The following is a 62,409-nucleotide window of genomic DNA, read 5'->3' as shown; positions in this document are numbered from 1 at the left end:
CTCTAGCACTGCCCGTGGCCTCCTTGGGGCTATTCCTCTGTCATGATCCACCCAAGCAGAAGCAGGAAGTTTCGTCAGAGGGTAGCAAACTACGGCAAGGAAACAGCACTGAGGAGGCTGCAGGCAGCTGTAGAGAATCACTGTCGCGCCCGGGACCTCCTTGCATTTATGAAGTTGGGGGGGGGGGGGAGGTGTTCAGAACCAGATAGGGAGAAGGGAAGAACATCCTGACCCACAGGGGTAGGATTAAAAGATTTTCCTGAAGAAAAATCTGGACCCAAGGCCATGCCCCCAGCCCCACCCCCTTAACCTGTTTGGGGACGGCATCCGCGCATGCGATTTGATGACGCAATGATGTTGCGGGCGTGTGTGTGTGACGTCCCGACATCGGAAGCTTTTCAAAATCCGGACAAAGTGCCGGGTTTTGAAAAGCCATCCGGATCCCTACACAGGGGCCCCCTAGAGCTGTGGGCCCAGGGCAGCTGCCCTGTTTGCTCCCCCTAACACCAACCATGTGTAATTCCTTTCCATATTTGTATCTTAGTCTGTAATCTGCTATGCTGTGCTTGATACTTAAAAGGTAATGTCGAGAGAAAGAACAAACACAGTTTTCTGTTTCCTGGGACTTTCTAGAGGCTTCTTCGTGTCTTCGCAGATGGTCCTGGTTCACATTTTAAGTGAACTTTACCGAGTTTCAAAATGACAAGATTTTTGCTTTGCCTCTTTCTTGAAATTAGAAAAAACTGACTGAAATAATCTCAAGGGAGTGATCCTATATTTTAAATGCGCTCAGAGAAGTGAAACTCTGAAGAGGGGGAGGTAACCCCCCCTTTTGGAACAAGAGTTCACCATCCAGTCATAGCGTACTTGGTATTTAAGAATCACTCTCTGAGATATAATAGGCACTTTTATAATCTTGAATGTTTATGAAGATCATGTAAATCTTGTTAATTTTTCAGTCTTGTTGATTTTTATAAATATATTTATAAAAATCAACAAGATTATAAAAATATATATATAAATTTATAAAAATATATATATAAATATATTTATAAAATCAACAAGATTATAAAAATCAACAAGACTATAAAAATCATATATAAATTTATAAAAATATATTTATAAAAATCAACAAGATTATAAAAATCATATATATAAAAATATATTTATAAAAATCATATATATAAAAATCAACAAGATTATAAAAATCATATATATAAATTCATAAAAATCATATATATAAAAATCAACAAGATTATAAAAATCATATATATATATTTATAAAAATATATTTATAAAAATCAACAAGATTATAAAAATCATATATATATATTTATAAAAATACATTTATATAAAAATCAACAAGATTATAAAAATCATATATATAAAAATATATTTATAAAAATCATAGATATAAAAATCAACAAGATTGAAAAATTAACCAGATTGGATCTTCATAAACATTCAAGATTATAAAAGTGCCTATTATATCTCAGGGAGTGATTCTTAAATACCAAGTACGCTATGACTGGATGATGAACTCTTGTTCCAAAAGGGGGGGGTTACCTCCCCCTCTTCAGAGTTTCACTTCTCTGAGTGCATTTAAAATATAGGATCACTCCCTTGAGATAATTGTTTATTTCAGTCAGTTTTTTCTAATTTCATATAACGACTTTACTGACTTCCAATATAGGATACATTATCCCTGTTTATGTTGGAAACGAAGTTGCCTCTTTCTTGGCTGAAGGAGCTTAACCAGAATTTGAAACAGCAACAAGCAAAGTCTGATTACTGAAGATCTGTCAACATCTTAGCCACTTAACCTCATGCAAGCGCTTTCTTGCATCTGTACGCTCCACCTCACAATCGCGTACAGACGCAGGAAAGCGCTTGCGTGAGGTTAAATCAGTAAGGCGGGCATCGTTCCAGAACAATGGTAACATACCGAGGGCCTCAAAAGAGTACCCGGCGGGCCGCATGCGTCCCATGGGCTGTGAGTTTGACAGCACTGATTTTAAATGTTTAGAAACAATAGCCATAGTATTTGAATTAGCAGCCCACTAAGAGGGTTTATTCTTGCACTCCTTGTGAGGTTTTTATATTTTCCTTTCCTTGTCCCTATGTTAGGGTTACCAGATTTCCTCGTTGAAAAAAGAGGGCACATGACCCCATTTTTCCCCCAGGCACACCCCTTTCCGCCCCCTCCCCCAGTCCACCCCCAAACAAACCTCGTCTCTTCTTTCCCGAGATTGGGGGCCGGGTCTGGAGGGCCTCCGAGCATGTGTGGATGTGACACGAGGATGTCGCACACGTGCGTGCGTGTGTGTGATGTCACTGCACTGCATTCACGCATGCTCGGAGGCAGGGTTACCAGAAGTCCGGATTTCCCCAGATGTGTCTGGGGGTCCGGATGGCTTTTCAAAACCCGGCACTTTGTCCGGGTTTTGAAAAGCTTTGAAGAAATCAGTGTCGGGCAGGAAGGCATCACGTGGCATCAGTGCATGCGTGGATATCCTTATGCCCAACAAGAGCAGGCAGGGGGCGGGACTGAGGCGGGGCTAGGGCGGGGTTGGGGCGTTAAAGGGTGGGAATGGGTGGGCCTGGGGGGCAGGTCTAGGGGTTCAGGATTTTCCGATTGGAAAATCTGGCATCTGTACTCGGAGGCCCTCCATTCAAGGCCCTGAGTTCGAGGCTTTGCAGAACCCGGACAAACTGCCAGGTTTTGGAAATCCACTCGGACACCCGGACAGTCCTCTAGAAAGAGGACATGTCCGGGTTTTCCCGGACATCCAGTAGCCCTAACTGTAGGGACGGTTCATAGTCAGATGCGCACGAGACATAAGTGCGCGGACAAATGGGCGCAGACAAGTTAGCGCAAGACGTCTGAGCGCCAAGACAAGTGAGCACCAAGGTAAGTGAGCACAAGACATCTGAGCGCAGGAAACGTAACCATAGTAACAAAAATGTATTCACGTGACATATTCAAAAATGCATTCACACAAGTTTACGTGAACGTGGTGAACGTGTGCGTGATCGCGCTCCGCCATTTTGTGGTGCGTGCGCTCGATTGTCGTTGCGCTCAGTTGTCTTGCGCTCAATTATCCTTGCGCTGACTTGTCTTTGTGCATTTCCGCGTGCTTTTGTCTAGCGCGTATTTGACTTGCCACCGTAGGGACTTATAGTCTTGCTTTTTTGTACAGAATCCAATTTGGAAATCAGAACAAGTCCCTGCATTCAATGGAGTAAAACCTGAACTGGTTCAGTCCTGTTCAGGAAATCTGGAGCCAATGGGCAGCCCTAGTTTCAAAGGAGTTCCTGGAAATGAGGTGGAAATAAAACAGGAAGAAAGAAAGCCTCTCCTCCCGCATCTCACAAAAACCCACCCCTATGCCGTACGACCTCCTTTACCCCCCCCCCCCCCAAAAAAAAAAAAAAAAGAAGTTACTCCAACACATATAAAGTTCATTCTGTAAAGTAAAATTAAATTATGTTCTTAAACATAAAAGAAGCAAATATTTTCAGAAACTTTGGTCCTCACACACACATTGATCATGAGAGCTCATGTTCCCTAATTCGCGAATTACAGGAAATAGCAACCTATCTTCCTAAAGTCCCCTTGTTCATATCCTCTGCACTGTAGAGCCCTTTGAAGCCAAAAGTTATTTTTATAACATTTCTGAAACTGTGAGAAGGAAAATAGACATCACTTTCCATAGTATAAGCTTCAGAAAACACAAAGAAAGAAGAAATGATTTCCCGAATGAGAGCAGAGGTTGAAAAATATAATGAACAGAAAAGTAAACACCAAAAAAAAAGAAAGATTATTTAACCAGTGGAGCTCAGTTATTAGAGAGGAATGCTGAGGGTAATTTTTCATGGGTAAGAAAAAGTTAAGCAAAAGTTTTATTTTATGGAAAATGGAATTTCTGAAGTGTAATTATATAATAAAGCTAGAAATAGTTCAGCGAAAAGAAGGAAGCAACCATCCAGGGGCCCAGGACACCCCAGGTGAACCATCAGTAATGCAGCCTCACCTGTTTCTAGCATCTCCCCTCCCTTTCCCTTCCCTCCAGGTCTCCAGCATCTCTTCTTCCTTACTCCCTCCCCACCCCTTGCATTCAGCATCTACCCTTCCCTACCCCCTTCAGCATCTTTCCCCCTTCCTCCCCCTAAGATGTCCAGCATCTCTCTCCTTCCCTTCTCCCCCGTGGTATGCAGCATCTCCCTCTTTTTCATTCCTTTCCAAGGTCTCCATCTCTTCTTCCCTACTCTCTCCCCACCCCTTGCATTCAGCATCTCCTCCTTCCCTACCAACTTCCCAAGTGTCCAGCATCTTTCCCCCTTCCTCCCCCTAAGATGTCCAGCATCTCTCTTCTTCCCTTCTCCCCCGTGGTATGCAGCATCTCCCTCTTTTTCATTCCCCCTCCAAGGTGTCCAGCATTTCTCCCTACTTCCTTTCCCCCCCTCCAAAGTGTTCATTGTCTCTATCCTCTTCCCTTCCTTGTGCCTCAGCTTCCACCCGCCCCGCCCCCTCCCCTCCTCTCTACCACCACAGGATTCCAAAAAAGTGCAAGCTTTGTGGGGGGCAGTAACACAGTCCCAGTGCTGTGGGGAAGCCCTTTAAAATAGGGTTACCAGATGTCCGAATTCCCTGGACATGTCCTCCTTTTTGAGGACATGTCCAGGGGTCCAGATGGCTTTTCAAAACCTTTGTCTGGGTTTTGAGAATCTTCCTCTAAATCGCATCGGGCAGGAGAAAATCCGCGCATGGGCGTAACATAATCGCGTGGCATTCATGCATGTGTGGATTTCCTGCCCGACAAGAGCAGGCAGTGGGGGGGGAGGTTTGGGGGCAGGACTGGGCGGGCCTTGGGGCTGGTCTAGGGAGCCCAGAATCTGAACTTACACCACTGGTTCTCGATGTGTTTGTGCCAGCCGCAGGTGCTGTGCCAAAGTCTGGAATCACTTGAGAATTTTGCATTCTTTCAACTTTCTGACTTTTTATTTTAAATTTTTTTGTTGACCCAATAGATTTGTCTGTGTACCACATTATAAGGGATACATCTGGCTATTAGAATCAACTTTGTATTCTAGCTTGGCCTTAAATTTCTGAGTTTGTTTGTTAAAAGTTGCCACGTTAATCGTTTTCCTGCGTAAATTGAGTAATGTACTTCACTGACCAAAAAAGTACATACGAGCGTCATCTGTCCCTCATATTCATGTAGGTGGCTTTGAAAAAGGCCATTTTGTGTGTCAGCGATGGCTCATTATTTGGTGGGCCACCCTCTGTTCTTGGTCACCTGTCTGAAACGTGTCTGCACTGAGTGAACCAGTCTGATGAAGCAATCATGGGTGACAACGTGGTTCCAGGCTGCAATGTGTGACTCGGTTAACTCATGGTTTGATAACTCCCAGGCCACCTTGTGCCACAAATTCTCAATCAGATTCAGATCCAAAGATTGGGCAGGCCAGTCAGTTGACTCGATATTGTTCTGATGCTTCCGGTTGATCATTTGTTTGGAGCAATGGCAAGGTGTGTCGTCATCTTGGAAGAGGAATTGGTCTGGAAACAGCTGCTGAGTCAATGGCACCATGCATTTTTGCAGTACTGTGATGTATTTAAACCTGTTGACGATTCCATCAACAATGTACCGATGTCCTATGCCACTGACAACTTTGCAGCCCCAGACCATGACCTTCAAAGGATGCTTCACAGTAAGGTCGAGGCACTCAGGCTTGAACACCTCTCCAGGAAACCTCCTCCAGTAGGTGTGGGCCTGGTTACCAAACAGGCCGAAGGTACTTTCATCGCTGAAAAGCACCTTGTCCCTCATTTCACATGCCCAGCTTGAGTGCTTCCGTGCCCACTCGATCCAGTTGCGCCTTTGGTCATCAGTAACTTGTTGTGTGCTTTTCAGCGCCGCAGACCAAATTGCAGGCACCAGCCACAAACTGTTGATGAGCTGACACTGACATGACACTCGTCTGACCACTCAAGCAGTAGCTGAGGTGAGGTCAACTTGCGAACGGTCAATGAAATGTGTAGAAGTACGCAGTCATGGCGTGATGTTGATGCATGTGGATGTCCGGACCGAGGCTCTGAACCTGTCGCTTTCTTCTTTTGTACAATCTGTACTACCACGCTGTGACTGCAGCTGACTTTGCTGGTGATCTGGCGGCATGAAAATCCTTCCTCGTTCATCACCGACACACAAGCACGTTCCTCCAACCGCATGGTGCCATTGAGTCTTGTTCATGGTTGATGAAGAAAGTATATGAAACCCCAAAAGCCCCCGCCTGTTATAACTGCCCTGTTACCTAGACTTCTGGACTGGGATTGGCTGAAGAAAGCAGCCTCCTGATTGGTCAGAAATAATATGTGCTGATTGGATATGATCTGTAAAAGTTATAGGAGCTACGTTCCAGTATCAACAAAATAGTAAAATTAGAAACAAGCGATTTAAATAAAAAGTGGATTCTAATAGCCAAATGTATCTCTTATAATGTGGTACACAGATAAATCTATTGGGTCACCAAAGAAAATAAAAGGTCAAATTTGAAAGAATGCAAAAGTCACAAGTGGTTCTAGACTTTTGCACACCACGGAACGTCTTGGGCAGCTTATCCAGCACACATCTGTTGATATCCACCGGGGGGTCTGGAAGGAAAGATTTTGCTATTTCCTCATCGATGACAGAGACCCTGAAGCATTACTACTGTTTATAAGCTGAATTCTACAGGATGAAATGTACCCATTCCACATTCCTATGTGGCCCTGTAAGGAGTCCATTTCCAGAATGCAGATGTTATAACAGCTGGGCCTTTACTGCTACCGACAGCCCCTTGTTCCTCAGCCTTTAACTCTTCCCAGTAAGCTCCATTTGCAACACTTGCAGACAGCGAAAACAGACTTCGCTGTGTCTCTCCAGCAAACGGAACTGAAATATCTGTCTCTCTCAAACTCGGACTCGGCCCATTATGCGAGACTGACCACCTTTTCTGTCTCTGTACTTCTGTTTTCCCTGGAGGGTTTCTTCTTCCTGCTGTGAACAATGAAAGGTGCATTAATATTTCCTTGCAAAACTTAAATGAGCATGCAGCTGTTCAGAAAATAGACCTGCCTCTCCCCCCCCATGCCCGGCCAGTTCCACCCAAGCCTCACCCTTCGCCCCGCCCCCTCAGCCTGTTCTCGTCAGCCGGTCGGGCGTCCGCGCATGCATGGATGCAACGCGATGATGTCACCTTTGCGTGCACTTGCATGTGATGTCACCGTGTTGCATCCGCGCATGTGCAGAAGCCCCTCCCGACGCGACCCGCTTTTCAAAACCCAGACAAAGTGTCGGGTTTTGAAAAGCTGTCCGGACACCTAGACATCAAGTTTCAAGTTTATTATTTCTCTTGATTAATCGCTTAATCAAATTCTAAGCGATGAACAATTTAAAATACATTCAATAAAAGACAAAACAATACAAACTTTAAATAATAACATCGGGTAAATGACTAATACATTATTCTCATTACACAAGGTAAGATAGGGGTTTGAAATACAATTGATTAAAGAAGAGCAAAACAAAGGAAAAGTACACTAGGGAAACAAATAACAATAAAACGTAAAATAATAAAATCACTGGCCTTAAAATTGTTGAATTAAATATTAAAAGCATCATTAAAAATAAATGTTTTTAGATTACTTTTAATTTTCCCAGATCCTGCTCCTTTCATAAATAAATTGGAAGAGCGTTCCAAGTCTGTGGAGCAGTTACCGAAAAGATAAACTGCCGTCTAGTATTAATAATCTTAAGTGAAGGAATGGTCAATAAATTTTGCTCATTAGATCCTAAGGTTCTGCTTGGGTGATATGGTATCAATAGTTTGTATATGAATGCCTTCTAAAAAGAGGACCTGTCTGGGGAAATCCATCCGGATGTCTGGAAACCCTACCAAGGACTAAATTGAGACCCTCTGCTATAAAACAAAGTGTCTGTTATAGAATTACTCTTTTAAGGGTGTCGGTGGTGTAAGTGTGTGTGTGTGGTGAGGGGGGGAGGACCGCCCTGGGTGCAGTCCTGGTGGGGATGCCGTCAACTCTCCTCCTCTCCACCTCCATTCCTTCCCCACCCCTCCCCCGCCGCATGCGCCTTACCTTCTCCCCCTATGTCTAACTCTTTGCCGGCACGAGCAACATCGCTAACCCGCCGCTTGCACCAGCCTTGGCTCTCCCTCTGAAGTGATGTCAGAAAGAGAGTCGAGGCCGGCACAGGCAGCAGGTTGGCTGCCCATTCTGGTGAAGTTAAAGAGAGGGGAAGGGAAGGAGTGTGTATGAGTGGCGGTGGGGTGGGGAAGAGGCAGAAAAGAGGGTGGGAGCCGCCATAACCCTGGGCACCTCCCACTTTCGCTACGCCACTGCCTAGTGGTTAAAGATAGACTTGCTATTCATGTGACCTATTTTAGCTGCTAAACAACGCCGGTTTGGCATTGAACATCCATGCTTAGCCAGCTATGTGATGCGATATAGCCGCTAACCGCGCATATGTTTCAAGTTTTATTACCGTTTGATGAATCGCTTATACAAATTTTCTAAGCGATGAACAATTTAAAAAGCCACTAGTTAGTGGTCTCACATACAATTGGATATAAAGGACAACATACATATTAAGCAGGAGATCATTTCTGGCTCGTTAAATAGCTTTGAATAACGGCCTGCATATTTTTCATTCTTTTAAGAAAGCTGTAAAATCTTATTTTTTCCGAACAGGCCTTTTCTTGTTCTTAGTTCTGGAGTGGTTTGTGGTTTGGATAGGGTTACCAGACATCCGGAGGACATGTCCAGGGGTCCGGACATTTTATTTTGAGGAAGCTTTTCAAAAGTGCCATCCGGACCCCCGGACATGTCCTCCGGACGTCTGGTAACCCTAAGCATACACTATAAGGGGGTTATGCTGAGATGGGCACCTGGGCCTTTTTATGTGAACTTCACTGCAGTGCCCTTAAGGGGCCCCACTGCTCTTCTGGGACATCGGTGTGGCCAGTCTAGTACAAACGATGGTCCCTCTTACATCCCAATGGCCTGTTTTATGTGTTTTTCTTATGAACATGCTTTTTTTTTTTTTTTTTTTGTAATGGTTCCAAAAGATAAACGCACACCTGAAAACCGGTCATTTTCGTGAAAACAGGACAGACGTTTTGCAGTTTGGAAAATGGGCATGTTTGGTACTGGAATTTTTGTGCGTCTTCCGCAAAATGTCGAAACCCGGATTTGCGCGTCGTATCGAAAACGGCCCTCTACACGTACTGTGATTGAGTAGCAGCCTTAGCTTAGCTTGGCCATCCAAGCCACCAAGCTAAACCCGTGGTTATCCCAAATGGCCCTCAAGGCCCCCAACTACCTTGGCTTTAGAAAACTACTCAAAACCCGCCTCTTCCAAGACCAGGATCCTAATGCCCCTTCCTAACTAAATAATCCTCTCCCCTCTACTACCTCTCCCTCACCCCCCCCCCGGCAACTTTGATCAATTTGATATTGAACCGCTTGTAACCCCGCTCAATTGATGTAAACCACTTGTAACTCTGTTTAATTGATGTGAACCGCCTAGAACTCTTCTGGGTATGGCGGTATACAAAAATAAAGTTATTATTATTATTAGTTGAATTTACTTTTCATAGGTACAATGTGGTCATGTTTTGGTCTACGTAGTGTTAGTATTTTAAAAAGAAAAATAAAGAGGAACTGGAGCACAAATCCACAAACCCAACACTTATATCCTCCAGTTCAAACGCTGAAGCTAAAGCATACCGTTCAAGCACATATGCAGGGGAATTTGCCTCAGAAGCTACCGGGCAGTCAATGCTCCAAAGCTAGGAAGGAGAATCCCAATTCCTCATTGGTTAACCTTCAATATTCTCTCATAGGCAACCCCACTGTGCCAACTATAACGATAAGATGATTAAATATGTGAGACTTGCGTGCTCGCAGTAGACTTTTGAATCTTTAAGATTTTATTCCCACTCTCAGCTGTTGAACTGGCCATGGATTCTTTGGGAGGGGAGGGGAGGGGGGGATGGGAGGGGAACTGTTGTTGAAAATGTTATTTCCTGAATGGTACTACTGTTTGTATTTGCTTCTTACTGCTGGAATAATAAAAATCATTTAAACATAAATATGTGAGACTTTCAGCATTAGTAAACTGCAGAGCCCTGAAGAAATGATTTTGCAATCATGAAACGTAGGCCTTCGTCAGCTGTTTGGAGAGGAAGTTTCACATTATCAAGCCTGTCTGCCGTGAAGCAACAGATAAGTGTGGCTTGCACTTTGTTAGATTAAGATTTAATAATAATAATAATAACAGTTTATATACCGCAATACCGTTAAGTTCTATGCGGTTTACAAAAGATTAATGGAATACAAGTTGAGTTGACGTACAAGTTGAATTAATTTAAGGGATGTGGGAACAATGGGGAGAAAGGGCAAGAGAGGGGAAGGAGGGAAGTGGGTCAGCTGTCTAGGTATTTCAGAAATAGGTGGGTTTTGAGGCATTTCCTGAATACCTCATAAGTGGTGGGCAATAGGAGTTGTTCTAGGTCTTTACCCCATAGAGCAGCCTGATGTGAGAGAAGATGCTCATGGTGTTTTTTTAGTTTGCATCCTCTAACCGGGGGAGAAACGAAGTACGAGTGGGAGCTTCTCTTGTGTTTGTTGGCTGAGAAGGAGAATAGGTCAGTGATGTATTTAGGGGTTAGACCATAGAAAACTTTAAAACAGAGGCAGGCGAACTTAAACTTTACACGAGCTTCCATCGGCAACCAGTGTAGCTGTTTGAAGTATGGTGTCACGTGATCGAACTTCTTTAGACCAAAGATTAGTCTGACCGCAGCGTTTTGCATTAGTTGTAATCGTTGCAAATTCTTTTAGGGGATTGCTAAGTAGGCGATGTTGCAGTAGTCGAGTTGACTTAGTACGAGGGATTGTACCAAGATTCTGAAGGCAGAGTTATCAAAGTATGCTTTAATGGATTTAAGTTTCCAGAGGGTGAAAAAACTCTTTTTGATTTAATCACCTTACCATTATAGTTGGCACAGTGGGGTTGCCTATGAGAGAATATTGAAGGTTAACCAATGAGGAATTGGGGTTCTCCTTCCTAGCTTTGGTATAGAAAGTCCTTTTAATAAGCATAAATATAAGCAATATACTTGTTGTGGTGCAGTGATGGCATTTTTCGATTCAATTATGACTATCACAAGACCTTTCTCTACCAAGCTGATGGTTTTACAGCTACTCACCGCTGTTTTCTGCACAGGATCCGTGTCAGGAGGATGCCAATAATTAGGACAGCAATGCTTGAAGCTAGAAGGAAGAAAACAGAAGAGAAACTGGCAAGGTGCTTCCTCCACCATGCTGCTGTGAACATAAGAAGATAACAATTGCCGCTGCTGGGTCAGACCAGTGGTCCATCAAGCCCAGTAGCCCATCCTCATGGTGGCCAATCCAGGTCCCTAGTACCTGGCCAAAACCCAAGGAGTAGCAACATTCCATCATCTCAAAGAATAGCAAGATTCCGGAACCCCAATGAGAGCAACATTCTATACAGAATTGCCACTGCTGGGTCAGACCAGTGGTCCATCGTGTCCAGCAGTCTGTTCCCACGGTGAGCCTTAGGTCAAAGACCGGTGCCCTAACTGAGACTAGCCTTACCTGCGTACTTTCTGGTTCAGCAGGAACTTGTCTAACTTTGTCTTGAATCCCTGGAGGGTGTTTTCCCCTATAACAGCCTCTGTAAGAGCGTTCCAGTTTTCTACCACTCTCTGGGTGAAGAACAACTTTGCCGCAACTCCCTGCGTCTGCCGGGTCCACCCCCTCCGACGTAACTTACTTCTTCTGGAGCAGAGCCAGCAGACAATTCATCGCGGGACCTTCCAGCATGCGGCTGCTGAGTCCGCTCCAGAGCAAGTACGTCGGAGTGGGGTGGACTGGCAGTCGGCAGCTACAGTCATCGCGGGATCTTGCTGCATGAAGGGAGAGAAAGGAGCAGGACTGCTGGAATGAAAGAGTGGTGGAGGGAAAGAAAGGGGGCAGGGTGGTATGGAAGGGTGGTGCTAATGGAATTGATGTACAAAGAAAGGGGAGAGACATAAGGGGGAAGGATATTGGAGGGAAAGAAAGGGGCAGATGCTGATTGAAGAGGGGTGAATGGAGAGAGAAAGGGCACACATTGGATGGTAGTGGGGAGCCTATGCTGGATGAAAGTGCAGATGGGAGAGATAAGGGAGCAAATGCAGGAAGGAAATGGGAGGAGAGAAAGAGGGGAGCAGACTCTGGATGGAAGTGGACAGAGAGAGGAGAAGATACTAGATAGAACGGTTAGAGAAAGAGAGTACATGATGGAAGGAGGGGATAAATAAAAGGAGGGCACATGATGGGGAGAAAAGGATTGAGTAAGGGAAACACTGGAGGGGTGAGGGAAAGAGGTGGCAAGCTTTAGGTAGACAGTAAAAAAGGACATTGATGAGAGGGTAGTAAGAATGTAATCTAGACAGATGCAGAAAATAAATTGAAAAGGAAAATGAGGGGAAAAAGGGAAAGGGATTGCAGAGGAGAGGTGTGGGAGAGGGAAGGAGAGGAGAGAGATGCCAGACCAATGGGGGTGAAAGGAGGGGGAGGCATACAGTTTCTGGAAGGGGCATAGAAGGAAAGAAGATGCCATATAGGGGAAGAGAGAGGGCAGACAGTGGATGGAAGGAAGAGAGTTACAAGAAGATGATGAAAGCAGAAACCACAGAAGACAAAGGTAGAAAAAAAAATTCTATTTATTTATTGCTTTAGGAGACAAATCACTGTTTCTGTGGTATTGCATTGTATGCAGAGTCCAGCTTCTTGCTGGTTCAATTTAACCTTTGTCTATGTATTTCTATTTTATCCCCCCTTTTACAAAACTGTGGAGCATTTTTTAGCGCCAGCCGTGGTGGTAGCAGCTCTGATGCTCAGAATTCTATGAGTGTCAGAGCTGTTACCGCCGTGGCTAAAATCCACACCACAGTTTTGTAATAGGGGGAGGGGTTAGTTTGTGATGACGTATTCCATACTAGGCGAAGGTGTTTTCTGTATTCTGTGTGTTCGAAAGACATGTTTTTTTGTTAGGATTGACTGCAGGATTGATCTGTACTAGTCTGGCTTGTTTAGTTTTACAATGGGTGTATTGATGTTGTACTGCTCATTGCAGTATGTAAGATGCTGCCTTTTCCTAGGTACTCATGTGTGACGTGTGGATTGTTACTAAAAATCATGTTTTCATACAGATGGGGAGAGGGGGTGTCAAAAAATGATGGGCCCCGAGTGTCACATATGCTAGGTACACCACATAGAAACATAGAAGATGACAGCAGATAAGGGTCATAGCCCATCAGGTCTGCCCACTCTACTGACCCACCCCCAAGTCTACTATCCTAGGGATCCCACTCTTAAGGATCCCACTCCTGCTGACAGGTTCCCTTGGCTTAACCCTCTAAGGGATCCCACATGTGCATCCCATTTGCTCTTAAATTCTTGCATTCTGTTTGCCTCGATCACCTGCACCAGGAGTTCGTTCCAAGGATCAACCACTCTCTCGGTGAAGAAATATTTCCTGGTATCGCCATGAAATTTCCCGCCCCTGAGTTTGAGCGGATGCCCTATTGTGGCTGAGGGTCCTTTGAGAAATAGAATCTCTTCTTCCACTGTCTCAGTCTCCTCTTTTCAAGGGAGAAGAGGCCCAGTTTCTCTAATCTCTTGCTGTACGGCAACTCCAACCTCTTAACCATTTTAGTCACTCTTCTCTGGACCCTATAGAGTAGTACAATGTCCTTCTTCATGTACAGTGACCAGTACTGGATGCAGTACTCCAGATAAGGGCGCACCATGGCCCGGTACAGCGGCATGATAACCTTCTCCGACTTGAATCCCTGGACGGTGTTTTCCCCTATAACAGCCTCCGGAAGAGGGTTCCAGTTTTCTACCACTCTCTGGATGAAGAAGAACTTCCTTATATTTGTACGGAATCTATCCTGTGGCCGGATTTTCCTTTGGGAAAGTCTGGGAACCCATCATTTGAAGACTTTCCTATAACCCAAGTCATCAAACATTATATGACAAATGCATAATCCATAGCTGATACCCAAATTTGCAGTCATTATCCATCAGTCTTCTCTAATCAAGGCATCTGCCCTGTCAATGTGCTCTTGATGGGTGACCAGAATGACCTTCGTCAGTTGCACCTGTTCTTCCCTTAGTCAACCGTTTTACCCACTCATAAACCTTTCATTGATTTATGGTGCAATGTCCACACTGAGTCAATATCTGATGGTGAATTTTTAGAGGTCTCATGCCCTCTGCCCAAAGAGGGAGTGTGTGTTGCAGTGGTTAGAGCTACAGCCTTGGCAAACTGAGATTGTGGGTTCAAATCCCACCCTGCTTCTTCTGACCCTGGGCAAATCACTTCATCCCCATTGCCCCAGGTACATTAGGTAGAGTGGGAGCCCACCAGGACAGTTAGGGAATAATGCTTGAGTACCTGAATAATTTGTAATCCGCGTTGAATTGTAGGATAGGCAGAATATAACAATTTTTTTTTTTTAAAGCGCACTACTGCACGTTATTCTTCAATGGTGCAATCTTGCAATGGAGCGTCTATGTGTTTGACCTCGCATATGCTGCCACAAGACTAAAGGCCGAGTGCTGCATTGTGCATGGACAAACTATCCAACAGGCAATGTATGAATGCGTATGTTGCATTTCGTTTGCTCTGTTCTGGTTATCGTGTAATTTAACAATTGCCTTAAATTTTTTTATTTGCCCTCGTATATTTTTGAATGTTATTATGTGAGTTTCGTATTTGATTTTTACTTGTTTGCATCCCATTAACCCTTACCCCATTGCTTGTCCATGTTAACCTCGGGTTCTGCCAAAAACTCGGTTCTTCTGCCTTCGTTCAGAATATAAGATACCCTCCCTGAACTGAAGAGAAACCTAAAATCATTTATAAAGAACCCTTCACCCATACCTGCAACGACAAATGTAACCACAAGATCAGAAGAGGGGGTCTCTGGTGAAGGAATGGGTTCTTCAGGTCCTGGAGAAAGAAAGAAGATACTTTAAGAACATTTTGGTCAGACCAATGGTCCTCTAGCCCAGAATCCTGTTTCTAACAGTTGCTAATACAGGCCTCAAGTAACTGAAAGAAACTCAATTAGGAGCCAGCTGAAAACGAGCAGAGATGACCAAGGTCCAAGCGGTCAGAGATGACCAAGGTCCAAGCTGATAAAAACTTTGATAGGTAGTTCGCATGGAACACACTTCAATCGAACCTGACATGGGCCGCGTTTCGGCAAATGCCTGCGTCAGGGGTTCACAGTCTCCTTAAATTGTAATACTGTATGCAGTCCTTTATTCAGAATGTGTACCAATGGATAAACAGAGCCAACACCTCAAAGTGAAAGTGAACGAGTAAACAGAAATACGGTCTTCAATATTCAAGTAACAGATTGCATCCAATTTTAGGAGATTGTGAACCCCTGAAGCAGGCACTTGCCGAAACACGGCCCTTGTCGGGTTCGTCTGAAGTGTGTTCCATGCGAGCTACCTTTTAAAGTTTTTGCCAGTTTGTGTACCTTGTCAAAACCTCAGTTCTTCTGCCTTCGTTCAGGGTCTGAAGCCAGAATATAAGATAAGAACATAAGAAGTTGCCTCTGCTGAGGCAGACCTGAGGTCCATCTTGCCCAGCGGTTCACTCCCGCGGCGGCCCATCAGGCCTATTGCCTGAACAGTGGTCCCAGACTAATTTTGTAAACTTACCTCTAATCCTATCCCTAAACCTACCTCCACTCCTATCTGTACCCCCTCAATCCCTTTGTCCTCCAGGGACCTGTCCAGACCCTCTTTGAACCCCTGTAGCGTGCTCCTGTTTATCACATTCTCTGGTAGCGCGTTCAATGTATCCACCACCCTCTGGGTGAAAAAGAACTTCCTGGCGTTTGTTCTAAACCTTTCCCCTTTCAATTTCTCTGAGTGCCCCCTTGTACTTTTGGTTCCCCATAATTTGAAAAATCTGCCCCTGTCTACTTTTTTCTACGCCCTTCATGATCTTGAAGGTTTCTATCATGTCTCCTCTAAGTCTCCGCTTTTCCAGGGAGAACAGCCACAACTTTTTCAGTCTGTCAGTATACTCTTCCTGAACTGAAGAGAAACCTAAAATCATTTATAAAGAACCCTTCACCCATACCTGCAGCAATTAATGTAACCACATGATCAGAAGAGGGGGTCTCTGGTGAGGGATTGGGTTCTTCAGGTCCTGGAAAAGAAAGAAAGATGATACTTTAAGAACATAAGACTAGCCATATCGGTCAGACCAATGGTCCTCTAACCCAGGATCCTGTTTCCAACAGTTGCTAATCCAGGTCTCAAGCACCTGAAAGAAACTCAGTTAGTAACAGCATTGCATGCTACCGATCCCAGGGCAAGCAGTGACCTCCCCCATGTCTGTCTCAATGGGAGACTATGGACCTTTCCTCCACACACTTGTCCAGGATGATTCATTGCAGCCATTTCACTGCGGCCGTTTCAGTGCATGGGATTAAGGTCTTTGAGATCTGGGAAGGGCTAAGATTAGTGACAGGGTAGTTCAAACCTAGGGAGGAGAAAGGTTAGGGGCAGGGTTAGTGTTAATTTGTTTCAGAGCTGGGGAGGGGCGCGATTAGGGTCAGGGTTGGGTGAAGGTGGTGGGTCTCCTTCTTCACGTTCACCCCGTTGACCTCCACCAGGCGGTCTCCAGCCCACAGTCCTCTTGCCTTGGTTCAGGCTCCACATTGCAGATGTACTGCCCGTTCTTGCCCTTCTCGACATGCAGTTGGAAACTGTAGCCGCTCTCGGCTCAAAGAACGTGGCAGAGCCGTAGCTTCACCTGCTCCTTAACCATGGCACTGCCTGCTGAATGCTCCGAAGAGTGAGGATCAGGGATCGTATCGGGGGAAGACACAGTGGGGCGGAGGGAAGACACAATGGATCGGGGATTGGGAAAGGTAATAGCTGGAATTGGGGGTGGGGGCTCCAAGGCTGGGGAGGGAGAGTTTTTGGGGGGATGGGGGTGGCAAGCTGGGGCTCCCGACTGGTGGACTCGGGTTCGGTGTCAGTCACTCAGTGCTGTGGGGAGGGCAGTGACCCCCCTCGAGCCACTGGCAGTATCTCCCACGATGGATCAGGGATTGGGAGATTGGGGAATGGTAAGAGACTGGGATTGGGGGCTCCAAGGCTGAAGAGGGAGAGTTGCAGGGCCTCCCAACTGGCAGAGTCAGGTCCAGTGTCAGTCACTCAGTGCTATGGGGAGGGCAGAGCCCCCCAACCACCCAGGTGGATGGGTTGCGCTGTGAAAATACTCCCAGATCCCAGAAAGAAAACACTAAATAAAATGATTTTTATTTTATCAGACTAACTTAATCCATTCTTTGACTGGTTCTTGAAGATCTGATCAGGACAGTAGTGGAATTATCTAAGTGAAAGGGAAAAGCATTGCAGTGTCTCAAAAGGGGGGAGGGGGGAGTGAGTGGCAAAGAGGTGGCAAGAAGTAACGTAGCAGTATCGTTTTATGAGTTTATAATGCGATTATACTGCTTTAGAAACCATACAATGCTACTTGCTTCAACGAGCCTGGAACAGTTCAGCGCCCTGTGCTGAAGCGGTCCTCTCTTAAAGGGCTGCGATTAAAAGTCCCACGTTGAACCGTCGCAATGAAACAGCCACGCGGAACTGGCCATGCTGCCATGACCGCGCTGAATCGTCCCATTCCGTCTTAAACCCTGCTACACGTTACCGTATCCTCTGGCAGTGAGTTCCAGAGCTTAACTATTCTTTGACTGGTAAGATAGTCCCTTCTATTTGTTTTCAAAGTATTTTCATGTCATTTCATTGGGTTGTATGTTTTTTTTAGAGTGAAAATCAATTCGCTTTTTCCCATTCTGGTCCCATATTATAAAATTCCTCAGCTCACTTTTATCCTGTTTTACATTTGAATGTCACCTGGGGAGCTTCCTAGAAGTCCTTTGCACCTCACTAGTTGTGTAATGTCACCTCACCCTGCTCAACCCCATCAACCTGGAGGGATGTAATCTTGGTGTTCCTCTTGGGATCCGTATATTCAGGATCTTTCAACTAAGGAAAGAAGTTTAATTCTTAATGATTTACATTGAAGCTATGATTATTTATCTAAAATTCCAGTTCTTTTATTATTCTTTATTTTTGTCAACTTTCATTGGGTTTGGGGGGGGTTTAGTATGATTCTTTCAATAAAAAAGTTAAAAGCTAAATTTTGGGAGAGGATAGGGGGAGAGGTCAATAGGAAAAGGGAAAGGGGGTAGGAATTAGGGGGAGGGTATTGAGAGATGTAATGGGTATTTTGGAAATATATTTTGAAGAAATGAAAGATATATATTTTGAAATTAATATGATGAATTTTAATTTAATGACTTTTATTGTATTATATTATTGTATATTTACTGATTTCTTCAATAAAAATGTTATAAATAAATTAAATAGTAAATGACGGCTGATAAAGACTACCTACCCTTCTTCATTGAGAATATTGACCATTTAACCCTGCTCTGTTTTCTATCTTTTAACCACAATACTTAGGGTTACCAGATTTTCCCGAAGCCAAATCCGGACCCATGGCCATGCCCATAGATCCGCCCAGTTCCGCCTGTATCCTTCCCCCTAGCCCCGCCCCACCCCCTCCTGTAACCTGTTCACGCATCAGGACAGCATCCTTGCATGAACGGATGTGATGCATTGATGTCGTGCATGTGTGCGTGTCATCCCAACATTGCCAGGTTTTGAAAAGCTGTCCTGAGCCCCGGACATGTCCGGGAAAATCGACGTCTAGTAACCCTAACAATACCTCCTATCCCAAGTCTTTCTAATTTCCTCAAAAGTCTTCCATGAGGTACTTTGCCAAATGCCTTTTGAAACTCCAGATACACAATGTTGACTGACTCACACAAGCTTACTGATCCCTTCAGAGAAATGTAGTCGATTTCCCTTGACCAAATCTATCCACCTCGGTTTGCAAGTAACGTGGTTTGCGAGACGAGCAAACACTCCCGCAAATCTTACCTTGCATAACAAGTGTTGACTCGCAAAACGAGCTCTCAGCTATGGTGGCCCAGGGGTGATGCCTCTGCCGTCCGCCAGCGCCTCCCGATCCAAGCCGGCCGCCATCCTGTGCAAGCATGCGCAAAAACTCTCAGCTCCCGAGCCAAGCTGGCCGCCGCCCCGACAACGCGCGTGCCACGTGCACGCATGCACAATGTTGATGAGCGCGGAACATTGTGCGTGCTTGCATGTGGCGCAGGCGTTGTCGGGGCGGCAGCCAGCTTGGCTCGAGAGCTGAGAGCTTGTGCGCATGCTTGCACAGGACGGTGGCCGGCTTGGATCGGGAGCCAGGAGGTGCTGGTGGACAGCAGAGGCTTTGCCTGAAGCAGGAGGGCAGCCGCACAGGGACTCCGAGGGAAGGAAGCCATCCCACTGAAGGGGCTGGGGCACCCACAGGCAGGTACCCACTCCTGGGCCACCATAGCAAACCTTGGTTGTGGAACGAATCGTCCGAGTTGTACATTATGGCTTATGGGGAACTTTGCTTTGATATACGAGTGCTTTGGCTTACCAGCATGCTTCTGGAACGAATTATGCTCGTAAACCAAGGTACCACTGTACTCTGTAATTTTGCTCTTTATAATAATCTCTACCGTTTTACCTGGCACCAATGTCAGAACACACAAATTATTCTATGGGCAGAGTCAGAACAGCCTGAAATGCTGACTCATTCTTCCGTCCCACATTAAAATGGAAAGCACAGGCTAAACCCATATCCAGCATGTCATCGATGTCCCTTACCTCGGTTGCTTTTTCATTATTAGTTTTTAAATGGCTGTACTTAAAAGTTGGAACAAACAAACCAAGACTGCAGATATGTACAACGATGTAGGCAAAATTTATTGTGACAACCAAAGTATATTTACCAAACAAGGGATCCAACACGGTCCGTGTTTCGGACAACCTTCATCAGGGGTCCTATTTTGCCTACATCGTTGTACATATCTGCAGTTTTGGTTGGTTTGTTCCTGGTTGTTCTGGTTCACTGCAGATGAGGTGGGACCCCCTTTTTTCCTCTTGGTTCTGTTGCTTTGTACTTAAAAGTTGGAAACACTGCCTGCAAGAGAGGAGCTCAGAATGGGTTACAAATCAAGTGTGCAAGTATTTTCCCTATCTGTCCTTGCAGGCTTACAATCTATCTAATGCACCTGAGACAGGAGAAGATTAAGTGACTTGCCCATGTCCATATTGGTCGCCGCACCTCAAGAAGGACATGGCAGTTCTTGAGAGAGTCCAAAGGAGGGCAACGAAACTGGTAAGAGGGCTGGAAAACTGCCCATATGCTGAGAGGCTGGATAAACTGGGGCTCTTCTCTCTGGAAAAGAGGAGGCTCAGGGGGGATATGATAGAGACCTTCAAAATACTTAGGGGCATAGAGAGGGTGGACAGGGACAGGTTCTTCAGACTAAAAGGGACGACAGGTACGAGGGGGCACTCAGAGAAACTGAAGGGAGATAGGTTCAAATCAAATGCAAGGAAGTTTTTCTTCACCCAAAGGGTCGTGGACACACGGAATGCGCTCCCGGAGGAAGTGATCCGGCAGAGTACAGTACAGGGATTCAAACACGGATTGGACAGATTCCTGAGGGAAAAGGGGATCGTGGGGTACTGAGGGAGGTGCTGGGGTGTTGCATAAGTATAGACAGCTCACCAGGTCGTGCAGGTGCAAGGCCGGAGGGTTAGGACATTGATGGGAAGATAGGACTTCGATGAGAAACCTAGGGGGCAAGGGGGCCCCTTCTGGTGATTAAGGCAGGTCATGACCTGTTGGGCCGCCGCGGGGGCGGACTGCTGGGCGGGATGGACCTCTGGTCTGACCCGGCAGAGGCACTGCTTATGTTCTTATGCCCAGGGTCACAAGGAGCAGCATGGGATTTGAACCCACGACTGCAGGGGGCTGAAGCTGTACCTCTGACCACTATGCCACACAGCCCCTTCCTGGTGCTTTTGGAGGCGAGGAGTGGTCTAGTGGTACAGCTGCAGCCTCCGCATCCTGAAATTGTAGAATCCTGTCCCAGCGCTGTTGCTTGTAACCCTTGGCAAGTTACTTAATCCTCCCTTGCTCCAGGTCCAAAATAAGTATCTCGTATGTAAACTGCTTTGAATGTGTAACCACAATGGAATGGTCTAATGCCTGGCAACTAAAATTTAATGCAAAGAAATGCAGAGTAATGTATTTGGGGATTAATAATAGGGAGGAGAGAAGCTGATATGCACGGACGGGGAGAGGGACCTTGGGGTTATAGTGTCCGAAGATCTAAAGGCGAAAAAACAGTGTGACAAGGCAGTGGCTGCTGCCAGAAGGATGCTGGGCTGTATAAAGAGAGGCGTAGTCAGTAGAAGGAAGAAGGTGTTGATGCCCCTGTACAGGTCATTGGTGAGGCCCCACTTGGAGTATTGTGTTCAGTTTTGGAGACCGTATCTGGCGAAAGACGTAAGAAGACTTGAGGCGGTCCAGAGGAGGGCAACGAAAATGATAGGAGGCTTGCGCCAGAAGACGTATGGAACCCTGAATATGTATACCCTAGAGGAAAGGAGAGACAGGGGAGATATGATTCAGACGTTCAAATACTTGAAGGGTATTAACGTAGAACAAAATCTTTTCCAGAGAAAGGAAAATGGTAAAACCAAAGGACATAATTTGAGGTTGAGGGGTGGTAGATTCAGGGGCAATGTTAGGAAATTCTACTTTACGGAGATGCCTGGAATGCGCTCCCGAGAGAGATGGTGGAGAGTAAAACCGTGACTGAGTTCAAAGAAGTGTGGGATGAACACAGAAGATTTAGAATCAGAAAATAATATTAAATATTGAACTAGGCCAGTTACTGGGCAGACTTGCACGGTCTGTGTCTGTATATGGCCGTTTGGTGGAGGATGGGCAGGGGAGGGCTTCAATGGCTGGGAGGGTGTAGATGGGCTGGAGTAAGTCTTAACAGAGATTTTGGCAGTTGGAACCCAAGCACAGTACCGGGTAAAGCTTTGGATTCTTGCCCAGAAATAGCTAAGAAGAAAAATTACAAAAAAAAAAATTTAAAAAAAAAAAAATTTAAATTGAATCAGGTTGGGCAGACTGGATGGACCATTCGGGTCTTTATCTGCCGTCATCTACTATGTTATGTTACTATATGTCACAAAAGGGTGGTATACAAGTCCCAGTCCCTTTCCCCTTTTCTTGTTTCCATCCCCCCCCCCCCCCGCCACATCCCCTTCGGAGACCCCAGAAACATTCAAACTCCCAGAGTCTATAGGTAAACTGTTGAGGTTTCCCAGGAATACTGACTTCACAATAATCCCCGGATTATATGGAGGTCGCCCATTATTGGGCACAGATCTCGCATCGGTATTCAAAATTGGGCATGGATCCTAGATTGGCTCCCCAAATAATTAGTTGATGGGCTCCACTGATTATGATTCTGGGCGCTGATCTGGCTATGTGTTATTCTGTAACACTAGGCACTTCAGTTGGATTGGTGCAACTCATAAGGGGGCGTGGCCTTGGGAGAGGCCTGGGCGGGTCAGGGCTGTTCGCAAAAGAATACAGAATAGCGGGGATCCATGACTAATTTGTACACGAGGGTTTTAGAGTGTGGTGCAGTGGTTAAAGCTACAGCCTCAGCACCCTGAGGTTGTGAGTTCAAACCCATGCTGCTCTTTGTGACCCTGGGCAAGAGACTTAATCCCCCTGTTGCCCCAGGTACATTGGATAGATTTTGAGACCACCGGGACAGACAGGGAAAAATGCTTGAACACCTGAATAAATTCATGTAAACCATTCAGAGTTCCCCGGGGAGAACAGTACAGAAAATTGAATAAATAATATGAAAAATTTCAGCCTCTGATAACCAGAACTGGTATTGTGACATCATAATTCCTCAGTCCACCAATAAGAGCCAACCTCATCAATAATGTCACAATGGCTTGATTGTCCTTTACTTGGCTTACTTTTGCTATATTTTGATTTCTAGTGTGGTGCAGTGGTTAAAGCTACAAGCCTCCGCATCCTCAGGTTGTAGATTCAAACCCACGCTGCTCCTTGAGACCCTGGGCAAGTCACTAATTCCCTCATTGCCCCAGGTACATTAGACAGACTGTGAGAACATTTTCAGTTTTGAAAAATGAATAAATAAATATACCAGGTTTCAAGCCCTTGCAAGACTGAATTTGGTACAAAGCTCTGTTTTATAAGGAATGATCATTCTGAAGCACCCTTTATAGAATAGTCTTGAGTGCTGAATTTTATTGGCATCGAATTTTCAGGGTCATTTTTAGAATTTGGCCCTAGAAGATCTGCCAACAGAGCCGGGACCAAGAACGATCCCATCGAGCCCTGCGAAGCATGGCCAGAATTTCAAAGCGATCCGCCTCTACTGGCTTCTTTTGCATGCCGTGATCCTTCAAAATGATGGGGGGTCAGAGGAAGTTGGGATTAAATCTGAGGCCCTTTCTGTGCCTCGTACTACCTGCTGCCTGAGCGATGATCTTTGGGGCGGAGTGCATGGGGCTTGGGTGACTGATTCCGAGAAAGGACAGCTAAATCTCGCTGGAAAGGGGACATTCTGGAGATCGTCTCGCAAGATAACCAGTTTCATGTTCAGTCCTCGTCGGCTGATCGTTAATTTATCTCAAGTTGAATCAGCTGTGCTAGACTGCAGGGCATTTGGCTCTAAGAAGCACGGTAGAAAAAGACCCTTTGGCCTATAAAGTCTGCTCAGTTTCCGCTGCCTAAGAACACATCAGCACCTTGTTCTCCTTTCACGTTGCTTCATCTTGCATGTTCCTCTTTTGGCCCTAGTGCATTTCCACTCCAACTACCATTTATCATTTTTATAGCGCCGCAAGGCGTACACAGCGCTAAAGAAATTCAAGGCATACGCACCGCTCCGGGTGCTTCTCGCCCTCGCTCCGCCGCATCCTAAGGCCACTCTGAGATGTCCTGTCCGTCTGTCCAAATTAGATTGTAAGCTCTTCTCGGCAGGGACTGTCTATTGTATGTTAAATATACAATAGACAGTCCCTGCTCAGAAGAGCTTACAATCTAATTTGGACAGATGGACAGGACATCTCAGAGTGGCCTTAGGCAGTGGCGGAGCGAGGGCGAGAGGCACCCGGGGCGATGGTGCCCTTTCTCCACTCCCACCCCCTGCACGACCACCCCTTCCCTACCCCCGCACCTCTTTAACGTTTCCGGCATGAGCAGTAACTCCAGCCTGCTGCGCAAGCCAGTGTCGGCTTTTCCTCTGATGTCACTGACTAGGCGCGGGTTCAGGAAGTTAAGTCGGAGGATGAGCCGACCCTGGCGCGCGCAGCAGGTTGAGGTTACTGCTCATGCCGGAAACGTTAAAGAGATGCAGGGGAAGGGAGGGAGCATGCATGCATGGTAGTGGGGGGGTGGGGTGGAAGGAGTTGGGGGCAGCTGCTGGCGCCCGCACTAAGACGGTGCCTGGGGAAGACCGCCCCCCCACCCCCCACCCAAGGAGTCTACTTAGAAGAGAGAATGGTGCTGTATTTTTGTTAACAGCATTTTAATTGGTTTTTGGGTTGTTTTTTAAAAATATTTTTTATTTAGAAGTTGCTCAATACAAAAAACACAACATTCGTAAACGTAGCCCAAGTGGCAAAACAAGTCTATCCCAAGGTTCTTCGCGTAGACCAGGGGTGTCAAAGTCCCTCCTCGAGGGCCGCAATCCAGTCGGGTTTTCAGGATTTCCTCAATGAATATGCATGAGATCTATTAGCATACAATGAAAGCAGTGCATGCAAATAGATCTCATGCATATTCATTGGGGAAATCCTGAAAACCCGACTGGATTGCGGCCCTCGAGGAGGGACTTTGACACCCCTGGCGTAGACCATAAGGACTCAAAAACAGACCGAAACCGTCCCTCTCCCTTTTCCCAACCCACCCCCCACTCCCAGTTTCAAAAGTTCAGGAGAGCACTTAAGAACATAAGAAGTGCCACTGCTGGGTCAGACCAGTGGTCCATCCTGCCCAGCAGTCCGCTCATGCAGCGGCCCCCAGGTCAAAGACCAGTGCTCTAAATGAGTCCAGCCTCACCTGCATACGTTCCAGTTTAGCAGGAACTTGTCCAACTTTGTCTTGAATCCCTGGAGGGTGTTTCCCCCTATTTGAATCCCTGGAGGGTGTTTTCCCCTATGACAGACTCCGGAAGAGCGTTCCAGTTTTCCACCACTCTCTGGGTGAAGAAGAACTTCCTTACGTTTGTACGGAATCTATCCCCTTTCAACTTTAGAGAGTGCCCTCTTGTTCTCCCTACCTTGGAGAGGGTGAACAACCTGTCTTTATCTGCTAAGTCTATTCCCTTCGGTACCTTGAATGTTTCGATCATATCCCATCTCAATCTCCTCTGTTCGAGGGAGAAAAGGCCCAGTTTCTCCAATCTCTCACTGTATGGCAACTCTTCCAACCCCTTAACCATTTTAGTTGCTCTTCTCTGGACCCTTTTGAGTAGTACCGCGTCCTCTTCATGTATGGCGACCAGTGCTGGACGCAGTACTCCAGGTGAGGGAGCACCATGGCCCGGTACAGCGGCATGATAACCTTCTACGATCGGTTCGTGATCCCCTTCTTTATCATTCCTAGCATTCTGTTCGCCCTTTTCGCCGCCGCCGCCACACATTGCACGGACAGCTTCATCGGCTTCATCTTACTGAGACTTGACGCTGGCAGCACCTCTGGACGTGAACTTCTCTTCTGACACTGCACTGCTTGTGTTGACTTTAAACCATAAAACGGCACGGGTATCAGGTCAATCAATAATATAACATACTCCACTAGTCTCAAAATCACTTCACATATGTTCCTCAGATTGCCACACCATTCTAAAGTGTGGTAGCATATCTTCACTGGAACTTTCTTTTATGTGACGATTTTGGACTTATCTTTAATCTTAGACTCTTTACTTATATATAATCTATGAATTTGTACTTTATAAAGTGATACTGTGCAAATTAAGTGACTTATCTTTTAAACCGGGTCTGGTGGGGAATGATGCAGACCCGGTTTAAAAGATAAGTCACTTAATTTGCACAGTATCACTTTATAAAAGTACAAATTCATAGATTATATATAAGTAAAGAGTCTAAGATTAAAGATAAGTCCAAAATCGTCACATAAAAGAAAGTTCCAGTGAAGATATGCTACCACACTTTAGAATGGTGTGGCAATCTGAGGAACATATGTGAAGTGATTTTGAGACTAGTGGAGTAAGTTATATTATTGATTATGTTGACTTTAAGCCATGTGATGCCCAGACTCAAAAGAATAGCCTAGGAGTCGGGGCACTGCTAGGCTCAAATTCACCCAGAGCTGTGTTGTTCCAGAGGAAAACAGAGCAGCTGTTCTGGAAGCCATGAGGGAGAGCATGTACCGAGGAGTCAGGGAGCTGCACTTAAGGCTGATAGAAGCTGCCAATTGCTCCCTCTTGGTATTTTAACCCTTTATTTGGCATTATTGCTCAGAAGCAACATGTGTTCCTAGGGTTCTTTTGGGGGATCAAACCAAAAAGACAGAAGAACACCTCGCCTTAGAGTACAGACAGTCAAACAAAAAAGGCAAGCAAAGGTGTCTTTTCAACCAAAAATGAAGTCATTATTTGAAACGGTGGTCCCAACAACAGAGATCCTTGTTGGGACCACCGTGAATAAAAAAAAAGTACTGGGCCAGGAGCAAGGAGAGTTCACCTCCCCCCTGCCCCCTTCCACTTGAGTTTCAATATGGAAAAAAGCAAGCAAGTTTCACAAGGTTGGCGACCCGGCAGGAACCCACCACTGATTCTCTAGCCCTTGGCTTTCCGATGACTAGTGAAAGGTCAGCTCTCCCGCACTTACCAGGCTCTAAGCATTCTCTGCTTGGTTTTCCCCAGACCGTCGTTCCTTTCTCATGGATACACCCGATGGTGCCTGAGCACCGGTGGCTTGATTCGCATCCGTACTTACACACGAAAAGCAGCTCCTGCCCTAGGGCATATTTTCCCGTGGTTACGTTTGCCCTTGCATGCGTGATGGAATTCCCACAGTAATCTGTAACACAAAAGCAGCAACAGTTATACTACAGTAACTAGTGTATCGTCAATTAAGATGTTTATTGTACTGGTCTGTACAACCTCTTTCACATAAGAACAGTGATCCTCAGTGGTGTCCTAATCAACGCACAGCTCGTCAGATTTTCAGGATCTACTCCATGCAAATAACACATTCTTTTTTTTTGGGGAGTATCAGAAGTGGCCACCAGGTGTCAGTATGTCTTATTCCATTCAAAATCGTGATTTTGAGCCAATCAGGGCCTTAGGCCCCTCCCACTGCATCCCATGATGCATTGAGAGGGGGAAGGCCTGTCATTCTGAGCACGCACCCCTATAATCAGTAGGGACCGGGCTTCCCTCCTGCCAATTTTATACTGTCTTTTAAAAGTTTTATACATTGACTGTAAACTGCTTAGTATTGTAAATGGTATATAAATGTTTTAAATAAATAAATGCTCCGACACTCATAATTCCTATGAGTGTCAGAGCATTTAGCACCCTGGGCCTCGGTAGAAAACATTACCATGGCTCAGTAAAGGGGGGGGGGGCATATTTCCTCCAGATAAGTGTTATAGAAACCTTTGTTTGTAAGGCATTTTTACCAGTGAAGTTATTGCTGTCTTTTGCTTCTGCATTTTGTTTGACTTCTGAAATGGTTTTGTTATCTGAAAAAAAAAAGAAAGAAAGAAGGATAAGATTTGATTTAACATTGTACGTGGAGCCAGTGCAGTAAAAGTGTGGTTGTTTCGTAGCATTTCAAAAGAACTTAGGTGCTAAAATTAGTTGTTATCATCTTGTCCACTTTCTGTCCACTTCCTGGTGGCCTTTCTAAATGCCATTGTCCTGGTTTGCACATGCCGGTGTGAAACATTTCTTGTGCAAATTTGAGTATAGAAGGTACACAACCAGCCAACGCCCCTCTTCTTAATTCATCCTCGCTGGAGAAGCGACACCCTCCTGGAAGCCAAGTCACCATCCTCACAGAGGGCCCCTTTCACAAAGCTCTGGTGGCGATTCTCCCATAGGAAAGGCACCGACGCCCGTAGGAATTGAATGGGCTTCGGTACATTTGCCACGAGAGAAGCTCAAAATTGGTCTTATGCGAAGACCAGTGGGGTAGTAGCTGGGGGGGGAGGGCACCTCTTCATCCCCCCCCCCGCCACGGTCACGCCCTCCCTTAACTCCCTCGTACCTATTTAAAATCTTCACCATCACGGGCAACTACTCTAGCCTGCTCTTCACACTGTCCTAGCTCCCTATGAAATCACTTCCGGGTCGCGAGGACCGGGAAGTGATGTCAGAGGGAAAGCCAGTGTGAGCAGTGGGCTGGAGAAGCTGCTCGTGCTCACGCTGGCAAAGATTTTAAGAGGTGCATGGGTGTGAAGGGAGGTCACGAGTGTGGGGCAGAAGGAGCGGTGAGAGCTGGGTGTGGGGTGGTTGGTGTAGAAGGTGCGGGAGAGGGCAAAGAGGAGGGCGTGTGGGGTGCCACCGCCCCCAGGTGCCTCCTACTCCCACTATGTCACTGGCAAAGACTTCTAGAGCATCAGCTCTTAAAAAACCTCTCCCTTGCATGGTTTAATTTGATGAGCTTCAGTGTCATCCCCTAGGTGTGGTGTGGGTAGTGTTACCATAAGTCTTTATGAGGACATGTCCGGGGGTTAAGACAGTTCTTCATAACCCGGCTCTTTGTCCGGGTTTTGAAAAGCTTCCCGCCAAAACTGCAACAGGAAGGGGCATGTGCAGATGCAACGCGGTGACATCATTGCGTCGTGTCCGCTTGGGGCCGGGACTGGGGGGGCGGAACAGGGCATGACAGAGGCGGAACTGGGTGGTCCTGGTGGGCGTGCCCATGGGCCCGGATTTTCCCAAAGGAAAATCTGGTAACCCTATTTATGGAGCTCTGCAGAACGCTGTTGTTCCATTTAATTTTTTTCTACCAGGTTAGTTATTTCAACGTTTGAGTTCCTTATTTTTAAACAGCCTAGATGGGTTTTGGGGCAATTTTCGTGAGCAATTTTCACCGGTGCTGGTTCATGTGGATTAGGTTTAAAATATTGAGTTTGGCCTCTCAGGCTTTACACGTGAGGGGCCTAATTAGTTGACTAGGAAACCGAATTGGTGTGTCCCTTGCCTGTGGTTGCGATTGAGTCAGGGGGCCCTTTTCATAGGTTTATCTGTGAGACAGATTTGTTGGATCAGGTGGGGAACAAGGGCATTCTCAGCAGTGATTCCAAAGCTGTGGAATAATGTGCCACAGGTGTTGCGTAGAGACTAATTATGGACAGTTTCATATACACATGGTTGTTCCTTGAGAAAGGTAGTGGTATGTCCTGTTTCTGCTGGAGTTTTATGGGTGGGGATGTTTTATATGTAGAAGCATGCAGGCAGAATATAAGAATTTTAACTAAGTACTTAAAAGCAGGGGTGCCCAATATGTCAATCGCGATCGACCAGTAGAGTCGATCGCGGAGCCCATCCCAGGCTCCATGATAGACTCACGTTGCCTTCACAATCTACCGGGCCGATCAGCCTTCCTCTCCCCTGGGTCATCTCAGCCGTTTTAGGAAAGTTCAAGATTCTTAAATTTCGGTTAAAGTTTTCAGTTCTTTCAATTTTTTTTGATGTATGACATTATTATCTTTCATTATGGCTGAAGTTGAATTCTTCAAGCCCTCAATATCTTTATCTACTTGCATAAAATGCCTTGAGGTTTCCTGCTTATTCAAATGCAAAGACTGAGACAAATTTTCAACCTTACTCACAAGTAGTGTTGTTTATTATTTATTATTATTATTATTATTATTATTAATCAAGTTTCAAGTTTTATTAAATTTTGATTTTACGCAATATCAAATATTTCAATGCGTATTACATAATTGAAATGTACAATAAAAAAACTGGGGTGACAAATACAAATAAGACAAAATTATACAAACTAATCATTATGTATTATTAATACAAACTGAAACAAGTGGGTAGAGAAAAAATGGAATTACAATTTAAAAAAAAAATAAATTTTTAACAATTAAGGTTTATACATAAGGGTAGGGTAGGTGAGAAAAATGATGAAGGAAAGAAAGAGAGAAAGAGAGAAAAGAAAAAAAAAAAAGTTTTACATGTTTGATTCCTAAAGGATAAATATTGTGTTTATTATCATTATCTATTTATGTATTGAATGCATCTCTATAAAGAATGGTTTTCAAACCATGTTTAAATTTGTCTAGTGATGTTTCGTTACGTAAATAGATAGGTAAATTATTCCACAGTTGAGGTGCTTGTACTGAAAATATAGTTGTTCTTCTTGTCCCAATTATTTTTAATGAAGGGATAGTTAGTAAATTTTGTTGTGTTGATCTTAGCGTCCTTAACGAAGAATAAGGGATTATTAGTCTATCTAGAAATAATGGCGCGTGTACTTGTTGGATTTTAAATGTTAGTAATGTCTCTTGGGTTGATTTGTAAACAGATCAGTAAGCTTTTGAATTGCCTTCCAGATGGTATTGGACCACTGTGTTATCTACAGTCGGGTAATCTTTAAGGCTCTTTTGATGAATATTCGGCTCTACGGGCGAGACTCCGCCTTCGAGGATTTCCTTCACTCGCCGGTGCTCCGGCTGCCCTCTCCTGTCTCCCCTGCTAAAAACCGTGTTCGTGGTTTTTCAACATTCGTGGGGGGTTCCTGGAACGGAACCCCCGTGAATATTGTGGGAGTACCGTACTAGGGAAATTGCAGAGTGATCTGACAGTGTCCTACCATAAATCTCAGAGTTAGTAACAAATTGGAAAAGTGATTTAGAAATCAGGAAGACTATTCTAGAATAACTAGAGTATGGGGCAGAAAAGAAAGTATAATCTTTTTCAGAAGGATTAAGTAATCTCCAAGGATCTACGAGTCCTAGGTTTTTTTTTAATGTTTTGTATACAGATATTTGATGCAAGTTCTGATGCAATATTGTTAAAAAAATTCAGGAGAATCACAATTTGGAGCATAAAGATTACAGAGAGTTATAGCCGCGTTATTAATGAGAACATTTAAAATAACCCCTCTTCCATCCAGATCATTAATCTGCAATATAACAGCTAGCATTATGGATTTATTTTCCTTTTGGACAGCTGCTATGCGTCTAGTAGTTTTTATCAAAAAGGTCCTTGGATGCTAAGTCATTTAGGTGGGTCTCTTGGATCAAAACTGTATCTGTCCGACATTGATAAATCCAGAATTCCAAAAATCAATCAACTTACCTATGCACTGAAAAGCTCTTTTCCTATGGGTCCATTGGATCTGCCCAGAAATGTTTTTGCATGTCAAGTATCCTGTTGACCCAGGTGATCGCTTGTAACCAGGTAGACACTCAAATTGTACAGTGCTTCCCACCACAAATTTTTCTATGGTGATTTTGGCAAATTTGGCAGTATGTTCAGGGGTGCAGAATGCTGCCAAAAAGAAAACCAGGAGATGAATGTCAGCAACCTTTTGGTACAAGGCTCCTCTCGGACACAGGAACATAATAATCAGGGAATATTAACAGGAAGGAGAGGAAGTGTCCTGGTGGCTAGTAGGGTTGAGCACCCAGAAAATGTTTGCGTTTGTTTTAATTCTTAATTCTTTTTTTTTTCCAGTTTGATATGAATGTTGTTAAGAGTTGCAGACTATTTGTACATTGTGCGTGTTTTCTTAAATAACTATATGCTATACCAGGGGTCGAGAGCAACTAGCTGTTCTTCCAGCAAAGCCCAGTAAGGTATATTATTACCCTTATCCTTACCCAGAAACCTGTACTATATTAGGTTCCATGAGAGCTTTGAAAAACACAGATAACATAGTATCACGGCAGATAAAGACCTGAATAGTCCATCCAGTCTGCCCATTAGTTTTTTTTCTCTTTTTTTTTAATCTTTATTGATTTTCAAACTTTGACAGTGCAATACAATTAATTAAACATAAAACACTGCATATAACACACTATTAAATACATAAGTAATACATAAAACAATCATTTTCTCTCACCCTCCTCCCAATTATTAATACAATAAGACATATTATGTGATTACAATATTATAATTAAGTAATTTTAATCCTCAAAATACATTTCCCTCCCCCCCGGATGTGTAAGGAAATCTAATAAAAGGACCATTATTGCTCCACACTTTATTAAATGAATTACTAAACCCCAAACCTTCCGCATTCATTCTCTCGTATTTATGTGTGGTACACACATTTGCCCACCAGAATGTGTAATTAAGTCTGTCTTGGCTCTTCCAGTTGCGTGTAACTATTTGGATAGCTATATCCGTCATGATCAAGAAAAGACGGCTTTTATATTTTTCCAAAGTAGGCTTAACATGTAGTAACGTACCACAAATTAATGCTTCATAAGTTAAGGGAATAGATGACTCAAGAATAAGATTTATTTGTCCCCAAATTGACCTCCAGAAATTAAGTACAGTGGTGCCTCGCATAACGGCCGCCTCGCACAGCGGACGCTGCGCACAACGAACTTTATGTCGTGATCCGTATAACGTACTTCGTTTCACACAACGAAGTCGCCCGAGCTGCATCCTTCCGGGGTTCCTGCGGGGTTGGATCGCAGCGGGGTTGGTCGAGGGTAGTCTCCTTCTCCTTACCTGCCCTGTCGCAGCACACAGCCGAACGGAAATCTTCCCGATGTCAGCGCTGACGTCGGAGGGAGGGCTTAAGCAAAGCCCTCCCTTCCTCCGACGTCAGCGCTGACATCAGGAAGACTTCCGGTCGGCTGTGTGCGGCTGCGGCAGGGCAGGTAGGAAGAAGGCAATGGCGAACGAAAGAGGGGGGAGGGGGCGGTCCGCCCCGAAGAATGTGCACAGCTGGTCAGGTCCCCCGATCGACCGACAACAGGCCCGGCCGACAAACCTCCCTGCCCTGTAGCCGCGAATCTAAATTACCTCTTACAGCAGCTTCAATAATCCAGCTGCTGTAAGAAGGTAATTTAGATTCGCGGCTACAGGACAGGGAGATTTGTCCGACCGGGCCTGTTCTGTTGTCGGTCGGGTGCAAAAGCGCCACAAAGGTGGAGGCAGGGAGGGAGGAAAGGTGGAGTGGAGAAGAAAAGACGCTTAAGGGGGGAGAAGGCCGCTGAAAGCACATGTTGGAGCAGGGGATGAGAGGGAGGGAGAGAAGGGGAAATATTGGACAAGGGCAGAAGGGATGCTAAATCATAGGGTGACAGGCAGAGAGAACAACAGGAAAAAGAGTGGAAGCAATCTTGAACCCTGAGGGTGAGGGCAGAGAGAGGTGGTGAGATGATTGATCATGGGGAGAGGGACAAAAGGGAATAGAGATGGGATAGGAAGATAGTGGAAGTAAAAGGACAGGGAGATGTATGTTTTTAGATGTATCTAAATAAAAATAATAACAAAAAATTTATCTTTTTTATGTCATCTTAGCATATTTTATGCTGCAGAACGAATTATTTTTTTTTACATGTATTCCTATGGGAAAACGCGTTTCACATAACGAACGTTTCACATAACAAACTTGCTCCTGGAACCAATTAAGTTCGTTGTGTGAGGCACCACTGTATCAATGGTCAAAAATATAACAGATGATCCAGAGTCCCTATAGCAATATGACAGTGCCAGCATCTATTAGACTTAGAACTATCTAGTTTTTGTAAACAAACTGGGGTCCAAAAAATCCTATGTACTAAAAATAACCATGTCTGTCTCATAGATGAAACATAAATGCCCATTAGTTTTTCTCATTAAAAATACATGATTAAATTGTTTCTTCTTTGATATTTCTGGGCCATAGACTAAAGTCCACCTGATATTGTCCTATGTTCCAGCTGCTGAAGTTACCATCTAAGCATCTATCCAACCATCTCGTTGTTCGCAGGATATTAGAGAATGACACGGTGACAAAATTCATCACTGTTCCCGTCCCCGCGGATAACCGCGGGAAATAATCCCTTGTCATTTTCTAGTGTCTATTTCAATCTCAATCCTTCTACACCAGCATTCTTCAAAGCAAAGCTTGCGGGTCAGTGGTTGTGCCCAATTATACTCTGATTCTTCCCTCTCTCCTTAAAGAATGACATGAAGATGGTTTCCCGCGGTTATCCGCGGGGACGGGAACGGTGATGAATTTTGTCACCGTGTCATTCTCTACAGGATATCTACCGTAAAGTTGGGCCAGTAATATCCTCATGTTCCAAGTTAGAATGAGGCGTATGTTTCTAAAATGGATCACATATGCATGTATGTTCTGAAACCCCAACATACATATGTGTGTAATGGCACATATATGTTTATATTGCTGTGCTCTCCCCACTGATAATTTTAGATGTTCATGTTGGCAAGATGGATGATTCCACCACATGTAACCCACACAAACACATCCAGATCCGGTTCTAAACTACTAGCAGAACTTGATATTTCCCGATGTCAACGTCTTAATTCCAGTTGGTCCATCCTTTCTAAAATTTGCATCTTTGTGACTTGCCCAAAGTGTTACGCATGCGCACATTATTCATTTGAAACGACCGCCCATCCTCGCTGGTTAAAGCCGTGAGTTGAGAATGAGGGCAACCAGAGTCGGAATCCTATTACTGACACTGATACGTCTCATGAACTTGGGCAAGTCATGTAGAGACATATTTTAGAGAAGATGGAATCTTCTCAAGAAAATATTATAAAAATGGCTATTTTATTGATTAATTGTATTCTGTTGAAAAGAAACTGATGATTCCAAAGATCTACTTTAAAAAAGTTTTCCTTTCTGTAAGCAAATGGTTTTAATGTTTTCTGATGTGGCCTACTCAGATGTGTCATAAAGCCTTCCTACAGCTTAAGGCTCATGTCTTGGCTGTGTGTGTTGGGAGGGGGGAGGGTTGGGCTCATATATTTTTAATTTCCATGTAAATGTCTGGTCGCATATGAGAATCATTCTTACCACATTTTGGATCCTGCACAATTAAAAAATATTCTCTCTACTAAGGCAAATAGGCCACCTTTTATCAAGCCACATTAGGGGTTTTTTTTAAATCACCAATCGCTGCAGTAAAAGCTCCGACGCTATGAGTGTCCATACTTTTACTGCAGTGGCTGGTGATAAATCCCCCCCCCCCCCCAATATAACTTGATAAAAGAGGGCCTTACTGTTTCTTGGGATTTTTGGCAGGCAGATTTAACATAGGGATAAGTACTGTTACCAGACCTGTAAAAATTTTGTTTAGTTTTTCTGTTGATATTTGTGAAACGGATTTTCCAATTTGTGTCTCCTCTTGATGTGGGCTAGATATGGTATATTATTTAGAAGGGTTTTTTTTTTTTTTTCCTTTTATATTGTTTCAATATTCCTACAACGGTTCTTCTGTATGAATTTCAATAAATAAAAAATAATTTGTCTTGAAGTTCCTATGGAACCCTGAGGGCAGCCATTTAATAATAATAATAATAAACTTTATTCTTATATACCGCCAACAATCTTGCGACTTCTAGGCGGTTTACAATAAAGAGAAACTGTACATACAGCGAATTACAGAGTATAGCAGTGTACATCTGATAATGGGAACATTAATGATAATAACAACAGTTTGTATGCTGCAGGGCCTTGAAGTGCCATGCGGCTTACAAAGAATTAGAAAAATTCCATAAATTGAATGGGGTATTCATAGTTTGTGATTGGGGGTTAACAGTTTACAAATTCAGTTTTGGGAATGATATTGCGAAGGGGGCTATTGTCCTGGTTCATTACCTAGGTGTTTCGAGAACAGGTACGTTTTTAGGTGTTTTCTAAATTCTCCATAGTCATTTGTGTGAGTAATTAGTTTTTCTAAGTCTTTGCCCCATAAGGCTGCTTGATATGATAGAAGTTGGTGGTGGTATCTCTTATATTTGCATCCTCTAGCCGGTGGGGAGACGAACTTCAGGTGTGTACTTCTCTCATGTTTGTTGGATGGGAATGAGAAGAGGTCTGTTATGTATTTAGGGGCTAGACCATATAATACATTTATGGAGTTGTGTTGTATATTACTTCATGTAGGAAGAGATCTAATTGGTTTAAGTGTCTGAGATTCTTGGTGACATCATAGTCATACTAAACCAATCAAATCCAGCAAATGTAACTTTTAAGCCAGCAAGTTGCTCCCAGGGAATTGTGGGAGATGGTTAAACAATTTAAAAGTGACAATTTACCAATAAAATGTTTAATTGGTACGGAATAAATAGTTACTGCTCTCTGCATTTTTTAAGTATTTCACAGTACATTGCATAGTAAATCTGTTGTTAGCTAATAAGAAAGTGATAACTAATAATAGATTTTTTTTTTCTAGATGTTTGTCATCTGATAAGCCATTAGTGAAATCAGTTTACCAGTTCGTGGTAAGACTGTGGTTAACTCTTTCAAGCCTCTTTGCCTGAAAGCCACAAACTGCTGCTAAACCATCAGATTTAATCCATGCAAGTAAGGCAGGTTCTTGAAGATGTGAAGATGTATTTCCTTCCATTCTTGATTGGTCTGTGAAGAGCCCTAGCTCGAAAGACGCATCAAATTGCAAACGCTCAACCACATTCTAAGCCAGGTGTCGTCAAAATGTCTCACTTTGCAGAACAACTGGAGGACAGGGCTTTAAATGAAATGTCTGGCATTCTGCAGCCATTCTCGCAAGCAGTCCAAAGTGTTCATAACATTTCCATTTACATAGTAACATAGTAGATGACAGCAGATAAAGACCCGAATGGTCCATCTAGTCTGCCCAACCTGATTCAATCTAAAAGTTTGTTGGGGTTTTTTTTTCCCCCTTCTTCTCCTTAGCTATTTCTGGGCAAGAATCTAAAGCTCTGCCCGGTACTGTTCTTAGGTTCCAACTACTGAAGTCTCCGTCAAAGCTCACTCCAGTCCATCTACATCAGCGGTCTCAAACACGTGGCCCATGGGCCGCATGTGGCTCTCCAGGTTTTATTTGCGGCCCGCGGTCTGGACGCGATCAACAGCATTTCTCTTCCCCTTTCCCTTCCTTTTGGACCAGCAGCGTGTCTGGCTGGCTCGTTCCGTTCAAAGCCGCGGGTTGGCAGCTCCTTGCGCTATCCACTCCTGCATCGGAAGCCTCTCGGACATCACAACATCAGAGAGGCTTCAGACGCAGGCGCGGATCTCGCAAGGAGCCGCCACCCGCGGCTTTGAACGGAACGAACCGGCCAGACACGCTGCTGCTCCACAAGGAAGAGAACGGAAGGGGAGGGGAAAGAGAAATTCTTCTGCTACATAGGGAAATGCTGCTGCTTCTGTACAGGGAGAGGGAGGGAAACGGGAAGAGAAATGCCTCTCCTGAACAGGAAAGGGGGAAGGGAAATGCTGCTTCTGTTGCTGCTGCACCCAATTGGGGAAAGAGAGGGAAGGAAGGAGAAGGGAGAGGAGAGGAACAAGAGAAGAAGCCAAGTTCATGGGAGAGAGGGAAGGAAAGGAGATATCAGACCATGGAGGGGGAGGGAGAGATGCCAGGGCATGGGGGAAGGGAAGGAGACAGATGCCAGACCAGGGGAAAGGAAGGAAGGAGGGAGGGAGAGAAAGGAAGGAAAGAGATGCCAGACCATGGAAATAGGACGGAAGAAGAGAGAGATAGGAAGAGAAGGTAAGACATGGAAACGTAAATTTTGAAAAGAAAGCAGAAAAATTGAACATTAAGTTAATGCCAAAGATGAATGCAAGGCAGAAAGTGAAGATGGAGAGAAAAACAGTCAAAGGACAAGAAGGCCCTGGAAACATAGTTGAAAGCACAAAAAAATAAAGTCACCAGACAACAAAGGTAGGGAAATGATTTTATTTTCAATATAGTGATTGAAATGTGCTAGTTTTGAGAAAGAAAAGAAATATTAAACTTTAAATGTGAGGGCTGCAGAAAAAATAGAGTACTTGGAGGGCCGCAGAAAAAATAGTTAATGTCTTATTAAAGAAATGACAATTTTGCATAAGGTAAAACTCTTTATAGTTTATATATCTTTCCTTTTAACTGTTAAAGGAAAGTTTTATAAACTATAAAGAGTTTTACCTCATGCACAATTGTCATTTCTTTAATAAGACATTAACTATTTTTTCTGCGGCCTTCCAAGTACCTACAAATCCAAAATGTGACCCCGCAAAGGGTTTGAGTTTGAGACCACTGATCTACATTGAAGCTCTCCCCAGCCCATCCTCCCCCAAATGACCTTCTACAGACACAGACCGTGCAAGTCTGCCCAGTACTGGCCTTAGTTCTTCAATATTTATTATTATTTTCTGATTCTAGATCCTCTGTGTTCGTCCCACGCTTTTTTGAACTCCGTCACCGTTTTCCTCTCCACCACCTCTCTCGGGAGCGCATTCCAGGCATCCACCACCCTCTCCGTAAAGAAGAATTTCCTTACATTGCTCTTGAATCTACCACCCCTCAACCTCAAATTATGTCCTCTGGTTTAAACTGAGAAACTGTTACTCATGCAACGGGTTGACTAGTTTCAAGTACTAATGCCAAGTTCTCAGAATCTTCTTTAAATGTGACACAGTCCAAGAAAAGATACCAGAGCTTCAGAGCTGCTTCATTTAGAAACAAGCGCCAAAACTGAGTGGAAGCCATTTGACCTAATTCTTTTTAACCAATTGCAATATATCTGGTCTATGATACGATAGAAAGATGTGGTTTGCAGTTTGCTAAATAGAAACATAGAAATAGACGGCAGATAAGGGCCACGGCCCATCTGGTCTGCCTACCCCAATGACCCTCCCCTACCTTTCTCTGTGGATAGATCCCACGTGTCTATCCCATTTGGCCTTAAAATCAGGCATGCTGCTGGCCTCAATAACCTGAAGTGGAAGACTATTCCAGCGATCAACCACCCTTTCAGTGAAAAAGAATTTCCTGGTGTCCCCGAGCAGTTTCCCGCCCCTGATTTTCCACGGATGTCCCCTTGTTGCCGCGGGACCCTTGAAAAAGAAGATATCTTCTTCCACCTCGATGCGGCCCGTGAGATACTTGAATGTCTCGATCATGTCACCCCTCTCTCTGCGTTCCTCGAGTGAGTAGAGCTGCAACTTATCCAGCCGTTCCTCGTACGGGAGATTCTTGAGTCCCGAGACCATCCGGGTGGCCATTCTCTGGACCGACTCCAGTCTCAGCACATCCTTACGGTAATGCGGCCTCCAGAATTGCACACAGTATTCCAGGTGGGGCCTCACCATGGATCTATACAATGGCATAATGACTTCAGGCTTACGGCTGACAAATCTTTATGAGCTGGACTTTTTGGGAGACAGTATCACTCAGTTTCTAAGACTTACATACCCATGTTTCCCCGAAAATCAGCCCTAATGCATTTTTTGGACCCAAAATTAATATAAGACACTGGTGGTCTAGCCTTGACGTGGGGCAGGAGCGATCTTCCTGTGCTCCTGCCCCGTGCAGAGCCATCATCAAAATGGGAACTCACGGCAGCCATTTTGATGACGGCTCTGCACAGGGCAGGAGCATAGGAAGATCACTTCTGCCCCGCGTTACCGCTAGACCACCTGGTAAGGTCCGGGGACACAGGAGGGAGGCGGGGGCGGGTCAGACCGGTCCAAAAACTTATTTGCAATTTTTCCCTATTCGCGGGCCGGCTTTGCACCTCACCCCCGCGAATACGGAGGGGGAGCTGTAAAATGTTGTTGCACATCGCTTAGATTTAAGGATTCATACATTTTTGAAATAAATAAATGAAATAAGTGCAAGGGGGAGTGGTCTGAAGTGGCATAACTGAAAATTAATTTTATTCGATCTGTGAACCATTTTGATGCTCTGGCTAACTGATATATCTGAAGCGAATAAACACATTCCCTCAAATTCAAACAACCTTTTAAAAATTGTCTCTATCACCTGCGGCAGCAATGAAATTTTTCTCCGTATATAGAAAAAAATGACCCTTGCTTCCACAGGAAGCCAGTGTAGTTTTCTGTAATATGGGCTTACATGAGACGGACTGCAGCATTTGGACGACTCTCAGTCGTTTGATGTTTTTTTTTTTTTTTTGAGAGATTCCAAGTACAGTGGTGCCTCACACAACGAACTTAATTGGTTCCAGGAGCAAGTTTGTTATGTGAAACGTTCGTTATGTGAAACGCGTTTTCCCATAGGAATACATGTAAAAAAAAATAATTCGTTCTGCAGCATAAAATATGCTAAGATGACATAAAAAAGATAAATTTTTTGTTATTATTTTTATTTAGATACATCTAAAAACATACATCTCCCTGTCCTTTTACTTCCACTATCTTCCTATCCCATCTCTATTCCCTTTTGTCCCTCTCCCCATGATCAATCATCTCACCACCTCTCTCTGCCCTCACCCTCAGGGTTCAAGATTGCTTCCACTCTTTTTCCTGTTGTTCTCTCTGCCTGTCACCCTATGATTTAGCATCCCTTCTGCCCTTGTCCAATATTTCCCCTTCTCTCCCTCCCTCTCATCCCCTGCTCCAACATGTGCTTTCAGCGGCCTTCTCCCCCCTTAAGCGTCTTTTCTTCTCCACTCCACCTTTCCTCCCTCCCTGCCTCCACCTTTGTGGCGCTTTTGCACCCCGACCGACAACAGAACAGGCCCGGTCGGACAAATCTCCCTGTCCTGTAGCCGCGAATCTAAATTACCTTCTTACAGCAGCTGAATTATTGAAGCTGCTGTAAGAGGTAATTTAGATTCGCGGCTACAGGGCAGGGAGGTTTGTCGGCCGGGCCTGTTGTCGGTCGATCGGGGGACCTGACCAGCTGTGCACATTCTTCGGGGCGGACCGCCCCCTCCCCCCTCTTTCGTTCGCCATTGCCTTCTTCCTACCTGCCCTGCCGCAGCCGCACACAGCCGAACGGAAGTCTTCCCGATGTCAGCGCTGACGTCGGAGGAAGGGAGGGCTTTGCTTAAGCCCTCCCTCCGACGTCAGCGCTGACATCGGGAAGATTTCCGTTCGGCTGTGTGCTGTGACAGGGCAGGTAAGGAGAAGGAGACTACCCTCGCGGCTCGACCAACCCCGCTGCGATCCAACCCCGCAGGAACCCCGGACTTCGTTGTGTGAAACGAAGTCCGTTGTACGAATCAAGACATAAAGTTCGTTGTGCGCAGCGTTCGCTGTGCGAGGCGTTCGCTTTGCGAGGCACCACTGTACATAATATTGCAGTAGTCTAATGTACTTAAGATCAGGTATTGCACCAGCAGTCAAAAGGAAAATAAATCGAAGTATTGTTTAATGGTACGAAGTTTCCATAGAGTGAGAAAGCATTTTTTGACTTGAGCATTAGTGTGATCTTCAAATGTCAGGCTTCGGCCCAGGGTGACGCCAAGGATTTTGGTTGTGGGATTAATTGGGTAGTCTGCGCAAGTGGCCTAGCACTTCGTTACCCCATGTAAGCCGCTTTGATTGTAACCACACAGAAAAAGCAGTGTAGCAAGTCCTTTACCCTTTACAATCAAGCTATTGTGACATCATTGATGAGGTTGACTCTTACTGGTGGAATGAGGCGTTATGACATCACAATCTCTGCTCTGGTTACCAGACACTGAAACTCTTCACACTGAGGGAGAAAGCTAGCACCATAGGCCACGAGGAGTGTCCTGGTGGTTAGAGCAGTTGGCCCAGCACCCTGAAGTTCTGCGTTCAAGTCCCACTGCAGCTCCTTGTGACTCTGGGTAAGTCACTTAACCCTTCATTGCCCCAGGTACAAAAACACACAGGAAAAATCAGTATACGTACCATCCCCCCCCCCCTCCACTATGTGGACAATGGCTTTATTCAGCCTCTAGTTGTACAGCAGAGAGGCCTAATCTATTTGTAAGAATTTTCAGTGGCTTTAACCCCAACTTGACACAGAACAGTCAGTTGTGTATGTAATTAACATAACAATTAGCAGCTAATTGGTGTCAGCTGCTGGTTATTGTTAATTGGGCCTGATTGGCGAAACTGCTATTAGTCAGTATTCTATAAATTGTGCACACAAAAAAATCTATCACACACAACTGCAAGGGGATGCGGACCCGGGATGGGCGTGTCAGGGTCCTGCCTAGCACTTATACATGCAGGTTACAGAATGCTAGCGGTTATGCGCCACATTGCCCGCAGTTTGGTGTGAACATTCACACTAGCCTTTGAGCTAGCGCCAGTGCTCATGTCTAAAGTTAGGTGTACTTGTGGACTTATACTAATTCTGTAATGGCTAGGGTTGACCCTATGGCTCCAGAAAAAGGAGGAGGGATTGGGACATCCGGGTTTTACTTCCATTGCTTTCAATGGAAGTAAAACCCTGATGTCCCAATCCCTCCTCCTTTTTCTGGAGCTATAGGGCAACCCTAGCCATTCCCTTACCCTGTCCGTATCTACATCCAGAACCTTCCAAACCCCTCCCCCATCCCCAATCCCCCCCAATGGTATCACATATTCTATTAAATACAATCATTCCTCCAAATATTTTATATAATAAAACCTAATCCCCCCCAACCCCACCTCCCCTCCCTCCCTCCCTCCCAGGATGGAAGGTGACAAGGACAACCAGTATAGGATTAGAACAGAAAGTTGTTCAGAGGGAAGACTTCTGGGGTAAAAGGTTGCCTTTGAGAGGCCATTTTAATATTAAGAGATGAAACAGCCCGCGTTGAAAGGGCCGTGATGAAATGTGTTGAAAGGGCCATGCCGAATCGTCCCATTCCCCCCCTAGAGGTTCCTCTCGCATCGGTTGTTTCTGTTAAACAATAAGGCTTAAAGGCAGTAAATAAATCCCTAATGCGTATTTTGGATGTCTCAATCCCTCCTCCTTTTTCTGGAGCCATAGGGCAACCCTAGCCATTACAGAATTAGTATAAGTCCACAAGTACATCCAGGTTTTACTTCCATTGCTTTCAATGGAACTAAAAACCCGGATGTCCTAATCCCTCCTCCTTTTTCTGGAGCCATAGGGCAACCCTAGCCATTACAGAATTAGTATAAGTCCACAAGTACATCCAGGTTTTACTTCCATTGCTTTCAATGGAACTAAAAACCCGGATGTCCTAATCCCTCCTCCTTTTTCTGGAGCCATAGGGCAACCCTAGCCATTACAGAATTAGTATAAGTCCACAAGTACATCCAGGTTTTACTTCCATTGCTTTCAATGGAACTAAAAACCCGGATGTCCTAATCCCTCCTCCTTTTTCTGGAGCCATAGGGCAACCCTAGCCATTACAGAATTAGTATAAGTCCACAAGTACATCCAGGTTTTACTTCCATTGCTTTCAATGGAACTAAAAACCCGGATGTCCTAATCCCTCCTCCTTTTTCTGGAGCCATAGGGCAACCCTAGCCATTACAGAATTAGTATAAGTCCACAAATACATCCAGGTTTTACTTCCATTGCTTTCAATGGAACTAAAAACCCGGATGTCCTAATCCCTCCTCCTTTTTCTGGAGCCATAGGGCAACCCTAGCCATTACAGAATTAGTATAAGTCCACAAGTACATCCAGGTTTTACTTCCATTGCTTTCAATGGAACTAAAACCCGGATGTCCTAATCTCTCCTCCTTAATTGCCCCCTCCTCAAAGAATCCCCACCCTCCCCCCCTTTTTTCATCTTGCCCCACCCCCCGATCCACCTTATCCTACTCCCCAATTTCATCTACTCCGTTGCCTGCATCCCTGCTCAATTTAACACCTAACTCTATGCAATTCTGTTCAATTATTACTTAACTGCATATAACTATGTTTAATTAATGTAAATCTGTTCAACTAATTCTTAACTGCATGTAATCCATGTTTAACTAATATGAACCGCCTAGAACTCACTGTGTATGGCGGTATACAAGAATAAAGTTATTATTATTATTATTGCTATTATTTTTCTGGAGCCATAGGGCAACCCTAATTAAGGGCTATTGTACAGTTTCCATTATTGAATTTCGGCTTAGAGAGCATTATCCCAGCATCTAACTGAGACAATCAAAATGGGAAAGGTGCTAATTGCTCATTCCTTTGGTCTGTTAGGAATAAAATGGAACTGAATCGTTTGAAAAGGATGGAGCAGGACTACTGAGGAAGAAGATATCTCCAACGTCTTAACCAACTTTCTTTCAAATGCACTTTCTCGCCAAACTTTCAGGAAGTCAGTCAAAACTTATCTTTTTGACAAACTTCTCCGACTCCACTTCTGCCTTGATGTATTCCTAAAACACTCCCAGATAAGCTCAATTAATCTTAACATGCTATTAATTCCCTTTTGTTCATACACGTCCAGGGTGGGGTGGGGAGGGTGGAAATATTTTATGATTTCTTTTGTTTATGATTAATTGTTGGATATAAGGGAGGGGAGATATTTGATGAAAGCTATAATTTGATGATGTAATAAGTAATGTTAAAGTATAAAATGATTGTATTTATGTTATATTTATTGTGAGTTTAAAAAAATGAATAAAGATTTATAAAAATGGATAAAAAAATATCTTACCATGCTAATGCAATTTCGAAAGTTTTTTTTTTATTATCACTGTCCGTATAAAGTCTCTTCCTCTGTAAACTACGCTGAACAATTTGTGGTATTGCAGTATATAAAAATAAAGTTATTATTATCTTCCTGTGGACCTGAAGAAACGTTTTATAACATTATTACTGACAAGGGTTGGCTCAGTTGACCCGTTTAGTAACTTTGAGTTTACGCCCAGCAGTGTCTACGGTGAGCTGTCAAAGCTCAAGGTTAACAAAGCAATGGGGCCGGACAACCTGCACCCCAGGGTGCTTAGGGAGCTGAGTGATGTCTTGGCGGAGCCACTGTCCGCGCTCTTCAACCTCTCCCTTAGTACAGGCAGCGTCCCGTTGGACTGGAGGACGGCTAACGTCATTCCACTCCACAAGAAAGGCTCAAAGATGGAGACAGCAAACTACAGACCAGTGAGTCTAACATCGATAGTGAGCAAACTAATGGAAACTCTAATCAAACACCAATTAGATAAGATCCTGGATGAGGAGAATCTACGGGATCCCCGACAACATGGATTTACTAAGGGGAGATCCTGCCAATCCAACCTGATCAGCTTCTTTGACTGGGTAACGGGGAAGCTGGATATTGGGGAGTCCCTGGACATCGTGTACCTGGACTTTAGCAAAGCATTCGATAGCGTACCACACCGCAGGTTACTGAGCAAGATGAGTTCTATAGGATTAGGTAACACATTGACAAAATGGGTTGGGAGCTGGCTTGGAGGTAGGCTCCAAAGGATGGTGGTGAACGGCACCCCCTCTGAAATGACGGAGGTGATTAGTGGAGTACCACAGGGCTCAGTCTTGGGCCCAATCCTATTCAACATCTTTATAAGAGACTTGGCAGAAGGGCTTCGAGGTAAAATAACATTATTCGCCGATGACACCAAACTGAGTAATGTAGTGGGCAAATGCACAACAGACGAAGATTCAGTGCCCGACAACATGATGCACGACCTACTCCTACTGGAGCGATAGTCTAGGACATGGCAACTCAACTTCAATGCCAAAAAATGCAAAGTTATGCACCTGGGCAGCCAGAATCCATGCAAGTCTTATACCCTTAATGGCGAGATCCTAGCAAAAACGGTAGCAGAACGAGACTTGGGGGTAATCGTCAGTGAGGACATGAAGTCTGCCAATCAAGTGGAGCAGGCTTTGTCCAAGGCAAGACAAATCATGGGCTGCATACGAAGGGGTTTCGTCAGTCGTAAGGCGGAAGTCATTATGCCATTGTATAGATCCATGGTGAGGCCCCACCTGGAATACTGTGTGCAATTCTGGAGGCCGCATTATCGCAAGGATGTGCTGAGATTGGAGTCGGTGCAAAGAATGGCCACCCGGATGGTCTCGGGACTCAAGGATCTACCATACGAAAAACGGCTTGACAAATTACAGCTATACTCGCTCGAGGAGCGCAGAGAGAGGGGGGACATGATCGAGACGTTCAAGTATCTAACGGGCCGCTTCGAGGCGGAGGAAGATATCTTCTTTTTCAAGGGTCCCACGACAACAAGAGGGCATCTGTTGAAAATCAGGGGCGGGAAACTACGAGGTAACACCAGGAAATTCTTTTTCACAGAAAGAGTGGTTGATCGCTGGAATAGTCTTCCACTACAGGTGATTGAGGCCAGCAGCGTGCCTGATTTTAAGGCCAAATGGGATCGGCACATGGGATCTATTCACAGGGCAAAGGTAGGGGAGGGACATTAAGGTGGGCAGACTAGATGGGCCGTGGGCCCTTATCTGCCGTCTATTTCTATGTTTCTATGTTTCTATTACTGATTTATTGGGATTTATTTACTGCCTTTAAGCCTTATTGTGTAACAGAAACAACCGATGCAAGAGGAACCTCTAGGGGGGAATGGGACGATTCGGCATGGCCCTTTCAACACATTTCATCACGGCCCTTTCAACGCGGGCTGTTCCATCTCTTAATATTAAAATGGCCTCTCAAAGGCAACCTTTTACCCCAGAAGTCTTCCCTCAGAACAACTTTCTGTTCTAATCCTATACTGGTTGTCCTTGTCACCTTCCATCCTGGGAGGGAGGGTGGGGAGGTGGGGTTGGGGGGGGGTTAGGTTTTATTATATAAAATATTTGGAGGAATGATTGTATTTAATAGAATATGTGATACCATTGGGGGGGAGGGGGAGGGGTTTGGAAGGTTCTGGATGTAGATACGGACAGGGTAAGGGGATTAGGTGGGGGAGGGGGGGTGGAGTGGCATTTAGGGGATTATAAGAGTCCAGGGCCTCGGAGTGCCTTTCTGCTCTCCTTACTCTCGTTCGCCCTCCGTAGAGTGGGCTGAAGGGGGGGGGGAGTTTGGTTGATGTTCCTTTCCTCTTGTCTATGCTTGTTATGCTATTATATATGATGCATATTTGTTTGTATTGAGTACCTTGGGGTGCCTTGACATTGTCTTTGTTGTTGTTTGCATCAATAAAATTTGTTTGAACCTAATAGAATATGTGAATTGAATTTTCAAAATGTATGAAATCATTTGTAATGAATTACATAAATGTTTATTTACTTTATTCCTTCAATAAAAATGTTAAAACGTAAAGGAAACCTTACAGTGCGCCTGATTGATCTGTGATGATGCTCCCCTCCACCTTTCAAACCTTGAAGTCACTAGATCAGTGTAGCGCAAACTGTGTGCCTCCTGAGATCCATTTTATTTAAAAATATTTCTTTCCCGCCTATCTACAAATCTAGGCGGAGAACAAAATCACATACAAAGCCATGTTTAAAATACAAAGAAACACAAAACCAGCAAGCAAATACAAATCAAAGACAGCAAAAAAAACAAAACAAAACTGCTCTGGCTCACCCAACTAGCACCCAAAAAGCGCTCAAACAGTACACTTTTCACCCCCCTTCAGTGTGCCCACACCGGCACCTCTTCTCTTTGCCGGTCCTTCTCTCCAGCGCAGGTCCTTCTTTCAGCTCAAGGCCCATTTGAAGGGCCTTTGCGCATGCGCCGATGTCAGTGCACTGACATCATGCACGTACGTGACGTCAACACGCTGACGCCAACGCACTTACAGGTGTCTCGAGCCGGGGACGCTAGATTTAGTGTGCCTCAGCTCGAAAAAGTTGGCGAGACTCTGCACTAGATGAAGGGAAAGACGCACCCGTAGGAGGTGAAGGGGGGATATGCCCTCCTCTTTCAAACCTTGAAGTCACCAGATGACGCGGAGACAGGAGAAGAAGACTACAGGTGGTTGAAGGGAAAGGAAAGAAGCCCCAATGAGAGCTCATCATTAGATCAGCTGCAATGAAACAGCCACGGTTACACGGCCATGCTGAACTGTCCATGCTACACTGGCTTTGCTAAATCGTCCTAGACCCTCTCTAGGATGGTCAATAAAAACTGAAGAATTAATTCCAGGGCATTTTTCTCATGCAGCATAGAAAGATATTTGGCTGGCGTGGGGTGGGGATATTTATCTTTAGCCAACAGAGATCAGCCCTCTTCTACAATTATTTGGCCCGCTCTGAATTTTGCAGAAAAAAAGTTACAGTGAGATAGGGTGTCCTTGACTAGTTTATGATTTCGTGTAGCATCAAATTCTACTGCCTACTTTTCAAGGCTATTAACGGAGAAAGTCCAACCTACTGGAATAACCGATAACTCATTCCTTTTCAACCAAGCACAGGAGAACCCACTCACTGTTCACACACCCATCATCCAAAAATGTCAAACGAAAAAACTATATGACAACCTAATAGCCTCCAAAGCAGCTAAACTGGACAGACAAATTGCCACTCTGTTATCATCGACTACAAGCTACAAAACCTTCAAGAAAGATATTAAAACCATACTCTTCAAAAAATACATAAAACCCATCTAGCACGACCAGTACATACCCAACTCCCCCCAACCCTCTCTATACCCTTAATACTCTCTAATGTTCTTCTATCAACCCAACATAGTCTAAAATGCTTCTAATTTACCCAATACTTATCTCCTTAAGATCTCGACAACTCTTTGGTACTTCTTAAGTAAATATTATGACATCGCTTATGCTGTTCCTGCAAACTTTTAATGTAATTCTTGTTAACCTTGATGTAATCCGCCTTGAACCGCAAGGCATTGGCGGAATAGAAATCACTAATGTAATGTAAAATGAACAAAGGCGATCCTTCCATAACATTCCACGCATCGCACTTTGCTTTCCTTTATTCCATTTTCCCCCCAACTTGAAGACAATCTTGGTCTCCTGGCTAAAAGAGATCAGTTGATGATGTTCTCTATGAAATATATTATGTATTTTTGAAAGAGGAGTTTAATATTCTATTTTTATATTTCCTGAGGTTTTGCATCAAGATGGAAAAAGTCTAAATATTAATCAGCTTTGACGAGACCTAAGGCATCTTTGATCTACCCACTAGAGAAGCAGCACCTTAGAACAATGAAACAAGACCTTTTCTAACAGAACATAATCTCTAATCAGGAGTTTGCAAAAAAAAAAAAAAAAAAAAATTCATTTGTATTATAATGTTTCGTTCAAAGAAATGGTAGCGTCTTACCTTTCTCCCCTCTAGCACCTACTATGAACGAGGAAAACCCCCAGATCAAAGGTGACAGGAGTTCCATGAATTTGATCATATCTCTTCTACGAAACAGACTGTGCAGGAAAGCTTTGAAAGACTTTAAAGTCTCCTTTGATCACTGCGTTTTGTCCAGTGGGGATTGTTGCCTATCGCACTCCTTGTCCTTGTTACCATTTAATCCTGACCATGTAAGAGAAGAAACCCATACTGCAGAGAGCATGGACTCTCATTGGGTCTTCTTCTATCATGCCGTACCCATTGGCTGTAGACACTGAAGTTGTCAGTACATATATGAGTAACTCTCAGCCAGGAAACCACGTTTTGCTGCCTACGACCTTAGAGCTTTGTAGGAAGTGGTTTGATGGTACTCACCTATGTATCAGACCGTCTGCAGAATCTTTTTTTTTTTTCCTTTATAGTACCTTGCAATGAAATGTGATAGTGGTCATGGTAACTGATTGTGACTTTAAAAAAACTCCAAAACCCTGAGGATATTTCCTTGATGATTCTATGAATCCTCATTGGTGGAAGACCTCCAGAGGCCCTTTCGTATTTTGGTTGTTCAATAAATATCCTAACTCTCTAATAAATTTTAGTAGTGGCCATATTGGATAAAATAGAAAGAGCCCCTTATGGGGCAGTTTGCTCAGTGGAATGTATCTAATTGTATTCATAAAGATAAGTGCTTCTGGAAATATTATAGGGTGAAGCCAGACCATCAATTGGCTACCAATTTGATGTTTTCTGAAGACAACCTACAAAGAAGAAAGTTGAACTGATTGTTCAACAAATCCCTGGTGACGTGAGTGGTTCCGTGGGATTGGAGAAGAGGGGATGTGGTTCCTCTTACAAAAGTGGTCACAGAGATGAAGCGGGAAACTACAGGCTGGTAAGCCTCATTTTGGTTCTTGGAAAAATAACGGAAGCGTTGCTGCAGGACAGGATAGTGAAATTCCTAGATTCGAATGGGTTGCAAGATCCGAGACAACATGGCTTTACTAGAGTAAATCATGCCAAATAAATATGATTGAATTCTTTGAGTGGGTGACCAGAAAATTAGATTGAGGAAGTGCTCTAGATATAATTTACTTAGATTTCAGCAAAGCCATTGACACTGTTCCTCATAGAAGGCTCTTGAACAAACTCAACCGGCTGAAGTTAGGACCCGAAGTAGTGAACTGGATTAGAACCTGGTTGACGGACAGATGTCAGAGGATGGTGGATAATGAAATCTGCTTGGAGGAAGGAGAGGTGAGTAGCGGAGTGCCTCATGGATTGGTGCTGGGGCTGATTCTGTTTAATACATTTGTGAGCAATATTATAAGAACATAAGAATAGTCCATCAAGCCCAGGAGCCCGTTCTCACGGCGGCCAATCCAGGTCACTAATACCTGGTCAAAACCCAAGAAGTAGCAATATTCCATGCTACCAATACAGGGTAAGCAGTGGCTTCCCCCACGTCTTTCTCAATAACAGAACCTGCTGGGAGAGAGAGGGAAAATACTTAAGAGTACCTGAATAGTATTCAACGTATTATAAACCAAAAAGGCAGAAAATAAAAAATAATCATACACGAAAGTTATGCTTATAAATTTAGGACTCCCATTCATTTGCCTAAATTTATGAGCCTGGCATTAAGCTTCTAACTTTTTTCCAAACCCTAAATCCATCCTCTTCTCGCCCACTCTTTTATGCTTCTAAATGGAAGAGTTTAGTGAAATTCTCAATATAAATGTAGGAACACAGGCCTACGGAATTTTCAAAGAGACCAACTTAGGTGCCTAACTCTGCTAGGTAGGAACAGGAACTCTTTAATAACGGTGGTCGTCAACAAACATTTGTATACAGCAAACCGATTGACAGATCCAGCTATCTCCATATCTGCAACTTCCACCTTTCACATACTAAAAGTCCCTAATACACAGTCAAGCCACACGACACAAAAGTCCAGGATGAACACCTCAAGGTCCTGACTGAATCCTTCGTGCAAAAAGGCTGCAACCCCGAAATCATCTTCAGGGAGCTTGATTCTCCTTCAAAAACGCCCAGGCCTAATCTGCTTTAATAGCACAATTAAGTACAGTGACGGCACCCCCTTGAGTAATATAGAACCCAGAGATGGAAAAACTGAGGCAAATCTCAAAAGTCTCTGCTCCTGGAAGATGAGTCACTGAAAGAAAGAACTAACCTTGCAGCAACCATGACATTTGAAGCAAAACGTAGCAAGTCTGGCCCAAGCCACTGCGTTCTACCCTGTTGCAACAGTGCCAGAACATATCACAAGATCCTATGGGGAAGACATTCGACTATTAAGGGGATCCTCCTCTAATGAAATAAAGAAGAAAATGTGGAGATGTTGCTACCTACGCTTGGTGAAGGTGCGGCAGAGGTATGTGTTTGTTGGGTGGGGTTGTAGGAGGGGAGTGTTTGAGTATATGTTGGTATATTTATGCGTATGTAGAGAGGGGGTTTATCAGGGGTTCGAGCACCACTCCACCTTCCACATATCCTCTCTCCCTCTCTTTATCTCAGTGCTTCTCAATCTCTTTGTGGTTGTAACCCCATAATAGTGACCAAATAAAATTGTGTCAACCCCCTAGAGATGCAGAATAATGATGCATCTATAAGAACATAAGAATAGCCTTATTGGGTCAGACCAAAGGTCCATCAAGCCTAGTAGCCCGTTCTCATGGTGGCCAATCCAGGTCACTAGAACCTGGCCCAAACCCAAAGAGTAGCAACATTCCAACATCTCAAAGAATATCAAGATTCTGGAACCCCAATGAGAGCAACATTCTAGAGATGAGATTGTGATGTCATAATGCCTTATTCAACCAATGCCTAAGAACCAACCTCACCAGTGATGTTACAATGGCTTGATTGTCCTATACTTGGCTCACGTAAGAACATAAGAAGAGCCTTACTGGGTCAGACTAATGGTCCATCAAGCCTAGCAGCCCGTTCTCATGGTGGCCAATCCAGGTCACTAGTACCTGGCCAAAACCCAAAGAATAGCAACATTCCATACAGAATCTCAAAGAGTAGCAACATACCATGCTACCAATCCAGGTCAAGCAGTGGCTTCCCCCATGTCTTTCTCAATAACAGACTATGGACTTTTCCACCAGGAAATTGTCCAAACCCTTCTTAAAACCAGTTACGCTATCCGCTCTTACCACAACCTCTGGTATTGCGTTCCAGAGCTTAACAATTCTCAAAATGAGAGCTGTGACCTTTTGGGGGGGGGGGGTCCCATACCACAGTTTGGGGAACTCTGCTTTATGTCTCTCTTCCCATCTCCCCCTTTCCCTTAGTCTCATTGTACTTATCGCTCTCCTGTCTCTGTCTCCACCTCTCCCATTTCACTATGTCTCCTCTCATCCTCTTTCCCTTTGAGAACAATGTCAGCACTGTAACTGAGCAGGTCTTGACGTTTTCTTTTCTTGATGTCCGGCACGCATGGCCATGTCTCAGATCCATTAGATCATACTTCGATACGTCAGCATTCAGAATCCTAGTGCAATCCCTCGTACTGGGTCAACTTGACTACTGCAACATCGCCTATCTAGCAATCTCCCAAAAGAATATGAGACGTCTTCAAATAATGCAGAATGCTGCGGTCAGACTTATCTTCAGGCTGAAGAAATTTGATCACGTGACACCTTACTATCGGCAGTTGCACTGGCTGCCAACGGAAGCACGAGTAAGGTTTAAATTTGCCTGCCTCTGCTTCAAAGTACTATATGGACTTGCCCCCAAGTACATAATGGACCTTTTCTCATTTACTAACAACAAGCGCAAGAGAAACACACATTCAAAATTCATTTCCCCTCCAGTTAAAGGTTGCAAATTTAAAAAACACCACGAACACCTTCTCTCTCACCAAGCAGCCCTATGGGGTAAAGACCTAGATCAACTGCTTTCGCCCACTACCTACGGGGAATTCAGGAAGCGCCTAAAAACGTACCTGTTCCTGAAATACCTAAACCATTGACCCGCTCTCCCAAACCTTTCCCCCCCCCCTCCTCAGTCCACTTGAATTTCACGACACTGTGATACTTATAAACTGTTATCTTATCGTAATTGTTCATTTTTATTTTCTAAAACATGTGGCCCATTCCTAACAGGGCCTCTCGGACATCACCCACCAAAATGTACATCTTAAAATCTTGCTCAGCAATTTGTATTTCTATTTTCTTGCTTTCTTAAAATCTCTGCTCACTGTTATCTCCTCTGAATATCTGCTTATTGTATTTCGCTGAATGTCCAGCTCTCTTGATTATTGTATTGTATTTCCTCTGAATATCTGCTTATTGTATTTTGCTGAATGTCCAGCTATCTTGATTATAAACCGCCTAGAAGTCGCAAGATTGTGGCGGTATAGAAGAATAAAGTTATTATTATTATTATTATGTCTGCAAAGATGCACCTTCCCGCTTGTGCATATTACTTAACGCATACCGGCAAATGGACAAATCCTCGCCGGCAGATGCCCTCACTGAAGTAATTTGCACCTGAAAAAGAATTAAATTACTCAGATACAAGATTTACTCATTTAATTTATGAAGTGCTTTAATATTCTGCACTTCCAATATAATAGCTGGCTCAAATAGAACAGAAGAATGGTTGAGTGAACATAAATTGGTTCTAAATACATCTAAGACCAGGAGATAAAGCAACACCTCGATTAGATCTTTCTTTAAATAATTGTAGTATAAGATTAGTAAATAGTTTCAGGTATTTGGGGATTATAATCGATTTTCAACTTGATTACTGTAGCATCGCCTAGTTAGCAATTTCCCAAAAGAATATGCCATGATTACAACTTATACAAAATGCAGTGGTCAAACTGATTTTCGGACTGAGGAAGTTTGACCACGTGACACCTTGCTACCGACAGCGGCATTGGCTATCGATGGAGACACGCGTAAAGTTTAAGTTCGCCTGTTTCTGCTTTAAAGCATTATATGGTCTAGTCCCCAAATACATAACTGACCTTTTCTCCTTCTCAGCCAACAGACATAAGAGAAGCTCACATTTGAACTTCGTTTTGCCCCCCAGTTAAAGGATGTAAACTCAAAAGACACCACCAATACCTTCTCTCACACCAAGCAGCATTATGGGGTAAAGATCTAGAACAATTGCTCATGCCTTCCACTTATGGGGAATTTAGGAAACGCCTAAAAACATATCTGTTCCTGAAGTATCCAGACAGCTGACCCGTTCAATTCCTTCTCTTCAATACACTTCTCCCTCTGGATTCGCGGGGGGATAGGGGCAGAGCCGGACCGCGAATGGTGAAATACCGTGAATATCTTCTGGTCCAGCTCTGACCCACCCCTGCCTCCCTCCTGCCTTCCCCCCGGCATCCTGGCCTTACCTGGTGGTCTAGCGGACTTTCGGGGCAAGAGCGATCTTCCTATGCTCCTGCCCCATGCAGATCGCCAATAGGAAATAGCTGCCGTGAGTTCCGTAGTCTCTCGAGACTATGACGGGAACTCCCCACAGCCATTTCCTATTGGCGATCTACACGGGGCAGGAGTGTAGGAAGATCGCTCCTGCCCCGAAAGCCCGCTAGACCACCAGGTAAGGCCGGGGAAGGCTAAACTGTGGGGTTGTTTTCTTTTTTCCCCCTCCCCCCAAAATCGCGAATATGTGAAATCGCGATTGCCGAAACCGCGTATGGGGAGGGGGAAGTGTAACGGTTCCCTTGAACTGTTAACCACTATCTTTCTCCTCTGTTAAGTTCATTCAATTTGTACCATCTTTTAATCTTTGTAAAAACCACATAGAACTTCACGGTCCTGCGGTATATAAAAAAACTGTTATTATTATTATTATACATTTTCAGGAGCAGGTTTCAACCGTGGTTGCTAAAGATTTGGGGGCATTAAGACAGCTTAGAGCCATTCGAGATTTCTGGGATGAGAAATCATTGCATACACTAATTCATGCCTTTGTATTGTCAAAGTTACATTATGGTAATATACTATATGCAGGCATTGGGTCGGGACAATTGAAGCGCTTACAAACAGCGCAGAATACTGCAATTAGATTATTAGGCCGGGCATATATTCGTGATCACGTGACACCTTTGTATTCAAAATTCCATTGGTTACCAATGGAGTTTAGGATCCAATTTAAGATCCTAAGGTTGGCACCTAGAGCATTATTCCAGTTACAGCCTTCATATCTTTCTAATTTGGGGCTATTCTACGCCCCAAGGTGTTTATTACGATCTCTGAATGACAATAGCGTAGTCGTTCCTCACATCTCAAAGGCACAGCTTGCGTCAACTAGAGATTGCGCATTTTTTTATTTAGTTCCGCAGTTATGGAATAATTTGCCCATAGACTTGAGAAAAGAAGAATCCTATATAAATCTTAAAAGACATTTAAAAGCACATTTTTCCAATTGGCTTTCTCAACTTAGAACAGAGTTTGGGACTATGAACTGTGTTTATGTAATGATTAATTTTGTAATGGAAAATTTTTTAGCTGTATATATTAATTATGGTTCATTGAGATTTGATTGTTTATTATTTTACCATTAGAATTGTTATTATTGGGATGTTGTTTGTTATAATGTTTTATGATTAAAAAAAAATAACTTTTTTTCTTAATCTTTCCTTTTTCTATTTTTAAATGCAGTTCTTTTCTTGTTGAATGTGAGCTATATATTGTAAACCGCTTAGGCTGTTATGCAGTATATAAAGTTTTTAATAAACACAAGATCAAACATCAACGAGAAGACCAAAGTGACACTTGCACGGGGGAGCACTTTTCAATACAACAGCACTGCATCAGAAACATAAATTTAGGGATATCATGGCATCTGTGGGGCCCCCCCTCCCCTCATTCCAGTGCCTATGTCCTGAGCTTCTCGTGTCTTGGGATTTTAATAATAATAACTTTATTTTTCTATACCGCCATAGTCGAAAGACTTCTAGGCGGTTCACATTCGAAGAAGGCTGGACAATCAGCGAAATACAGGATGTAAGAAGAGAGGGTTACAGAAGAATAGGTAGAGGACAGCAAATTACATCAAGGTAGAGAGGGGGAGAATATCTCATTTGGAGGCTTCTGTTTAGGAGATGAACTTGTCAAACAGAATGGTTTTGATTGATTTTCAGAATGCGCCGTAGAGGTCATACTGGCTCTGTTTATGTAGTTGTCCAGCCAGGACTGCTGTCCGCCTGCTTGGAACTTGAATGTCCTGTCCAAAAAGGATTTGTATTTGCAGCCTGTGATTTTTGGGTAAGTAAATATGTTTCGATTTCTGGTTGGTCTTATGGGGTTGTGAAATATGAAGTGTGGTAGCACGTAGGAAGGCGCTAGACCCCAGACCTGCTTGAAACAAATGCAGGCGAATTTGAACAGAATGCGCACCTCCATTGGCAGCCAGTGCAACTTTTTGTAGTAGGGGGTAATGTGGTCCTTTTTCCTCAATCCGAAGATCAGACGAACTGCTGTGTTTTGCACTATTTTTAATTTTTGTACCGTTTTTGGAGGGATACCTAGGTAAACAGTGTTGCAGTAGTCCAGCGTTGATAGGATCAGGGACTGCACCAGTAGCCTAAAAGACGTGAGTGTCGAAGTATTTTTTGATGGTCCTTAGTTTCCAGAGTATACAAAAGCATTTCTTCATCACTAAGTTCGTGTGGTCTACCATGGTTAGGTGTGTGTCCAGTGTGATACCCAGTATTTTTATGGTTTTGGAGATTTGGTAGTCGTGGCCGTTTAATTTTAATGATGTTCTGGTAATTTTGTCCTTGGGGCTTGCCAAAAAGACTTGTTTTTTTCTGTGTTTAGCTTCAGTTTGAAGTTGGTTGTCCATTTTTCAGTTTCGGTCATTGTGTGAGAAAGGTTATTTATTGTTTCGTTTGTTATGTCATTTAGGGGGATCAGGATGGATAGATCATCTGCATATATATAGGGGTTAAAGCTTAACTTTTTTAATAGATGGCCTAAGGCTGAGATGTAGATATTGAATAGTGTGGGAGATAGTGGGGAGCCTTGGGGAACCCCTGAGGGGTTTTTCCATGGTTTGGAGTATTTTCCTTCGCTGACTACACGGTATGATCTGTTGGTTAGGAATTCCTGGAACCATTTCTTTACCTTTCCCGTGAATTTCAGCCTTTATTAAATAGGCGGAGGGCGACGAAAATGATAGGAGGCTTGCACCAGAAGACATATGAGGAGAGACTGGAAGCCCTGAATATGTATACCCTAGAGGAAAGGAGAGACAGGGGAGATATGATTCAGACGTTCAAATACTTAAAGGGTATTAACGTAGAACAAAATCTTTTCCAGAGAAAGGAAAATGGTAAAACCAGAGGACATAATTTGAGGTTGAGGGGTGGTAGATTCAGGGGCAATGTTAGGAAATTCTACTTTATGGGGAGGGTGGTGGATGCCTGGAATGCGCTCCCGAGAGAGGTGGTGGAGAGTAAAACTGTGACTGAGTTCAAAGAAGCGTGGGATGAACACAGAAGATTTAGAATCAGAAAATAATATTAAAGATTGAACTAGGCCAGTTACTGGGCAGACTTGTACGGTCTGTGTCTGTGTATGGCCGTTTGGAGGAGGATGGGCAGGGGAGGGCTTCAATGGCTGGGAGGGTGTAGATGGGCTGGAGTAACAGAGATTTCGGCAGTTGGAACCCAAGCACAGTACCGGGTAAAGCTTTGGATTCTCGCCCAGAAATAGCTAAGAAGAAAAAAAAAAAAAAATTTTAAATTGAATCAGGTTGGGCAGACTGGATGGACCATTCGGGTCTTTATCTGCCGTCATCTACTATGTTACTATGTTATATGTTAGGCCCAACTTATACAATTTTAGGACTCATTTTCAAAAAAGATAGACGGCCAAAAGACAGCATAAACCAGCACTTGACCGTCTTAGTAGTCAAAACGTCCACGTGGGCCTTCTCAAAACAGACTTTCTAGACGTCTTTCTGGTTGTTTTGTCTTCAGGGGTGTTTGGGGTGGGTGTAGGACTTGGATGCTCGTCAGCCATAATCAAACCTTTAACAAAAGGTCCTGGGCTTTTTTTTTTAAAAAAAAATATAAACCAGAGAACAAATTTATATCAAGAAGTATTGGGCAGACTGGATGGACCATTTGGGTCTTTATCTGCCGTCATCTACTATGTTACTATGTTACTATGAATTACCAGACCTCAAATATCCAAGGCACTACTTAAATAATTTTTCATGCCCATACTGGAGTGGTAAATTCATCATTGGTCTTAGTAAAGTGACCTGTGCTGTGAGTTTTTAAAAATATTTTTAATATTAATTTCAATAAATATAAAGTGCATAAGGTGCTTTAGGAAGGAAAGCACTTATCTTTTGTGCCCATTTGGAGCTAGACCTGTTTTAAAAGCATCTAAATGCTTTTGATGACCAGATGACCACTGGAGGGATTAAGGCATAACCCCCCCCCTCCCTTACTCTCCCAGTGGTCACTGACCCCCCTCCCACCACCCAAAGATGTTAAAAACCAGTACTTTCTAGCCTGTATTAGGAGGGGGTGCTGAAAGGTTCTCAGTCCAAGCAGCTTCCGCAGACTTTTAATTTAATTTAATTCTTATATACCGCTAATAACCGTGAGGTTTCTAAGCGGTTTACAAAAATGAATGCATTAAAAGATACAATAAATAAAAATAAATAAGATAGGTACTTGGAAATTCCCTAACTGTCCCAAAGGCTCACAATCTAACTAAAGTACCTGAAGAGACAATTTATGAAAAATAAAGATAAAATATAAAGACAGAGATAGAGATAGAAATGAGTATTCCACCAAGTAATGAATAAATACATTTAAAGATAGAATTAAAAATAAATAAGTAAAATAAATAAAAAAATAGAGATAAAAAATAAGTATCAAGAGAAATAAAAAAATATATATGGATCGGGGGAGGGGTGTAACTGATCAGGTGCCCTGCTGGAGAGGGGCTCCCGATGCTGCTGCTGGTATTGGTAAGCCGTTAGCACCGCTTCTTTCAAAGTGTTCTCCCCTGCTGGGAGCAGACGGGCACTCTAAGAGTTACTGAAAGTACTTCACATTAAAAGTCCCAGGTACAGATGTCACTATATCTTGCTTTTATTGTATAGCGAGCCCTCCAACACCTACTGTACCCACATTAAGGTGACACCTGCAGGCATAAGGGCTATTGTTGTGGTGTACAGGTGGGTACTGTAAGTTTTGGGTGGCTTTTGGAGGGCTCACCATACAATATAAGCAAGATATAGTGACATCTGTACCTGGGACTTTTAATATGAAATTCACTGCAGTACTTCTTAGAAGGGCCCTTTTGCTATGCTCAGCTGCCTGAACAGTTTGCTAAGAATGCTTACAGCGTTGCTTATCCCGGCACATATGCACATTAACACCTCATTTGTGGTGTATTCTGCGCATGTGCTGATCACTATCACCAGAGACTCAACTCATGTAAATTTTAGCGAACCTTCGCTACTCTCCGCCAACCTCATCTGCATGCGCATTGTTGGTTTTTTTAGAATGACTCGCCATTTTGAAATTGCAACAATAATGGCTGCGATGGCAGCCCATCGATTTTTACCACAAAGTTTTTTGGGTTTTTTTTTTTTTTTTTTTAAATATCTTTATTAATAATAATAATAACAACAGCTTATATACCGCAATACCGTGAAGTTCTATGCGGTTTACAAAGATTAAGCAAAGGTACAAATTGATTGACTTTAAGAGGGGAGGAAGAAAGAGAATTAATAGGACAGGAAATTCATTGTTGAGGAGAGAGAGATCAAAAGGACAAGTTAATCGCTATAGAGGGGAGAGAGAAGAGAGGATCAGTTGTCTAGATACTTTAGGAACAAGTGTGTTTTTAGACGTTTCCTAAATTCCCCATAAGTAGTGGGCGAAAACAATTGTTCTAGGTCTTGGTGCAAGAGAAGATGTTCATGGTGGTTTTTCAGTTTACAACCTCTCACTGGGGGGGAGAACGAAGTTGGAATGTGAGCTTCTCTTGTGTCTGTTGGCTGAGAAGACGAAAAGGTCCGTTATATATTTAGGGGCAAGTCCGTGTAGTGCTTTGAAACAGAAGCAGGCAAATTTAAACTTTACATGCGCCTCCGTTGGCAGCCAATGCAGCTGCCGGTAGTAGGGTGTCACGTGGTCAAACTTCCTCAGCCCAAAGATCAGTTTGACCGCTGCATTTTGCATCAATTGTAAACGCTGCATGTTCTTTTGGGAAATTCTTTTTGAAGCCATAAGTAAGTGCAACATATAATACAATCATATTACACCATACAAGCACTTAAATACAATTAAAATTGTAATCTATGACAAATAGATAATAATAATAATAATAACAGTTTATATACCGCAGGACCGTGAAGTTCTATGCGGTTTACAATGATTAAAAGGTATTACAGATTGAGTGGAATAAACAAAGTTCAGAGTTAGTGAATAACAATTCTAAAGATCATTTGTTGAGGACTAAGATTGTATAGGTCAGTTACCTAAGTACAGTGGTACCTTGGATTACGAGCATAATCTGTTCCAGGAGCATGCTCGTAATCCAAAATGCTCGTTTATCAAAGCGAGTTTCCCCAAAGGAAATAATGGAAACTCGCTTTCATGCGTTCCCCCCCCCCCGAGAACCGGCATTGCTCCCCTCGAAGGCCCCCCCCCGCGATCAGGCACCCCCCCTGCCTCGAACCGGCACCCCCCGCCACGATCCGACCCCCCCCCGCCACGATTGGGCACCCCCCCGCCACGATCCGACCCCTCCGACACGATTGGGCACCCCCCGCCACGATCCGACCCCCCCGACACGATTGGGCACCCCCCGCCACGATCCAACCCCCCCGCCACGATCGGGCACCCCCCCGCCACGATTGGGCACCCCCCGCCACGATCCAACCCCCCCGCCATGATTGGGCACCCCCCCGCCACGATCCGACCCCCCCCGCCACGATTGGGCACCCCCCCCGCCACGATCCGACCCCTCCGACACGATTGGGCACCCCCCCGCCACGATCCGACCCCCCCCGCCACGATTGGGCACCCCCCCGCCACGATTGGGCACCCCCCCGACACGATCCGACATCCCCCCCGACACAATTGGGCAACCCCCCCCTCCGCTTCTTACCCTCATCTGGGCACTCTTGAAAATCGACTTCCTCCTCTGCTGGGCCTTGAGCATCGGAGCATGCTCAAGGCCTGCGAGTTCACGTTCAGAACGTCAGATCGTGGAGGGGGGGAGTGCCCAATCGTGTCAGGGGGGTCGGATCGTGGCGGGGGGGTGCTGGTTCGAGGCAGGGGGGGTGCTCGTAAATCGAGCCATGCTCCGATTTTGCAAATGTTTTGCTCGTCTTGCAAAACACTCGCAAACCGGTGCACTCGTAAACCGAGGTACCACTGTACTTCAGGAACAGATATATCACCCCCATAATTATATTCAAAAAGTACACTCAAATTAAGAAATTAAAAATATGTTTTGAAAATGTAGCCCCGAGTCCCTGGATCATTCTCTGTCACTTTTCTCCTAAAACGTAGCCCCTGCCGCTGTGGTATGTCTCAACAGACCCAGGGCTCTCTTTCCTCTTTCAGTTCCCTCTCTGCCTGTCCTAATTTCACAATGTTACTGCCCTCCCCTTCTTTCCTCCTAAGTGCTGAGATTCTTATCTTGCGGTGAAGATGTGACGCTGGCCATTGTTCTTTTTTTTTTGTATACCGGCAATTCCTTCTTCTGGTTGCAGAAGTCACATGTAAGAGATTAGACCCTGTCAGTCCCTGCTCTAGGGATTTCCTGTGTTGGCTTTTTCCAGTTCTTAGATACTTTCTACCAACTGCACTTTTTTACTAACGCGTAGCGTGGGTTTCATCACCGGCAGCGGCGGTAACTGCTCTGACGCTCATTGGAATTCTTTGAGCGTCAGAGCAACTGCCAATGCTGCCAGTGCTAAAACCCGCACTACGCATTAGTATAGTTGGGGACAAGTTTTGCCTTTCTCTACTGATATTATGTATGTGGTGACCAAGACACTGCAGTGGTGGCTCTCTCATTCTTTCTGGGGTCTTTGAACTGAAGGCACATTAGATGAATGTATGATTTAACATGGACTAAGCCCTTACAATGGGGAAAGATGTCCTTTATTTAATTTATACGAGGTCATTTCATAA

At 44.2% G+C, this 62,409-nt stretch overlaps 1 protein-coding gene and 1 long non-coding RNA gene across 2 annotated transcripts; one reads left to right on the top strand and one right to left on the bottom strand.

The window, feature by feature from the left end:
* Positions 1 to 6,918: 6,918 nt before the first annotated feature.
* On the bottom strand, positions 6,919 to 49,373 carry LOC117367041. The gene is made up of 8 exons (XM_033959243.1): positions 49,218 to 49,373; positions 31,453 to 31,644; positions 27,813 to 27,875; positions 27,017 to 27,208; positions 16,248 to 16,316; positions 15,030 to 15,098; positions 11,278 to 11,341; positions 6,919 to 7,043 (listed from the first exon to the last, which is right to left on the bottom strand). The coding sequence occupies exons 1-8, from the start codon at positions 49,294 to 49,296 to the stop codon at positions 6,977 to 6,979; spliced, it is 795 nt and encodes a 264-aa protein (XP_033815134.1). The 5' UTR covers positions 49,297 to 49,373; the 3' UTR covers positions 6,919 to 6,976.
* On the top strand, positions 36,520 to 44,500 carry LOC117367042. Its single transcript, XR_004540683.1, has 3 exons — positions 36,520 to 36,652; positions 41,739 to 41,871; positions 44,193 to 44,500. It is a non-coding gene; the product is annotated as an uncharacterized LOC117367042 (long non-coding RNA).
* Positions 49,374 to 62,409: the final 13,036 nt, after the last annotated feature.

Source organism: Geotrypetes seraphini, chromosome 9 (genome assembly GCF_902459505.1).
Source record: "Geotrypetes seraphini chromosome 9, aGeoSer1.1, whole genome shotgun sequence".
In the NCBI taxonomy this organism is placed as follows: Eukaryota; Metazoa; Chordata; class Amphibia; order Gymnophiona; family Dermophiidae; genus Geotrypetes; species Geotrypetes seraphini.
The sequence above is the reverse complement of the archived record's forward strand: the minus strand, read 5'-3'. Positions and strand labels throughout refer to the sequence as shown.

Coding starts and splice junctions, on each gene's coding strand:
- LOC117367041 (XM_033959243.1), bottom strand. CDS start 49,296: ATGATCAAATTCATGGAACTCCTGTCACCTTTGATCTGGGGGTTTTCC. Junction 31,645..49,217: donor AGGTGCTAGAGGGGAGAAAG/GTAAGACGCTAC, acceptor TCTTTTTGGCAG/CATTCTGCACCCCTGAACAT. Junction 27,209..27,812: donor AGACAGCAATAACTTCACTG/GTAAAAATGCCT, acceptor TTTGTGTTACAG/ATTACTGTGGGAATTCCATC.